This window comes from Symphalangus syndactylus, chromosome 2, assembly GCF_028878055.3.
Source record: "Symphalangus syndactylus isolate Jambi chromosome 2, NHGRI_mSymSyn1-v2.1_pri, whole genome shotgun sequence".
NCBI classification, from domain to species: Eukaryota; Metazoa; Chordata; class Mammalia; order Primates; family Hylobatidae; genus Symphalangus; species Symphalangus syndactylus.
In genome coordinates, this window is record NC_072424.2 from 80,093,366 (window position 1) to 80,165,454 (window position 72,089).

Consider the following 72,089-nt stretch of genomic DNA (forward strand, 5'->3'; position numbering starts at 1 on the left):
GAGCTCTGTGTTAGAAACTGGGGGCACATGGCTTACGCCTGTAATCCCAGCACTTTGGGATGCCTGAGATCAGGCTTTTGAGACCAGCCTGGCCAACACGGAGAAACCCAGTCTCTACTAAAAATACAAAAATTAGCCCAGCATGGTGGCGAGCACCTGCAATCTCAGCTACTCAGGAGGCTGAGGCAGGGAGAATTGCTTGAACCTGGAAGGCAGAGTTTGCAGTGAGCCTAGAACATGCCATTGCACTCCAGCCTGGGCAACAGGGCGGGACTCTGTCTCAAAAAAAAAAAAAAAGCAAGGAAAGAAACTGGGGGCACAAACACATATCATACAAACATTGCATTTACATATATAAGTGCATAAAATGAATAAGAATTTTCTAAAATTCTATACAGAGTTTACACCTCTGTTATGGGAAAATGATGCAAAGATTAAATACATAGCATAACAAATTGTTTTACCAGGTTCTAGATATTTCTTAATCTCAAATTAACATCTAAAATTAATTCAGCAAGTCCACCCATTGTCAGCTTGACATCCATATGCATCAAACTTAATTTTCAAGTAAAGACAATAACAAGTTACTAGTTCTATCTAACATGATGATGTTATGCTGTGACTGTGATTGTGATTTTGGGGATTTCAGACATTAGCGATTTTTGACTTTAGGGATTTAGACTTTAAAGATTTTGATCTTTTGAGATTTTGACATTTGGTATTATTGCATTCAGCACTGTTTTTTCAGGATTGTGATTCAACCCCCAAAATTATTATAAAAACAAATATTTAAAGGAAAAATATGAAATAAATGATAAGGTGTCATTCTTATTATGAGACCACTTACATGTTTACCTGTGAAAGCAATAAAAGTTTTGTTTTCACTGACAATTATTTGATAAAATTGAAATTTACTTACAATCACACAATTTTCTCATACCACATAATAGTGAAACTATGCAATCTGTTCATGAGGAATTAGTGTAGGAATCTGTTTGGTACTGAAGAAACCACTCATACTACTAGCGGGAACAGAGAGATACAATGTAGGATACTTTTCCTCAAATGTTCACCTGGAAAAATCTTCTCATTACCTAGATGGTGATACCTAAGCCCAAGAGTTTTAAGCGATGTGCCTAAAGACCAGTGTTTTCTAGCTGCTTCTTCAAAGGTCATCTAGAGCACAGATTGCTTAAGGAATGGACAGTTCTAGTGCTCAGTAATATAGGGAGTTATTTAATCAATCACCATTATCTATCAAGATAAGATTAACCATTTTTGTATATTTAACCCAGGTATCAAATGAATAGCTCAGACTGATCTCCTATTTTGGTGGAGATAATTATTTTATAAGACTTTCTATATATTTGGTAAATAGCACAGTGCTCGGTACACAGTTAATGCACACTATTTTTTTCAATTAGCTTGAATACATCTCCTAAAATTCTAATGTTTGAATATCTATTTTAATAAAGTTATACATAATGCTTTTTAAATAAAAACTACATCATCTATTAACTTTGCAATAAGAAGGATTTGAATTGCAATAAAAAGGATTTAAATAATTAGATACTCAATAACTTCCCCTATAGTATACAATAGATTTATTTGAGGATAATATGATTCCATAAATTTCCATGTAATAATATATTTCAGAGTTTAAAATTGCATTCCACTCCAGAAATTTCAGAAACACAGTATACAACAATGGTTTACATAGTATGCTTGGAATAAGCCAAATTATAAGAAATAAAACGATCTCAGAGTTAATATTAGGAGCAAATTGGTAAAACATTAATGAACATTATAGCCATTGTGTTTTATGTATTGAAATCTAGGCACTGAGATGCGCAAATGTTTTCCCCCACTTAATTGAGACAGGCACAAATAAGATGGGATTCCTCCAAGGTCAGTACTGAGAGAAGTAAAACATATGCAAGATAATCATATTGAATTTACACAATACAGAATATGAAATACACATTCTTTGCCTGTTCAGATTTTCTAATTGCCTCCAGTTAAGGATTTTCTTTTTTTCCCTGTGGCAGGAAAAACAGCTTTTATTTAGCAAAAAGTAGATTTTTTTTTTTGTGAAGATAACTGAAATGTCAAGAAAATGATGAGAAGGAAATTGCTTGGAAAATTGCAAAAGATAACATAGGCATGAAAACTGAAAAAGTTCTTAAAATGTCATAAAACTCTAAATTAATGCCGAGGTGAGATTTTGCTAGTTTCATCACACTCTTTATATATACAAAACTTAATTCATTTTTGACTGACATTTTGATCAGTTTCATAATTAATTTTTATTTTGTCCTCAGAATATTTATGTATTTTGTCATTTAGTTTTATCATAACATATAAATTTTGAGTATATTTTAATAAAATCTTTATTTGAAGCTTGATCTGTTGAATTTCAAGCAATGTGGATAATAAATCTTGTTAGGGCTTTCATTAGGAACACTTCTCTGGTTTGTTATGTTTGAGAAAAAGCAAATTCATATCCTTTGTGAAATATGATAAGAAAATTTTGAGAAATTATTTTTATTAAGAAGGTTAAGGATTCAAATTTTACATTCAAATTGCACAATTCTTCAGTCCTCATTCTGTCTAAATTGCTTTTAAGTAATACAAAATATTCAAAATAGATTTTTAGGATATTAGTTTATATACTTCAATAGATTAATAAATTGGTAAATCCTCAAGCGAGAACCACTTGTGCAAAAATAAACTAAAATTTTATATTTATTAATAAATAGGGCATTTTGGCAGCTTTTGAGCATTTTAGAAAATATAGATAAGTTTAACATTAAATTTCCTTTCTCATAAGGTTTCCCATTCCTGATTTTGCCGAATTTATTTTTCCAGTTCTTTTTTTTTTTAATTAAAATTAAAGCATAGCACAAGTACAAGATTCTTGAGATTGGTAACCCTAAAATGTGTATTTTTTTGCTCAATATTCTGAATCCTCAGAGCAAGTTGGGCAGCCAGTAATTCATGATGTCAGGCTAAATACCCATTACTTGTTTTATTTGAAAACTTGCATTTGTGTGAACTTCACTTAAGTCCGTTTTAATGTAAATGATTTTTAAATAGAGTATTGTTTGTAAGGTACTGACAATGTTTGTAGGATCTCATTTAACTTGATATTGTAAAATATGAAGAAATTTTCTAAGAATAACATTAGGTACTAAACTATAACGAACCTGATCCATGATTTTCAATAAGCTTTTTTTTTTTTTAATTCAGAATTATGGTTTATAAAGCACCCGGCACTCTCTTTGGAAAAGAAACTTTAAACTGTAAATAGTTAGAGAAATCAAAATCATTTACTATTTTCAGAAAACTCTTTTGGAGATTAGATTTTAAATTTAAATGGTATTGATTTATTTTATTACTTCAATAAAAACTAGATCAGATAAATGAATAGGAAAACTCTGGACATGTCAGTTTCATGTACATAGTAAATATGATGTTTATAAGAAAGTATGTGGTAAATTTTCTTGACTTAACAATGCAAAATAGCTTTAAAGATTACCAAACATAGCATTAAAGGAGATTTTATTAGCTTGTGCACAAGGGAACTAGTCCCTAGAAAGGAAAAAGGAGCAGGCTGCTCCCTGAGGGTGGTGTGTAGCTCAGTCTTTTCATAGGGAAGGGTCACTTCAGGGCATGTATAAGAGGAGTCTTCTAGCACTTGTGCAGTTGCTCAACATGCTTCTTCATACGTTGCATGTAACATTGGCATTTTAAATCTCTACCCCTCAGCATGAATCTTAGCACTAAAATGAGGAAAAGGTAACTTTAGGTTAAAGTCTAACTGCACATGTGGGGCTCCAGGGAAGTCGTTAGCCCGTGAAATAGAAACTTAAGATTAATAGCTTACTGAGCCTTTTGTTACTGATTGGCTGTGGGTTAGATAAGCTAGAGCTTGATTGAAGGGCTTTTATCGTTTTCCTTAGACCATCTTAAAATACGAAATCAGCCAGCCCACCCCACCTGTCCCAAAACCGTGAAGAAACTTTATTTTCTTAACTTTTCAAAATAGTGTCAGATAAAAATACTTCAAATGTATAATTACTGAAAAAAAATACAGTTTTCATATAAGGCCAACACTCTTTATTTTTAAATTAAAAAAAAAATTGTAGAGATGGGTCTCACTATGTTGCTGATCTCTAAATTCCTGGGCTCAAGCAATTTTTCCATCTTAGTCTTCCTGAGTGCTACGATTGCAGGCATGAGCCACCATACCAGGCCTCCTTTATCTTTTTAAAGATGTATTTTGTTTTTGAGAAATTTATAGATTAAAAAATAATTTATTTGTGGTTTCTTCATCCTTTGCCTGACTTTGTGAGATCTTTTCTAACCTAGAATTCACATATGAACACAAGATTCTTTTATTTATCTGAAATTTAGTTTTGGAATGGGGTAAGATATACTTTTTTTATATAAATAAGTAGATGATTATCTTAATAACACTAAAGAGAACTTTCCTTGTTCACTAAATGTGAAATGACACATTTATCACAAGCAAAGCTCACATATATTTGTATATGTATACACAGTATACTGATTCATTTGTCTATTTTGCATAAGTATCACACAGCTATGATATATATAAAACAATATGATCCCTCTCAGGAATGAAATATAGAACCCTGATTCGGATACAGATCCTAGAAAGATAATGGAACTTGCCTAAGATCACATAATTAGCAATATGGTGTTTGAACCTTAACCCTACCAATTGCTAATTATGTGCAAGTTCCATTATTTCTCTGTTTTTAGATTCTCATCTTATAAAATGGGTATAATAAGTATATCACATAAGATTGACATAATGATTAAATGAATATATGTATAGTGTTTACAGTGTTGTTTAGCACATAGCATTATATGTGTTAACTCTTGTGTTATCAACGAATATTCCAATTTTAAAATATTTTAATTCATTTTCTTTGTGAATCACATCATGGGATTCATAAAAATCTTTTGGAATTTTGATTGGGATTATACTAACTTTTAAAATTTATTTGATTTTGAAAGTAACACTGAAATACGTTTCCTTCCAAAAATATTTTTTAAATGTTAAAAAGAGGAATGTTATTTGATTACTGATAGTTTGGGATTTAGCATTGTAAATATATTGTCTATGCCTGTGACAACATAAGCATATGCCCAGTCAACACACTGCATTATATATTATAGTTGGTATTATTTTTCTTTTACATGAATAGTATACAGCTGTAATTCATCTTGGTAATATTTGGTTGCTCAAAAATATGTCTTTCAGATATTTGTATTTTGTTTTAAAACCTTCTTCAAATATTTTATTGATTGATAAACATATAGAATGTTTCAAATAGATGGAAAAATGCTTAAGTTTTACAGTAGCTTGCATGCCTCCTTTTGTGCATATCTGTAAGCTATTCTTTGAGTAAATATAAAGAGAGAATTTACTAGCATTTTCAAACAATTAAATTTGTTTTAAAGACATAGGGCAAAAGATGTGAAGTATTTTCCTGTGGCCTAAAAAACTGTCAGGCATGAGAGACAGTGTTTCAAACATTGATTTGGCCTGAACCAGAGCTGGCTGATTGATTAATTTGAGCAATGTATGCACTTATGGGCTGTTTTCATTTTTATATGAACTGTTTTATTACAAAACGAAAAACAGATTTCAAAGGTCACACAAAGTAATGTAGAATTCAAGGTGAAAATATTTGTAACCAACACTCAGGTCAAGAAAATAGTCCCGGTCTGGGTGTGGTGGCTCACACCTTTAACCCCAGCACTTTGGGAGGTCCAGGCAGGCAGATCACGAGGTCAGGAGTTGGAGACTAGTCTGGCCAATGTGATGAAACCCTGTCTCTGCTAAAAATACAAAAAACTTAGAACTTAGCCGGGTGTAGTGGTATGCACCTGTAGTCCCCGCTACTCAGGAGGCTGAGGCAGGAGAATCGCTTGAACCCAGGAGGCGGGGATTGCAGTGAGCTGAGATCGCACCACTGACTCCAGCCTGGGTGACAGAGTGAGACTCCATCTCAAAAAAATAAAATAAAATAAAATAGTCCCTCCACGTGATCTATCCTAAACCTAATTTCCTTCTATTCTCCAAAATTAATCACTATTGTGACTTTTCTATAAATGCCTTTCTTTCATTATACTTTTAATTTCTCAGTCTATATCACTAGATTTTATAGCTTACTTATGTGTCCCTCACTTTTGTGAGAGTTCTTTAATAAGTCTATCATTTAATGTGTATATATTCTCTTGACCTCACTTTCAAACAATTTTTCCCTTGGTTCCTAGGCTATTTAACACATAAGGTTGAATTTTCTAAAAGCAAATCCCTTGTTCCTTTGTTGACTTTCTGTCTTGATGACCTGTCTAGTGCTGTCAATGGAGTATTGAAGTCCCCCCACTATTGCTGTGTTGCTGTCTATCTCATTACTTAGGTCTATTAGTAATCTTTTTAGACATTTGGGAGCTCCAGTGTTAGGTGCATATATGTTTAGGATTGTGGTATTTTCCTGTTGGACAAAGTCTTTTACCATTATATAATGTCCTTCTTTGTCTCTTAACTACTGTTGCTTTAAAGTTTGTTTTGTCTGATACAAGAACAGCTACACTGCTTGTTTTTGGTGTTCATTTGCATGAAATGCCTTTTTCCACCCCTTTACTTTAAGTTTATGGGAGTCTCTATGTGTTAGGTGAGTCTCCTGAAGGCAGCAGATGGTTGGTGAGTTCTTATCCATTCTGTGGTTCCATATCTTTTCAGTGGAGCATTTAGGCCATTTACATTCAGTATTAGTATTGAAATGCGAGGTACCATTTCATTCATTGTGCTATGTGTTACCTGTGTACCTTGTTTTTGTTTTTTAACTTGTATTTTTGTTTCATAGTTCCTGTGTCATTTATGCTTTAAAGAGGGTCTGTTTTGATCTGTTTCCAGGATTTGGTTCAAGATTTAGAGCTTCTTTTATACTTATTATTCATTTTATATTTTTCAGCCTGCTATCAATTTAAATACCTTGTGCATTTGTCATGTTTTTAATATTTTTATTTTTACTTTCAAAGATTTTCCTTTAGCCCTTGTACCCCACACTCACCCAACAAACAAACACACACATGCATACATACACATTTCTCTGTATCTTCTTCTTCTTTTTTCCATTTATTGTGAATTTTTAAGATTACAGCTTCAGGATTTTAGAGATAGACTGCAAATAGCTCTTCCAGATCTGTGATTCATGAAATAATTTTGGTTGTGTTATTTTTCACAGAACACAAGACCTTTCTTTTTTCTTTGTTGCTTCTGTTTTGTGGGTATTATGATAAATCTTTTTCCCACTCAGTTCTACATTTTTTAAGTTACTGTTTTGGTTTATTATCCATAATTGCAATCTCATTTGGTATAATCTACTGGGAACTTATTATTTATATGGTAATTATATTTATAAAGTGATCTAGTTATGCAATGTCATCAGTGTTGTCTCCCACTGATTTTTTACACAATATCATCTGTTATTTTGTTGCTTTTGATATTTAGGTCCGTTTCTGGGTTATGTGATTTTATTGTTTTATTTCTTTGTTCCAGTACAATATTTTTATTATTATAACATTGTAGGATATTTAAAATCTGGTAGGGTAAATCCTGATATTTTCTCTATTTAAAGAAAAGTGGGCCTTATATTATAAATTTTAATTTTTCTACATAAATTTTACATCTAATTAATTTGATACTGTTGAAATCATGACTGGAATTGCATGTAATATATACATTTTAAAAAAGCTCATATAATTTAATGTTTGTTATATAAGTCTACATATGAAAATGATATATTTTGTGTCTATTAGAAAAACTTATACTTAACTGTAATTTTTATCTTTCCCTTTATCTGAAATTCCAGGTCTTTACTTTATTTTCATTAATTTTTTCTGGGTATTTCCCAGAAAATATCCTTTTTAAATTTTTTTAAAAGGACATATAGTAAATATAACTAAAATTTCCAAAGTATCTGTATTTTGCCCATGTATACCTTTGAAGAAATTTTTCTAAACTCTTCTGGCATCTATTAATGTTAACTTTATCTCCATTATGCTGAAATACATTTTTTTATTTTTTGGAAGGTTTTACTAGCATCTTCATTCTTATCATCAATCTACTTATTTAGAAATTATTAACAATTTTGTCCGTTTATGAAACTTTCAAATTTCCATTGGTTTTTGTAGACATGGATATGCTTATGGATGTGGATAGAGTTATATAGATAAGGATACACAGTTATCTAGCACAGTATCTATTTTTAAGGGATTCAATGTATCTTCCTAATCCACACTAATTGACAAGCTCTACTTTGATTTGTTTATATTTGTTTATTCTCACTCCTTTAAGAAAATTTATCTATTCCCTTTAAAAAATAAATCTTCAAAAATGGGTATCTGTAAGCTCTGACTGACTTTGCTTTTATTCCAAACATTTTAGATAGAATATATTAACTAACTGCTGTTACAAAAACCTCTAAAATCATAGAGATTTACTTAAAGAAGGGTTATTTCTCACTCATGTCATAAGACAGTATGAACTGGAAGAGAGGAACACTCTATGTCATCATTCAGGGACCCAAGTTCCTTTCTTTTCGTGGTTCAGGCATCCTCATGGTCTTCAGAATCCTCCACTGGACCTTCTACATTCATCAGTAAGAAGAATGATGATAAGAGAGCATTGCAGAATCCTACCAATTTTTTTATGGAGTCAGACAAGTATCTGCTCACCAAACTGCAGAGAATTCTGAGGAATATAATGTAGCTTTGGGCCCAGGACACATGAGGAATTAACTTTAATGAATGGCTACAGTTGTCTCAGTCTCTGTTTCCCTTTCTTGTCACCAAATGTGTCAGTATGCTTAGAGTAGAAAAGCAGAACCACTAGGAGTGAAATACAGTTAAGAATATATAATTGGGGCTGGGTGCAGTGGCTCACACCTGTAATCCCAGCACTTTGGGAGGTGGAGGCAGGCAGATCATGAAGTCAGGAGTTCGAGACCAGCCTGACCAACATGATGAAACCCTGTCTCTACTAAAAATATAAAAATTAGCCAGGCGTGATAATCCTAGCTACTCAGGCGGCTGAGACGGGAGAATAGCTTGAACCTGGGAGGTGGAGGTTGCAGTGAGCCAAGATGCAACAGAGTGAGAGTCCGTCTCAAAAAATAAAACAATAAAATAAAGAACATATAATGGGGATTCAATCTTACGCAAGTCTGAGAGCAGCTGCAGTGGTAGCAGCCACTTACTTACTGGATATGGAAAAAAAGACACTAAACAAAGACTGATGAGCTGCTGGTGAGGAAGTCTACAGAAGGCTGCTGTATCTGCATCTGGTGGTTAATCTGAAGGTGTTGTAGGTAAGCCATACAAGTAGACAAGAAAATAAGCTCAAGCAAAATAGGGAAAAAGTAGAATAGACAGGACGACACAATAAAAAACAAAAAACAAAACATTGTAATCTACAAAGACAAACTGGAATTTCTGAGAATGAGCTGAAACCCACTTCAGTGTCTCCTGATATTTAACACTGATAACATGAAAGACTTGCAAAAAATATTAAGTGCCCTTTTTCACAGAAGTGTACACGTGCTTAATCTGGGACTCAAACTAAAGGAGGAGATCTTGCAGGTGTAGAAGGAACTGTAATCCAGTTACCTACCTCAGAGCCAAATTAGTAAATGTGAGCTGCAGTGATGCCTTTGGCTCTGCACTGATTGTTGGGAAAACTTGCTGCTCCTTTACTTCTACATTCCAAATCTAGCACAAATTTCTCTTGTGACCAAGTCTAACCTAGAACCACACAGGGAACGAAAATCAGACAATATAATTGTAATTTAACTTCAACTAACCACAAAATAATTTACAAGGATTTTGAAAACCCCACTGTACTATACAGACATATCACTCTGACTCTGTGGTTACAAAATTACATTGGCAAAATAATTTTTTTAATGTGCCTTGAGGTTCTTCATATTAATACATTCTTATGCTATAGACTCAGTAGTGCCTGTCAAGTATATAATTACATATTAAGCCCATTTAAAAATGTCAGGAGACCAGCTGCAGTGGCTCATGCCTGTAATCCCAGCACTTTGGGAGGCTGAGGTGGGAGGATCACCTGAGGTCATGTGTTTGAGACCAGCCTGACCAACATAGTGAAACCTCCTCTCTACCGAAAATACAAAATTAGCCGAGTGTGGTGGCACATGTCTGTAATCACAGCTACTCGGGAGGCTGAGGCAGAAGAATCGCTTGAACCTAGGAGGCAGAGGCTGCAGCAAGACGAGATGGTGCCATTACACTCCAGCCTGGGCAACAAGAATGAAACTTTGTCTCAATAAATGAAATAAAATAAAAATGTCACAGGAGAGAAAACAATGCATCATTTCTTTCTAGACTCATGGAGGAGAAGTATCATTGACACAGTTGAAAAATCATAACAACATTTTATTATTTTATTAATTAAAGGTTTTCATTATTTTCCTTAAAACTAACTTTTCAAATTCTGCAATCTTGAAGAAAGAATGTAAAGCTGTAGACTTAAGATTTAAGCCTCTTAAGTTCAGCAAACTTTTGCTAACAAAGTTTGCTTGCCAGCAATTTTTCACCAGTTCTCATAGCTATCTAAACACAGCTCCTTTTTTCAGTATCTGACCTAAATGTATTTTCTTTAAATGGAAAGAACCTAAAGAACAAGGCCTCAGGGATATGGTATTACTTGAGCCATTCACTTTGAGACAAAGAAAACATAAATTCATTCTTTCCAAGGTAGTGGGGTTTGGGAGGCACTGTAAATTGTTTTGTGATAGATGAACCCTAGGAAAATACATTGGCTGTGGAAGAACAATCAAAGAAACAATATTTGAGTAAAGAAATACAGCCTAGGGTACATAGAGACATTATGTTATGAAGCTAGTGGGTTATGACCCTTCTATCTATGGCACAGTTGAGATGATGGTTAAGATACTATATATAGTGCCACAGTACCTGAAAGATGCCAAATCCTTACAACCAGGAAAATGTCAACAGACTCGAAGAAGTAATCATATAGTCCAAATACAACAGCCAGGCAGGATGACAAATGATTCCTTTAAAATATAAATGGATATATTAAAATCTCACACTTCTGAAAAAATATACACTCTTATGTAGTGTTTTAAAATAATCAATTTTTCACATATTTGCTGTTATAGGTAGAAGTAAATATTTGTCATTCATCCCAGCTTTCTGTTTCTGGGTTTGTAGGTTGTAACATCCATCATAGCTGATGAAAATAGAAACCAAAGAAATATTTTGCTTTACATTTTTCCCATGTTATTTCTTTTAAGCAATCACCTACTTTTGCTTTGAAATTGGATTTTTTCTTTATAAATTTCTCAGCTAAGTGAAGTTACATAATATTTTAACTGATGTTAACTAAGAGAAAGGAGGAAAAGATGATGGCAGAAATGGAACATTTATATATAAATGGAATCACATATAATGTTATATAACTTATGCAATTATATATTGTGTTATATAAAATATGTATATATAACATTAAATATATTAACATATAAACAGATACATGTGTACATTTCTAAATATATAAATTATCTGTTTACATAAATGTATAAACAAGTTATATACATATGTAATATATTAAAATAGATATTTACTTTCTTTTCCACATTTCACATTGAAAAATAGAGGACTATTTTCTTCTAGTTCAATGTGAGGAGGTGGAGAAACAAAATGGGAATATGTGGGGTCCTTGTGACTACCTTTCTGTTGATGGATTGATGAGACTGAGATAAAACCAACAGATCCATTTATGAATGATTTTTCAGGGGTTGTTTTATTCTGATTTGGGTTTAGCATGAGTAAAATTAAAAAGAAATGACTGTGTATTCCAGTACAAGGAGGTTAAATAAACACCCTTGAGTAGGGAAGAAATTTTCCCTTTACCCTGTAACTGTACTTAACTATGTTATGGAACAGGAAGCAATGAAAACAGCTTCTCCTTAGAAGAGCAATGCTAATACAATGTAGTCATGACTCCATAATAGCATAGTTTGACGTAACTTCCCAGAAATAAATACTAATTAATGTACAAATTTTGTATTGCCACAAAAGAATAATAGTTGAACAAGGGACTGAATTATTTGAGAAGGAAATACATACCCAGGTCACCAGCCCAAAACATACACACAAATATAAGCATGCAAAAAATAGCGGGTGAAATAGAGTTAAAATTACTATATATAATTCTTATATACACAATATATAGAATATATTACTGTTGTGTTTAAAAGCAGAATCAGCCAAAATAAGATTAACAGATTTGCCTCTATAAACGTGTAAAAGTTTCTGTCAAAATAACCACAGAACCAAAATGAACTTATAATTAAAATGAAAGGATCAATACTAATTTATGTGAAAAATTTTTGTTACAAGTATGAAGATGATCAATATTTATAATAAATAAATTCATATCAATCAATAAAGACACTGATACAAGCTTAACTAGAAAAAAAAACACAGATCAGAAAGAGAACATCTACATAAAAAATAAAAAGGACTCTCAAATATTTTTCAATGTTCAGCTTCAGGAAAATAATAAAATAAAATAACAATCACTAAAAATATTTCTATACCTAGCAAATTAACAAAATTTGAGAACATTATAATATTATAATATTTAATTCCAATTAGTAATGTCAGTAAAGATAGTTTTGGCCAGGCACAGTGGCTCATGCCTGTAATCCCAGCACTTTGGGAGGCCGAGGCAGGAAGATCATGAGGTCAGGAGATTGAGACCATCCTGGCCAACATGGTGAAACCCTGTCTCTACTAAAAATACAAAAATTAGCCAGGCGTGGTGGCTCACGCTTGTAGTCCCCGCTACTAGGAGGCTGAGGCAGGAGAATAGCTTGAACCTGGGAGGCAGAGGCTGTAGTGAGCTGACATTCACGCCACTGCACTCCAGCCTGGGCAACAGAGTGAGACTCTGTCTCAAAAAAAAAAAAAAAAAAAAGATAGTTTCAAGTAATATCAGTAGAGTTATATTTGTTAAAACATCTTGTACATTTTTTAGTCTATTAATTATTTATTAATTCTATTTAGTGTGATAATTTTATTCCTGAGAAATCTACTGTTGAAACTAGCTAGAATTGCCAATCAGTGTCAGGAAAATATTCTAAGACTTAGATGTGGGCAAAAGAGACTACTGGGTATCCTTTTGTAGACACTTTATAATAGCCTCTTCTAAGATAATCTGATAATATAAGGAAATTAATTAGGATGTGAACCTTAGTATTTATTAGGATATAAGCATTTGCACTTTTGATTTTCATTCTAATGTCTAGTCTAGTTGATAGTTCTGTAAGTGTACAAGCTGTGTTGTTGAATAATGATAACACAAATTACTCTTATCCTTAGCAAAGCAAATGGATGCCATCCACTGCAGATAAAATGGGCTTATCACCTCAAAAAGATAACCCTAACCATTACATTTTATATTCTCAGAGGATACTAAACAAAATTACATTATTAATATATTAAGTTGAGCATTTCTAATTGTTTTTATTTATCTCCGGTTTTCAAATTTTCCTTTGCAGTACTTAACATCTTAATGGTTTCCTCATTGATCAACAAGTTGAATAAAATATTTGATGAGTGATTGATTATATTTGCATGATACTCATAACATTTTGAAAATTACATTTTGACAAAAGATTATGCTCTACAACAAGCATTGTAGTTTTATTTACACTAATAATTTTATAATAACCAACAGTAATAAAATGAATAAAGGTAAGATCTTAGGATGGAGCAACATAGTTGAGAATTTGTAATAACCTTGAAACATTCTTATGTTATAATGTATGGTAATTAAAAGCAAATATCACATTAAATTTGGAAAAAGAGGGAGTCTAGCAATAAATACATCAAAGCTAATAGAGTTTTTCTCTTGTTGGTGATTTATTTTTCTTTTCTGCATTTTTTCATTTTATATTATAGTCAAGTTTTATACTTCATTTTATTCACTAACCTTACGTCTAAAAATGCTGTTGATTAGAAATAAGGTAATAGAAATATATCATATATTTTTTCTAAACAAATGCTATATGATATCTGGTTTGTCAATAGTGAAGTCTTTGTCTAAGGAGTTAGATGTTACATTTACGACAAAATATGCTTTGCACACTTTTCTAAACACACTGGTCTACTTTATAGTGTAATTTAGAGAGGCACTTCATAAAGATCTCACTCATAATCCTAATAAATACATACACTGCTTCTTTATGATTTTCTAAATCCACACTAATATTCTAAAGGATGACTTAACATGAGACCACTTCCCAAAGATATTTGCAATTTACTGGGAGTTTTATCTAATATTATCTAAATCCACAGCTCCAACTTTTCGTTAAAGCACCTTTCTAATTATTCAAGTGTGAAACATCAAGGGAAGCAGTGGTGGGGATAATCTCTGCAGCTAAGTTAAGACCATGGATTCAACTACCTTCAGGAAAGCCTGAACCCAGACAGGGAAAAAAAAAAAAAACTTCTGCATCAAACTGAGCTTGATATTCTCTGTATAAAACAAAACGTTATTGGCTCTCCTCAAGACTTGTAAAGTCCTTTTGGTAGTTGCATACTACCTTATTTAGATCATTAATTTTCTGAGGATAAATGTGTTTTATCATGTTCATGTGTGCCTTCCCAGCACTCTCTCTATATATAGTCTTTGAGTGTTTGAAATATATGACATCAAATTTGAAGAAACTATTTATATACTTCATAATTAATTCTCACTATAAACAGACTATGTGAAGAAGTCACAAAGAACATTAAGAAATTGAATCAAGGATTAGCCATCAACAATGAATTTGGGCCCAAAATAAAACAAGACTGAATTACTCATGTCAAAGATGAATTCAAAGAAAATATATGTAATGGGAGAGTCAGCAAAACATTTACATATTAACATAACTTAAAATGGGGATGAATTGATAAATAACATTGCATGGTAAAGAAGGAAAGAACCTTTTGTAGAAGTGATATATCCAAGAAAGAAAATATTTTCCTCCTCTAATAAATACATCTAACTCAACACGGTGGAAAAGGTGATGTAATAAGGATTGCAAAATCAATTAAAAGAAAACTGATTAGGATGAAAAAGCAAAATTATATAATTTAAAAAAATGTATTTGACTCCAAAAAGATCATTATTATATAATCAACAGAGGAACAAAAATCACCAAGCAGAAAACTCAATCAGATAATTAGAAAGGTTCTTGGTAATGATAAATGCACAGCAAAGAAAAAAACAATTGGAGGAGATAGTAGTTTTCAAAGATAGGCAGTCGAGACAGATTACAGAGGCTGAGGGTATTTTATAACTAGACAAAAGATTATATACCAACAATCTTAAAAGTGTTATAGATAAAAAGTTGTCTTAAATAAAGACATAACAGAATCTACACATTTAAGACAATATATCACGCTAACAAAAAACTCAATTCAATCCAATCAACACTACTTAGGTTTTGTCTAAGTTTTTTTCTTTTTTCAAGCATGAAGGAAAAAACATCAAGTCCATAAAAAAGAACGTGTCAGATGGCTGCATAGCCCGTATATACACATTCAAAAAAGTTAGGTAAGGTCTGAATGAAGTAGCATTGAATTCAGTGATTTTCCTGTCAAATTTCCTTTCAGTCATAAATGCAACAGAGAAATTTTTAAACAATCAAGGCCTTGGGGCACAGTTCCATTTCTTCTCTCATCCTTTTCTTTCTGTACTTTTTATCTTAAACAAAAGGTAACATTTTTATCTAGTCTCAGAGTTGGCATATGTAGGGTACAAGGAAATATTTTAACCTTGTGTTAATTCTATAGCCTTTTAATCTATATTAGAAATCTTCTGCAGTCTCCTATAGATTAAGCAGTTTGGCACAGCAAATTTAGTTTTAATTATACGTTTTGCCCTGGTGCATCCTTCCTCTGAGGTAAAGAACACCGAGTGATTTATCTGATTTTATTATGGTGGGGTGGGGAAAATAATTAGAAAAAGCAGGGACAATTGTTAATCTCAAATAACTAACACAGAACAATCTATTAATAATAAATATTTGCATCCTTATTATATCAATCAAGGTCTCATCAGGAGGCAAAATTATGCCAGTAATTTGAACAGGGAAAATTCAATGTCAATGTGTTAAATAGTAAAGGGGAATTAGCTACTAATAAAAATAAACATACATTTATAAGAAACAGGAATAGCAGATATGAAGGTACAGTCAGAACTACTGGGGCTGAAGTAGATTACATAAGGAAGAAAAAGACTTGGGAGAGTCACCAGCCTCCTATCTCTAGTATCCTGAAGCTAAAGTTAAAATGTATAAATAAATTTTAACCTGTTACCTCCAATACCCTAAAACAGAGCTTATTGCTTTAGCACACTTCATAACAAAGTTAACTGAAGAGAAATTTGCTGTGGTGGAGAGCAGAAAGCTTCCCACTGGGGTGCTGGCTAGAGTTGTTTGGAATCTACTCAATAAAATATTGCAAAAATTCCCTGGAAGCCAATGGTGTGCCATAGCCCATTCGAGTATTGCAAAGGAGAAAAAAAAAAGGGTGAATTTTAATGAAGAGCCAGTAATTTGATAACTGGTAAACCCATTGAAATAATTACTATATCCAAACTTTCTCTCCTAAAAAATTAGAACTTGGACATCTATACTACACTGAGTTCACCATAACCAAAACTACAGCACTAAAAATAGAACAAGACTATATGAATATTTTTCTCAAAGGTTACTTTGAGTTGATAAATCAAGACTCAGGGTGAAAGTTTTTTCTTTTTAAGTATGAGGATAACTAATTGTCCCCACTCCATCATCACATGAATAAGTTCCTTCTAGATTCTAGTTTCTTCATTCTTCTGCAAGCCCTCCTCCTTCTACTCCCTTTCCCCTTTTTTAAATTTTAACATTTCTGTGTGTCTCCTGATTTTTGTATTACCACTGATATGGTTTGTTTCTGTGTCCCTAACCAAATCACATCCGAACTGTAATCCCCATAATCCCCATGTGTTGAGGTAGGAACCTGATGGGAGGTGATTGGACCACTGGGGCTGTTTTCCCCATGCTGTTCTCATGGTAGTGAGTTCTCCTGAGGTATGGTGCTTTTGTAAGAGTTGAACAGTTCCTCCTTCACATACTCTCATCTACTACTATGTAAAATGTGCCTTGCTTCCCGTTTGCCTTCTGCCATGTTTGTAAGTCTCCTGAGGCCTCTCCAGCCATGCAGAACATTGAGTCAATTAAACATCTTTTCTTTGTGTCACCCAGTCTCAGGTATTTATTTATAGCATTGTGAAAATGGAGAATAAAATACCCACCTAACATGTGACTCTGACTTTACCATTTTTTAGCCCCTAGTGAGTTAGGATTACTAATTATCAGCTTTTCTAGTCTATCCTCTGGAGAGTATAGAAGTAAATGTTCCAATATGTTTTCCTATAGGTCAAGGTTATTCCTTGGAATTATTTTAATTTGTCCTTCTCCATTCTCTTTCCACACTTGGTAAATAGGAGAATTTCTGAATATTTCTGAGATGATGCCAGAATGCTTATGCAAGATATCTGAAGTGTTTACAGCACAATCTTCCCTTTCTCTGCAACTACCAAGGCCCTGTGTGATGCTAACAATGAGAACAGAAAGGATTTGGAGTTTAGTGGATATATATATATACACACACACATATATATATACACACATATATATATACACACACACATACATAATGATTGGAAATCAACTATTTCTTCATGTTCTGTGATCAACATAGAAGTCACACCTCAAGAATGGGGTTAATTAACAAGGATTCTGTCTTATACATCATCCTCCCCAGAACCTAAAACAGTGCCTGAAATATTTAGTGCTTAACTGTTATACACTGAAGGCCAGGTGCTATGGCTCACGCCTGTAATCCCAACATTTTGGGAGGCTGAGGTGGGCAGATCACTTGAGGTCAGGAGTTTGAAACCAGCCTGGCCAACATGGTGAAAACCCATTTCTACTAAAAATACAAAAAAAAATTAGGTGAGTATGGTGGCAGGGGGCTGTAATCCCAGCTATTTGGGAGGCTGAGACAGGAGAATAGCTTGAACCTGGGAGGCAGAGGTTGCAGTGAGCCAAAATCGCCCTACTACATTCCAGCCTGGAAGAAAGAGCGAGACTCCATCTCAAAAAACAAAAGTTATACATTGAATAAGTGAATAATAATTTTTTTTTATTTCTTCCATATTCTGTCATCTGTTTTTCCAGTTATTTTCTAATAAGCTTAAATAGTAATGTTTGTGGAACTTCAGTGGTCTCTGCTTTTTCTTGAAATGCTACAGCTAAAATAGAGAATTATCTTGCTCACCATACGTCATTAAGCTCTTTATATTATGCTCTCCAGTTTACTCTAGGCTTTATTTTTATTGATGTATCGTATTTTTCATTATTTTTTTTTAATTACAGAATTACCAAGTAGCCAAGTTAAGCCTAGGAATGTAGCCTCTACACTGTCACATTTAAAGGCCACTGGCAGCTCATGATCCATTTTAATTTTTGCTTTGTTTCTACCTTTTTCTATTTGATTATGTGTCCAGGGCTCTCTCTTTTTTGTTTGTTTGACTTCATTTTGTTTTTGTGTTTAATAGAGATATTTATCAATCATTATATGTATAACTTTGTTTATGCAAGCCTCTGCTTTATTTTTCTTGATACAGTTTATCCACACAACATGCCTTCTCTAGAGTGAGCATAAATCTGAATTTGTGCACAGCAACTTATTATTTTAGGACCTTGGGAAAAATAGTTAACTTAATTTCCACTGAAATTAATCTGAAGATAAGTCTCTTATTGAAAGAGTTACTTCTATAATGAATATTCATTGCATATATTAATAGTTATTACTATTTTTAAATGCTGAGCATTCCTTTACTATTTAAGGACATGTATTTAAATTCAATTCATACACTTCTCTTATTAAAAAATTAAGTATATACATTGTTTTTCCAAGTACTATTGCATTTTTTCTTGTTTTGTTTGTTTTGGTGTGTTTTTGTTTTCTTTTGCTATCAAGAAAGGGGAAAAACAAACAAAACTTTGCTCTACCTACATTGATCAAGGGTTAAACAAATGAATAAAAACAGTTGAATGTCACCAAGGAGATTTGAAGAGAACCTCATAGTTATAAATAATTAAGAAATCCCTCTGATTAAACTCCACATGATGTGATCAGTGGCAATGAGAAATTGTTAATAAATGTCTTGATTAATTCAGAGACAAATCTTAAAACAAGTGAGAGTAGATAATCAAGTTACTTTGCTATTCTAACAAATTGGTGATATGTTTGATCAAGAAATATGAGATTCAATAAAAGATGAGAACTTTTAAGTATGCCACTTCTAGTCAATGCTCTCCAAATTAGCGGCCAGAAAATTCTTCCAGGTGCAGCTACAAAAAAGTCAATCTCCACCTGGTTTCCAAATTACACATCCTTCCTGAATGAAAAGTCATCGGCCTAATCTCTTACCAAGCACACAATTGTTTTTAACAGGACGAGCATAATATGTTTGAGAGAACATGCTGTGGGTTTCTTGTCGATAGTCATCTAAAACTCTGATTTCTTAATATTTGGCCAACATCATATTGGCTTGGTTCACTGGATTTTTACATTAGAATTTTTTAAAAAATTTCCAAATATCTATTGATTTAAAGATAGAAATTTTATTTTTAATTAACTTGCTGGTCTTGGCCTGTTCTAAAAGATAGGATAATGGATTTTAGCTTCTCAAAAATGGAAATATCCCTGTAGAATTTTCTATTTAATTATTAGCAAAATTAATCCAACTTCATATTGAAATTTGATATTAATTTTATATTGTTTGGTGCATATTTTATCAACTAATTCTATTTAAATATTACATTTATATAATCTTCATACATCATGACCACGTGGGGTTATTCTAAAAATGCAAAGGTGCACAAGACAAGGATGCCCTGTTCTCACCACTCCTATTTAACACAGTGTTGGAAGCTCTGGCCAGGGCAATCAGGCAAGAGAAAGAAGTAAAGGATATTCAAATAGGAAAAGAGGAAGTCAAATTGTCTCTATTTGCAGATGATATGATTGTATATTTAGAAAACCCCATGGTCTCAGCCCAAAATCTCCTTAAGCTGATAAGCAAATTCAGCAAGTCGCAAAATCAAGGTACAAAAATCACAAGCATTCCTATACACCAATAACAGACAGAGGGCCAAATCATGAGAAAACTCCCATTCGCAATTGCTACAAAGATAATAAAGAATACAACTTACAAGGGATGTGAAGGACCTCTTCAAGGAGAACTACAAACCACTGCTCAAGGAAATAAAAGAGGACACAAACGCATGGAAAGACATTCCATACTCATGGATAGGAAGAATCAATATCATGAAAATGCCCATACTGCCCTAAGTAATTTATACATTCAATTCTATACCCATCAAGTTACCACTGACTTTCTTCACAAAATTGGAAAAAACTACAATAAATTTCATGTGAAACCAAAAAAGAGGCTGCATAGCCAGGACAATCCTAAGCAAAAAGAACAAAGCTGGAGGCATCATGCTACCTGACTTCAAACTATACTACAAGGCTGCAGTAAGCAAAAGAGGATGGTACTGCTACCAAAACAGATACATGGACCAATGGAACAGAATAGTGGCCTCAGAAATAATGCCACAGTTACAACCATCAGATCCTTCACAAACCTGACAAAAACAAGCAATGGGGAAAGGAGTCCCTATTTAATAAATGGTGTTGGGAAAACTGCCTAGCCATATGCAGAAAACAGAAACTGGACCCTTTCCTTACACCTCACACAAAAATTAACTCAAGATGGATTGAAGATTAAATGTAAGACCTAAAACAATAAAAGACCCTAGAAAAAAATGTAGGCAATACCATTCAGGACATAGTAGTGGGCAAAGACTTCATGACTAAAACACCAAAAGCAATGGCAATAAAAGCCGTAATTGAAAAATGGCATCTAATTAAAGAGTTTCTGCACAGCAAAATAAACTATCATCAGAATGAACAGGCCACCTACAGAACGGGAGAAAATTTTTGCAATCTATCCATCTAACAAAAGTCTAATATCCAGAATCTTCTAAGAACTTAAACAAATTTACAAGAAAAAAACAACCCCATCAAAAAGTGGGCAAAGGATATGAACAGACACTTCTCAAAAGAAGACACTTATGCAGCCAACAAACATATGACAAAAAGCTCATCATCACTGGTCATTAGAGAAATGCAAATCAAAACCATGATGAGATACCATCTCACACCAGTTAGAATGGTGATCGTTAAAAAGTCAAGAAACAACAGAGGCTGAAGAGGATGTGGAGAAATAGGAATGCTTTTACACTGTTTGTGGGACTGTAAATTAGTTCAACCATTGTGGAAGACAGTGTGGTGATTCCTCAAGGATCTAGAACCAGAAATACCATTTGACCCAGCAATCCCATTACTGGGTATATACCCAAAGGATTATAAATCATTCTACCATAAAGACACATGCACACATATGTTTATTGCAGCACTATTAACAATAGAAAAGACTTGGAACCAACCCAAATGCCCATCAGTGATAGACTGGATAAAGTAAATGTGGCACATATAAACCATGGAATACTATGCAGCCATAAAAAAGGATAAGTTCACGTCCTTTCCAGGGACATGGATGAAGCTGGAAACCATCATTCTCAGCAAACTAACACAAGAATAGAAAACCAAACACCACATGTTCTCACTCATAAGTGGCAGTTGAACAAAGAGAACACATGGACACAGAGAGGGAAACATCACACACAGGGGCCCTTTGGGGGTGGGGGGCTAGGGGAGCGATATCATTAGGAGAAATACCTAATGTAGATGATGTGTTGACGGGTGCTGCAGACCACCATGGCACGTGTATACCTATGTAACAAACCTGCATGTTCTGCACATGTATCCCAGAACTTGAAGCATAATAATAAAAAAGAAAAAAATGCAAAGTTAGTTCAATATTTTGAAATCAATGAATATAATTACAATATTAATAGAGCTCACTAGGAAAAAGTCGTATTATCTTCATTGATCTAGATAAGGCATTTGTCAACATCCAATACTTTTTTCTATTAAAAAAGCCTCAATAAAATAAGAATAGACAAATATTTTCATGTGTAATATACACTATAAATATTTATACATTACATATAAATTAACATGTATATTTGGTATGAAAAGCAGTATCTTAGATGGGAAATGATGTAATTAGGAGGAAGACAGGGATGCTCATTATCTTCCTATTTAGTGTTATGTGGAGGTATTACAGAATGCAGTTTGACACAACAAAACAAATTAGAGGCATAATAATTGGAAAGGTTAGATGGTATAATTGTATGTGGAAAATACAAAGAATTCAAGGGAAAACCACTACCAAAAACAAAGAGAATTAATAATATAAGAAATTGTAAAATCAACATAACAACAAAAAATTTTTATAGGAATGATGAAAATTTATCTACAGATAACAGAAAAGAGAATTTGCAAACAAAACAGAATAAAAACTGTAAATGCAAGCTTAATAAAAAATGTGGAAAACATATATGAGACCTATAATAAAGTGCTCTTGAAAGGCAGAAGACTTGAACAAATGCAAAGACATACTATGTTCCTAGATAGGTAGATATAATGTCGTAAAAATATCACTTATCTTTAAGTTATAACCAGAATTTTCTTCCGAGCTAGAGCAATGGATTACAAGGTTCATTTGGAAGAAATTTGCATGGATAAAAAGGGATATTATGATAAAAGAGAATCAGTGAAGTTGGAAAAGATTGATACTAAAACATACAATCTCTGTAATTAAAACATGACATTTGCACATGATTAGATAATAAAACCAATACAACAATATAAAATCCAGAAAGTGGCCAGGTGCAGTGGCTCACACCTATAATTCCAGCACTTTGGGAGTCTGAGGCAGGCAGATCATTTGAGGTTAGGAGTTTGAGACCAGCCTGAACAACATGGTGAAACCCCTTCTCTACATAAAATACAAAAATAAAATAAAATATAAAATCCAGAAAGTGACCAGTTTTATACAGACATACAATACATAATAATGTTTTTTCAAATGAATAGTGAAAATATGCTATTTTTAACAAGCGATGTTTGGATAACAAGAAGACATAAAAATAGAAAGACAAAATTAGATTATTGTTTTTATATCATGCTCCAGGACACATTTTAAATAAATGAAATATTTTAATGTAACATACCAGAAAATACAAGTTCTTAAAGAGAATGTGAATCTATGTCTCTCTGTTCTAGTTACTATGTGTGTGTTACAGCCCAGGCACCAGAGAAGTAAGTGAACAAATCTTAAGGTGATTTCTGCCCCCAGCCTTTAAGTGTTCCAACAGAGATCTCCAACACTATTGTGAAGCAGAGACACATTGTCCCAACTCTGCCCTCTTCAAATTTCTGGCCCCTAGTATACATGAACATAATAAGTTATTTTTTATTCTATTAAGTTTTGGGAAAATTTGTCTTTTCATACTGCCAGAGAAATTGGAAAAGTGTTTGATATTTGGTAGTGGGGTGCTGCTTTAACAAAAATCCAAAAAATGTAGAAGTAACTTCAAAATCAGGTAGTGGGTAGAAGCTCGAAGGACCATGAAGACAGTATTAGCGGAAGCCTAGTGGCCCTCAAAGAGGCTGTTAGTAAGGGCTTGACAGAAAGTGAAAATGATATTGAAAGCTGGAAGACAGGGTCACTAATTAGGAAATAGCAAAAAGGTAAGCAACACTGTCACCTATAATTTCATTATCGTGGGAACATCATAGAGTGTAGTTACGCAAACCTAGAGGATCTAGCATAATGCACACCTACGTTATATATTATAGCCTCTTGCTCCTAGACCACAAACCTGTACTGCATGTTACTTACTGAATACCACAGGCAATTGTAACACAATGGTAAGTATTTGTGTATCTAAACATAGAAAATGTACAGTAGAAATACTATTTCAATCCTGTGGGACCATGGTCATATATGTAGTCCATCATTGATCAAAACATGGTTATGCAGTACATGACTCTATATACGTATATGTGTGTGAATAGATATGTATGTGTATATATACATTTGTTCAATATAATTTTTATACTACAATAAGTTATATTGTAAATAGTGTTATATATAAGTGCATTCTTATATAATTATATACCACATATAGTCATGCAATTATAGTGAAGCATAGATATAACTGTTAGGGATAGGAAGATAAAAATTAATAAACAGACAATTGTGTTCAAACCACCAAAAGTAGAAAAGAGAAAATAAATCAAGAGAAAGAATCACATGAAACAGGATTAAAAATTAGATATATTAATGATCATAATAGATTATGATGGGCTGAATATAATAAAAATAAAAACAAGCATTAAAAAACTCAGGGATTATTGAAGATTAAACTGTAAATTTTAAAATTAATAAATAAATAAAATTAAGGATGTTTCACTAAACCAAAATAAATTAGACTTTTTATGGCAAACCTGTAATAAAAGAGTGACATCAAATATACGTGAGAAATGTAAAATTAAGATATACCTGAACATACAAGTTTATTAGAAAAATTCTGAAATCTAGAGAAAATATTTAATTTGTAACAAAATATTAATCTAATCCAAGAAGTATAAAACTTAAAATGCCATAGTTTTCTGCTGAATTCTATAAAATTAAGGTCAGTGTATGCCTATTTCATTTAAATTAATTGAATACATAGAAAAAACTGTAAAGATGAGATTTATAAAGTAATCATGAATACAAAGATAAAAGCTATAAAACAAACAAACTTGTATTAATCCTCTTTTGTACAATAATCACAATGTATTACATAATAAGAAAAACAAAAAATATTCCTGATTATGAGTACAATACTATTAAAAGAATAAATTAAATTCAGTCACGAAATAAGTTAAACCTAGTAGCATATTGAGAATTTTAACACACGATCAAATTTTGTTTCAGAAATGCAAAATGATTCACTGTCAGAAATCTATAAAAATGATCTGTCAATAAATTAAAAGAAAAAATCCATATGTATTTTATACATTTATAGACACTAAAATGCACTGAACATTAGCAGCAAGTCTAACTTTAAATAGAAAATATGAATACAAAAAGTAAAATTAATTTAAGATGTTGTGGCAAATTAACCTTACCTCCTAATCCTCCAGGAAAACACCTGCAACTATAGCACATAAAATATATGTGAAGTTGTAGTATATTCTGACAAATTGATTATTTGCCTTGGAACATATTAAATTAAGACAAAAAAGTCTCCATTTTCGACCCTTATTCTTTGAAAAATATTTTAACATAATCGTTGGCATTTCTTAAAAGAAAGTTTGTTTTCTGACTATCGTTAATGATAACTTGAAAGAGGAAACTTTGTGGGTACCTGAAGTTTTGAGGGTACCTATGGTTTTATGTAAACATAATTGTTGTTTAGTGTATCATATAGTGTATTTTTGAGTACGTGAGTACTAACTTTCCAGGCTTCTTAAGAACCATGCTAAAGAAATCATTGAGCCATATCCCTTTAAAACTTAAGCATGGGTGAAAACATGCAATGCTTGTCTTTCTATGCCTGGGTTATTTCCCTTAACATAATGAGCTGGAATTTTTCTGCCTACGTAAAGAACCATAACCTTTTATATGTATGCAAAATTAGAAATTAGGTTTTCAAAATGTTTCTTGATCATCTAGGCATTTGTCTTTTCTCTTTGTAAGACCAAACAGGAGTTACAGAAAACCAATCAGTTAAGATGATTCTGACTGGAGAGTTATAGAATGAGAACAAAGAAAGTTACAAAATAATATTGATGAAACAATAAAATCATGTGTTCTTAAAATAAGAGTAAATTGGTAAAGTTGATATATATTTGTATATTAAGTTGCGACTTTAGTGAGGCATGAAAAGAGTAAATGTTCTATTAGCTTCGAAATCATATGTAATTTATAATTATTACATATATAATTTTCTATAAATGTATATAACTACCACACACTACAATTATTTATACCTGTAGAATAATATTTTGAACAATACATGAATAATATATATGAACAGGAGTATACATATTAATAATAGAACAATATATATAGTCATGTCTTGGTATATGTGGTGGATTTTTCCAAGATCCTCGTGTATACCAAAATCAGCTTATTTATTTATTTAGAGACAGGTTCTCACCCTGTTGCTCAGGCTGGCATGCAGTGGCACAATCACAGGTCACTGTAGCCTCAACCTCCCAGCCTCAAGTGATCCTCCCACCTCAGCTTCCCAAGTAGCTAGATCACAGGTGGCACCGTCATGCCCAAAATAATTTTTTATTTTTTGCAGAGAGTGAGTCTCCTGATGTTGCCCAGGCTACTCTCCAGCTCCTGGCCTCAAATGAACCTCCCACCTTGGCCTCCCAAACACTGGGATTACAGGCATGAGCCACAATGGCCAGCCTCAAAATCAGCTCTTATTCCAGTCCGTAGCTGTCCCTGTGGAATCCACTTATATGAAAAGTCAGCTCCCTGAACACATAGATTTTGCATTCCATGAATTGTTTATTTTCCATTTGTGTTTGACTGAAAAAAAATCCTTAGAAGTTGACCCACATGATTCAGACCTTTGTTGTTCAAAGGTCAACTATATTTTTCCATTTGCCACAAAGCAGCTTTCCTCAAGATGTATTCCATGTAATAATAGCTTTCACGTATTCAGAAACTGGGGCACCCTTTTATCTGGGACATAGATAAATATTATCTTACATTTTACTTTTGAAATAATCAAGATTTAAATATTTGCCCCGAATTTTATCTACAAAGTAATAGTGCTGAAGTTTGAATTTGGCAGCATATATTTTGTTGCTAGAAATTTAAGTGAAAAGGTGTCTGTGGTAAAATTGATTTGGGACAGAGTTTAACAACATTGCACATGTTCCTTTATTGCTGAAATTTTCAGTCTTTAATATACTAATGCATATTGTGTATATATAAGAAACATATAATATGCAGACTTGCTCAAATTTATTGTATTAGGTCATTCTTGAATTGCTAGAAAGAAATACCTGTGGCTTAGTAATTTATAAAGAAGTTTAATTGGCTCCCGGTTCTTCTGGCTTTGCAGGAAACATGGTACTGGCATCTGCTTCCGGGGAGGCCTTAGGAAGCTTACAATCATGGCAGAAGGTGAAAAGGGAGTGGGCATATCACATGACCAGAGCAGGAGCAAAAGAAAGAGAGAGTGGGGTGGGAGGTGCCACACACATTTAAATGACCAGGATGGCATGTGAACTCAGTGCAAGAACTCACTTATCACGAAGGGGTTGGCCCAAGCCATTCATGACGGATGATCCAAATACCTCCTACCAGGCCCCATTTCCAACATTGGGAATCTCACAATTCAACATGAGATTTGTTGGGTTTATACATTCAAACTGTATCACTTATTGACCACATACTCCTTTATATTCCCCTCAAAACATTTTTAGTACTATTATTTCAAGTAATTATTTTGCAAACTACTACTAAAATAACGCATGTGAAAGCACTATCATTGGAGTGCATTTATTTCAGAAATTAGATAAAATGGGCACTGAGCACATTTAAGTAATATTTGATATTTTGTCTGTGGATACAAGTTATATACAAGTAGGTAAAAAATGACAAAAAAGGGCAATCCATCTCCTGCACCTTTACTTCTTTCTTCTGACCTTGCTCCCACTTATATTTCCACTGGTTTCTTATTTATGTTTTTTTTTTCCCCAACTTTATTGTACATAAGAATCACCTGAGGCAATTGTAAAAATGCATATTCTGGTTTGTAATACTAAAACCCAAGATTTGGCATTTCTAGTGAACTCCTAGGTGATGCTGATTCTGCTGGTGTTGGACCACACTTAGTAGTTAAGAGTTAAGGTGTCTTGCTGTATTAATAAGTATAATTTGAAAAGGTTTTAAGAGTAATGAAAGTCCATCCCAAGCAAACTCCGATCTTACATAGTTGTTCTACAGAAAAATCATGATGTCATAATGTGGTGAAAATGTATAATAAGAACAAAGTGATTTTTCCTCCTTCTGAATATTTGTATTATAACAAGATATAAACATAGTTTAAAAAGAGATACCTTAGTGGAAACTTCTTTTGTGTTTTGATACTAATTTTATTGCTTTTACAATGTTGTAAAATAATTATGAAATATACGTCAAGAAAGATGATTCTGGAAGAATAACTTGGGAGAATTTGGTGAGATGGTGTTATGGGCTCAATGTGTCTTTCCCAAGTTTATATATTGAAGTTCTAAACTTCAGTACCTCAGAATGTGACTGTATTTCACACTAGGGCTCTCAAAAAAGTAATTAAAGTTAAATGGGGTCATTCATGTAGGTCCTAATTCATGACTTGTGTCTTTAAAGGAAGAGGAAATTTAGACCCAGATTTCTGCATACAAAGAAGAAAGACCATCTGAGGTGGCTATTTTCAAGTCAAGGAGAGAAGCATCAGATGAAGCCAAATCTGCAAATGTTGCTCTGGGGTGATAGCCTCCAGAACTGTGAGAAAATAAGTATTTCAGTTATTTAAGACCCCTAGTCTATTGTATTTTGTTATGACAGCTATATCAAGCTAATACAAAAGGGGTTCATCCAGAATTTGTGACTACATTTTTAAATTAAGGCTTAATTGTGTTAAAGGGCCTGCAACATTGTACCTAGGTAGATATTCTAGATTTCTTTTTATACAGAATGTAATGTAGAGGGAAGCCTCAGATAAAAAATAAAAATGAAATGTGTCTGAAAATTTGAATTTTTTAGAAAATGTGTGTATACTGTGTAATATACTTTACACTTTCAACCTTAAGTTAATACAAGGTTTAAATATTTCCTACTTGCTTTTAAAATTCATTATCTGAAGGTAATAATAACCAGCTAAACTTTTTTTGTCAAAAGAAATAGAATGAATATACAATATATACCACAGTGCCTAGAAAAACGAAGTAATTAAATATAATCTATTATTATTACAAGTACTCCACCTACCCTGCCCTGATTTTACTCCTAAATAAACTTTAGTAAAAAGACCCATTTATTTTTAGGATGTTGCATTGTTAGAACACCTGTGACCATGTTAAGCCAGTTTATTAATGTTCGTGACTGCCTCTGTGGACATGCTTTGCTCCCAGTCCTTTATACTTTGCCAACACAGCATTATTAATTATTACCATTAAAATCATTTTGAAGGAATGGGATTGTGTATAGGGAAATGGAATAGGGCAGCCACAGACTAGTTAAGTTGTCCATTTGCACTGGTGATCTGTATGGTATAATGGAACAAATCACAGTAAAATAAAAGTAAGAAACATTAAAATTCTAGTGCATTACAAGAAATCATTGAAATAAAATAATAATATAAATATGTCTTTAGTAAAATAAATGTAAAAAAACTCCTTAGATCTTATTAGCTATTTTCATATATAAAAGTGAACATTCTCCAATATGTTTTTAAATTATTAACAATGGCACTTTCCTTGTTGGCCTGAAAATGTTGTAACCCTAGAGTAATTTTCCTATGAAGAATCTTACTGGAATTTATTAATTCCCCAAAGTTTTAACTTTTAACTTACTTAATTGTGAATATAATGATAAAGTTGCTGCATTAAACTGCATTGTGAATTACTAAAAGCAGGTTCTATCATTTCGTAAAATCACACATTTGCAGTCCTAAATATTCATCTCTACACTTTTATGTGCAGATGAATATTTGTGATAAAAAGGAATAAATCTGAGATCATTTAACCTAGGTAGTCTTACCTGCAATATAAAATGATACAGTAGCAAAAACATGAATGTAAAAACACTTGGAACAGACTTAGATAGATATTTTTGTATTCAGAGTGTGGTGCAGCTGACCATATTGAATGAGACCTCATTTACTCTCTTTAATTACGGTTTAACTGTAAGTTAAAAGTCATTTTTAAATGGTTAGTCTTATATATTCATATGCTCTTATAATACATTCTAAAAATTCAAATTCATTCTTGATTGAAGTCACTACATAAAGTTCAAATGTTATCTCATGGACACTAATTTTCTCCTCCATAACTAGTTGTGTGAGTCTACATTTCAATTCTAAAGCCTTTTCCTTTTCACTGTAATGTATCTTGAAAGATTTAAATCACACATTCAAAAATAATTGCCATTTTAAATTGAACTCAGAGCAGAACAAACCAATTACTGTAGTTGCATCAGTGTAAAGCATTTTACTCTTCTATCAGCTGTAGAAGTGTGCATACTTCCTCTATCACAATTATTATTACATTACTATTGCATTTGTATTCACCTCCTGAAGCAGACTAAAAAGCTTCCATGGGGATGAATATTCTTGAAGTTCATATTAGCTTTTAATAGTCTTATTTGACACAATTTAAAATATGAGAAACCTATAGTTAAACTAATTTCTATTCCTCCTCAAATCCTTGGCTAAATTCTGATAGTAGAAATGGTAAAAATGAAAACATATACACATACAATACACAGTTTATGATCCTATTTAACACAGATGTTTAACTAGAGAGATCAAAATCTATAAATGCATATTAAAGAAGAGGAGCATCTTAAAACCTAATGCTTTATTTATGACATATAATAGTTATAAATATCAGATAATCTGACTAATAATGTTATTATTTTTATATTTTAAATCAACTTTGTTGAGCTATAACTTACCTATAATAAAATGTACCCTATTTTAAATGTATATTGTGATTCATTTTGACAAATAAATGTACTTTGGTAGCCACCACTGTAATCAAAATATTGAATACTTCCTTCACTCCAAGAAACTTCCTTTGCCTCTTCACAGTTAATCTCACTTTCACTCTGACCCTTGGTAACCACTGCTTTGTTTCCTATCACTATAGGTTATTTTTGAGGATTTTAAAATTTCATATAAATGAAATCATACAGTAAGGTACCGTTTCTGTGACTGGCTTCTTTTGTGCAACATAATGTTTTTAAATTTGTTTATAGTGCTGTATTTATCAGTAAGTCATTCCTTTTGACTTTAATTTTAATTAAATGACTCTACACCTGTATTTGTTTATTTATTTATTTGTTGATGAACATTTGAATTGTTTTCCGTTTGGGGCTATTTAAAAATAAGGGTGTTAGAAACATTCATTTACCAGTCTTTTCTGAGCACATATTTTAATTTCTTTTGGGAAAATGCCTGTCAGTGAAATTGCTGGTATATAATGGTAAGTGTATGTTTAACTGATATGGTTTGGATCTGTGTCCCTCCCCAAATCTCATGTCGAACTGTAATCCACAATGTTGGAGGTGAGGTTTGGTGGGAGGTGATTAGATCACGGAAGCAGTTTCTCATGAATTGTTTAGCACTATCTTGTTGGTGCTGTTCTTGTGATGGTGGGTGAGTTCTCAGGAGATCTGGTTGCTTAAAAGTGTGTAGCACCTCCCCTTTCTCTCTTGCTGCTCCAGCCATGTGACATGTCAGCTCCCCCTTCCCCTTCTGCCATGATTGGAAGTTTCCTGACACCTCCCCAGAAGTCAAGCAGATGACAGTGTCGTTCCTGTGCAGCCTGTGGAACCACCAGCTAATTAAACCTCTTTTCCTTGTAAATTATGCAGTCTCACATATTTATTTAGAGCAACATGAGAAAGGCCTAACACATTATGATTATAATAATCTGCCAAAGTGGTTGTACAGTTTTATTATCCAAGCAACAATAAATGGAATTCCAGTTGCCTCACAATCTCGCCAACACATGGTAGTTTCAGTCCTAGTGGATGTGTAGTAATATTTCAATTTGGTTTTAATATGTATTTCTCAGATGTCTAATGTTTATCGTTTTAAAATGTGTTTATTGCCCACTTACATGTCTTTTATGAAATATTTGTTCAAATATTTTATCTGCTTTTATGCATCGTTTCCCTTATTATTACTAAATTATAAGATTTCTTTACATATTGTAGATACAAGTGTCACATTGGCACCACTGGCTATAAGAGAGGCTACCAAAGCAATTACCTAGCTTTTTATAGCCTTTATAGTGGAAGACAGGCAAGTATTAAAGAGCTGGTTTGCATTTGCCTTAGCCAGTCAGGATTGCTTTCTATGGTTAGAAATTCATATTTATAACAGTTAGCTTAAGTAATTATTATAAATTGACATGCAACAATATGTGTGGTTATAAAGACACATATGTGCACACACACTCATATATAGTTATGCATACAGTATGTAGTGTCAGATAAGGAATCAAAGAGCACCCTATTTGCTTTCTGATTAAAAGCAAAATGAATAAAACAGCTAAATAAGAGAACACCAAATATTACCAAGTTTTACCATTTTAATGTGATATCTAATTAAAATATTATGTTATTACATTTTATTTGTAATATACTGAGATTGATTGGTGGCTTAAAATATCAATTTACCATCTACTTAAGGAGAAATGTGATGGCATATGGATTCAAATGCTATGCCATATAAAAACACAAACAGTAAGATTTATAGGCATTCATTGTAAGATGGCAAATAAAGGATTATAAAGCAAGTGTGGATTCAATAAAAATTAGTACAGACAATAAAAATATACAGCAGGGTTTTCTATGTAAAATGCGTCTTGGCTGGGCGCAGTGGCTCACGCCTGTAATCCCAACACTTTGGGAGGCAGAGGCAGGTGAATCACGAGGTCAGGAGTTCAAGACCAGCCTGACCCACAGGGTGAAACCCCGTCTCTATTAAAAATACAAAGAAGTTAGCTAGGGTGGTTGCAGTGGGCACCTGTAATCCCAGCTACTCGGGAGGCTGAGGCAGAGAATGGCTTGAACCCAGAAGGCGGAGGTTGCAGTGAGCCGAGATTGTGCCACAGCACTCCAGCCTGGGTGACAGAGTGAGACTCCATCTCAAAAAAAGTCATAATAAAATAAAAAAATAAATGAGTCTTAAAAGATAGAAAGGAAGGCATTGAATATTAGAAACGAAAAACAAGATGCACATTCTTTCCAATTTGTCATTAGGTGTACCAAAGTGATTCATATAGTTAGAATATATATAGTTAGTATACGTGTATGTATGTATCCAGCTATATGCAAAAAGCAAAAACAAAAAAACAAACAACAACAATAAACATTTAGGGAAAAATCAGAGAACACAGTATTTGGAACCAGGCTGCATTAGTCAGGTTCTCCAGAGAAGTAGAGCCAATAGGCTATTAAGTTAGTTATTATAAGAAATTTGCTCATGTGATCACACAGCCTGAGAATTCCAAAGATGTGCAGTTTGCAAGTTAGAGATCCAGGAGAGCTGATGGTATAGTTCAGTCTGAAAGCTGGCAGGAGTAAGACCCAAGAAGAGCTGATGTCTTAGTTTGAGCCTGAGGTCAGGAGAAGACAGATGTCCCAGCTCAAGGCAGTCACACAGGACCTTTACTCAGCCTTTTTGTTCTATTTAGGTCTTCAATTTATTGGATGAGGCCCACCCTCATTAGAGAGGTTAATCTGCTTTACTCAGTCTACAGATTCAAATATTAATCTTATCAAGAAATACTCTCAAAGACACACCAGAATAACATTTGAACAAACGTTCAGGCACTTTGGGGCCTAGTCAAGTTGCTACAAAAAATTAACCATTATGGCTACATTTCTTTTTAAATATAGGGTAAGTCTCTACATTGACTACCACTTATCTCAACTTCAGTATACAGAAAGTGCAATAAATGTGAATGATGTAACATTTTCTTTGTTACATACAAGTAAAAAAAGGTAAAATTTGATTATACTTGTTTCTTTGGCTTTCTTGCTTAAAGGCACATAATGGGACTGCTTTTCCTTTTACTCTCTGTTTGGTCTTCTCTCATGTTACATGTTACTATTTGCTTGTTTTATTATTATATTTTGGGCCATCTTCTTGGATTTAAAGTTTATTGAGGTTAGAAAACATGCTGCAATATGTATTTCTATTTTGTTACAATGCCTAAAAGAATTCATATACTTTGGGTTCAGTCACTCTTGCAGGTTAATTTTTGTGGTAAGTAAATATTTGGTGGTAGAAATTAATTTTGCTTCTGTATTGTATAGAGGTTGATGACACATGAGGATTTTGCTGTGTAGTCAGTATTTCTAGATACTGAACTTTTCCATTGGGTATTCAGGAGTCCAGTATTGCATTACTACCATCTTTTCTCCCTTTGAATAGTTTTCTGGAATCTTCACTTGTGATGTGTTCCTAATCCCATATTCTCTTTGTTTTCTGTTGAAGGAAAAACAAATATATTCAAGCTTTTAAAGATCTCCCCGGCCTCCAGTCCACTTGGCCACTTACCATGCCAGACTTAGTCTTTCTGCATGATTCTGTATTGTGGCTGTAATAACTCACCTGTTTTAACCCAATTGATACCATATTTCAACTTGATGGTGCTATCCTGTGTGTGAAATGAAACCATATTTCAATTCAGGTTAACAAAAAACTGTAATAATGTACACGAGTAAAGATGAGAGGAATAGTTATATCTCAGTCAAACAATGCTGGTATGTCTAGAACCATAAAGTGGAAGAGATTCAAAAAGACAATGCAGTCCTTCGAGCAAAGAGAACAGAACTGTAAAAGAAGCAGAAGGGAAATGAGTCATAGCACTATTACTCCACTGAGAAGGAACTATTACTAATTTTATTTTGATCATCTTTTTTGAGATGCCATTAATATTTTTTTGCCAAATTAAACTCCATTCTAAATAGTAATGTTCAACCTCAAAAAGGAATACCTTGAATGTGACATTTGTCCTTTTACATTTTGGTCCATGTCAGTACTACATCTAATCCGTCCTTGAGTACAGATTATTCTACCTTTGTTAATCTCTCAAATGTATGTCATTATCTTTTTTATTGTTCTTATTCACTATTTGTCATCTCTCAGTGTCTACTGCCTATATTCATTTATTTTTACCTAAAATAACATCCATTATATCTAAAGATATTTCCTTTTGCATTGATATCATTAAAGTATCATCAAACAACTTAAAACTTTTATATATTGGCTAGTGAAAATACAATGTTAAATAAATGGCAGTCCCTTTTCCCTAACTCCCTTTTGACCAATGGGCTTAGGTTTATATTTTCATATCAAATATGACAATTAGAGTAATTTTAAACATATGTCATATATCAAGTTGAATAATGATAATTTATTACACTCTAAGGTACCTAGATCTATAGGGCAATTAATAGCAAAGTCCATTAAGTGCACATTATTCATTCTTTCAAATATCCAGCTCCTGTTAACATTTGTCTTATTATAGTTATTTGTGTGTTTGTTTCTTTTTAGTGATGAAAAATAAAAGCAAAATAGACATATGTTCAAAATTATAGGAATACAAAGACTTACTTGGTCTGAAACTTTTTTCTACACACAAAAATTTAGAATCATATTGGCAAGATGACTCAAACACTAGAAAAATGAAATGGCATTCAATGTGTTATTAAATGTAAGGAAATGATGTCGTTTATTAAAGAAGTATTTTATGAAATTTTTACTAGGTACTTCAAACATAAATGGCAACAAGGCACAGTCTCTAAATTTAGAGTTCATGTAACAAAAATATTGAATCATAGCATAAAGCAATATCATACAAATACCATTACATTGAAAACACAAAGTTAAGTCTGTGACTTGAGAGAAGAAAAATGATCCTTCTTCATGAAGCAGATGATAACATAAGACCTAGCTCTTGATAGATGTCAGGAGTTTGTCAAATCATAAAAGGATAAAAAAAAATTCTGTGTAAAAAAATGAATAAACACAAGGCATAGATATTTGAAAGACTCTACCATGCCACATTTGGTAAAGTAGCTGGAAAATAAAAACAATTTGGTATGCTCTTTACACTCCTTGCTGAGTAGTTTAAACTTTATTCTCCTTCAACGTTTTGTGTGGGAATAATATGAGCAACTCTCCCTTGATGCTAGGTAACTCTAGCATCAGTATGAGAGTTCAGTGAGACTATGGCAATTTTCTACCATTCTAAGCAAGAGAAAGGACTAGGAATAAGGTATATTAAAAAGAATGACAAAAAATAGGGTCTATAAAATGTTTGAGAGAGACATAAATAATTCTCTGACAGCCTGGATAAAAGAAAAAAAAATGATAGGTAGAAATAAGGCATGAGTTTGAGGGTTCTATCTTGAGCCTGAGATGATCTTATTAATAGAGGTAGGCAATACAAAAGTAGAAGTAAATAAGTCAATCAGTTGGGGGCAAAGGAAAAAAAATAAGATTACATTTAGATGCAAACTTCAGGGCCACCTGTTTTTCCAGACCTTTTCCAAGATCCTAGGTGGTGGTCTCAGTAGAAATGAATTCACAGGATTATGTATTGTTTATATTTCATATATTTTTAAAAATTTGCTTAAGTATTTTAATTTGAATTCATTATGGTTGCTATCTTTTTTCCACCCAAACTACCCTTCTGTCACACTTCTTTTTTGTAATTTATTATACTTTAAGTTCTGGGATACATGTGAAGAATGTTCAGGTTTGTTACATAGGTATACATGTACCATGGTGGTTTTCTGCACCCATCAACCCATCATCTAGGATTTAAGCCCTGCATGCATTAGGTATTTGTCCTAATTCTCTCCCTCCCCTTGTCCCCTCAATAGTCTGTGATGTTCCCCTCCCTGTGTCTATTTGTTCTCATTGTTCAACTCCCACTTATGAGTGAGAACATGTGGTGTTTGGTTTTCTGTTCCTGTGTTAGTTTGCTGAGAATGATGGTTTCCAGCTTCATTCATGTCCCTACAAAGGACATGAACTCATTCTTTTTTATGGCTGCATAGCATTCCATGGTGTATATGTGCCACATTTTCTTTATCCACTCTGTCATTCATGGGCTTTTGGGCTGGTTCCAAGTCTTTGCTATTGTGAATAGTGCTGCAATAAACATACGTGTGCAAGTGTCTTCATAATAGAATGATTTACAATCCTTTGGTTATATACCCAGTAATGAGATTGCTGAGTCAAATTGTCTTTCTTGTTCTAGATCCTTGAGGAATTGCCACATCGTCTTTCACGATGGTTGAACTAATTTACACTCCCACAAACAGTGTAAAAGCATTTCTATTTCTCCACATCCTCTCCAGAAATAACACCACACATCTACAACCATCTGATCTTCAACAAACCTGACAAAAGCATTGAGGAAAGGATTCCCTATTTAGTAAACGGTGTTGGGAAAACTGGCTAGCCATATGCAGAAAACTGAAACTGCACCACTTCCTTCCACCTTATACAAAAATTAACTCAAGATGGATTATAAACTTAAATTTAAAACCTAAAACCATAAAAACCCTAGAAGAAAACCTAGGCAATACCATTGAGGACATAGGCATGCGCAAAGACTTCATGACTAAAACACCAAAAGCAATTGCAATAAAAGCCAAAATTGACAAATGGAATCTAATTAAACTAAAGAGCTTCTGCACAGCAAAAGAAACTATCATCAGGGTGAACAGGCAACCTACAGAATGGGAGAAAATGTTCGCAATCTATACAGCTAACAAAGGTAATATCCAGAATCTACAAGGAACTTAAACAAATTTACAAGAAAAAAACAAACAACCCTATTAAAAAGTGGGCAAAGGATATGAACAGACACTTCTCAAAAGAAAACATTTATATGGCCAACAAACATGAAAAAAAGCTCATCATCACTGGTCATTAGAGACATGAAAATCAAAACCACAGTGAGATACCATCTCACGCCAGTTAGAAAGGTGATCATTAAAACGTCTGTCACACTTCTTATTATGCTGCTGGCATACATTGTAGAGGCTAGAGTATTAGTGAGATCTGACTAAGGAGGATTTGAGTTGGAGACACAGTTAATTTTTAGAGGGTTATATGGCTACAGACATTTCTATATTCAGATTTTTAAAAAATAGCCAGCTATCCTCTTGGACAAATAACTTTCAAAAATATTTATTTTGTCCAGTGTGTGCCAACATACCTACAATGTGACACAAAATCACAGGGCCAGACGTAGTCTTGTATTAACATAGTTTCTGTTGTTTGGCATCAGCAGTATGTATTTGTGGAGGAGAAATAGGATTTGAGACATACTGAGTCAGAAGCTAATCTTTGGACTATTCTTCTAATTACCACATAAATAACATTGTCAGTGTGAAGAATTAGTTCTTACTGATGCCTAATGAAAATTGATCCCCTTTTCTGTCATTCAGTAATGTGGCATAAAAGTCATATACATGCTAGATTTCCATATTTTTTCTTTCTTTCTAAATACATAATTTAGAAGGACTCCTAAGTTTGCAAAGAACACAACTGTAGTAGCTGTATGATAGAAGGTTTATCTGTAACAGTTCATGTCTGAAAATACTCGATAGAAATTTTCCAAAATGTAATAAAATTTCTAAGAATTATATGCACCCCAATTGCCCATGAGAGGATTTTCACTTCCCATAGGAAGGGTTCAGAACTATTTCCTCTGCCAAGCTCAGTTACTGGTTGGGAGTGGCCTAGGAGAAGTGTGTCCTTGGCATGAATACAGAGGTAAATTAGCAGGATGATAGCTGGAGCTATTAGTCAAGTATGTGCCCCAAAGCAGTAAATCTGAGTGGTATATTTCTATGGTCACTATATTTCACCCCTTATGTTTCAAAATCTCCTTTTTCATGTAGGTTTGAAAAATGGCCCCTCCGTTGCTACCATGTGCCCCTCTTTCAAGTGTAAACTTAAAAGAGGGAGGTTAGTGTGAAGAACTATGGATCCTGATACTATAGTTGGCCTTGGGGTGGCCTAGGGGTGCCACTAGTATTCATCTTCTTGGTCTTCCACTATGAATCTCAAATTAAACTCACCCTCATCTATCACCTGGTTATGTGATTCAAACCAACATTCTAGAGCAATCTGAGACAAATCTTACCCTTCTCAGGCTGGTGCTGTGCCCATTCGTTTACAGATATAACAGGGCAATTGAGTGCTAGGAGACACAATAATTGATCTCCTGGGCTCCACATATATTTTTTTCTCTTTATCTATTGAGTAAAAGCTGCTGGTATTTGGATATGAGGAATCCCTATCTTGTTGGCTGCCATAGCTTATAGTTTAATGTGGACTTTGTGTGCCCTGGAGAGAGTCTGTCTCCTTTGGGAGCCTGGGGGATATCTAAACCTAAAGAGCTAGAAGTTGTGGGGATTGAAATTTTCCCACAGATTTCCACCATGAGTTATTGGAGGTGATAGTAAAACAGGTTACTTCTATTTTAGCCTTTCATTCCTGGACCAATATATTATTTTTATTGGGAACATGACATCATTTAAAGATCTCTGATTTAATGAATACTCAGTATATGGAAGGATGACACTTCTTTCAGAAGATTGCCTCCAACCTATGAATTTAGCTATGTCTTGAGCAGATCATTCCAGGTTTCCACGTGGATAGCTGCTTCTGGGTGATACACTGATAGGTCCCATGGTCATAGGTCTCTCTCCTCTGCTGTAAAGTGAGAGGCCTATTTAGATGCTATGCTTAGTCCTGTGGATCTGGCATTCCATAAGTTACATGCTGGCTAAGGCTCTAAATGCAGGAGTAAACACCTATACTCAGAAGAGATATTTATTCCTATGAAGACAAATTTTTTCCCTCTAGGATAGAAGGGACTCAATATAAACAACTTACTACAAAGTTACAAGTCGATCTCTTTAAAGGATAGTTTTGTTTGAAGATTTAATACTGATCTCTGTTGCTAACAATTTGGATATTTATTGGCCATAGTAACTAGGCTGGCATTGGTAATTTGGAGTCTATGCTCTCAGGCCTATATATGACCTGCCTATGTGGCCACTCTTTTCATGTGTTCATCATGTCATTTCCGTAGTACCTTCTTCTTTGTGGTAGAGGATGCAGCATGTGTTGATCTGCGTTTACATTAAGGAAGGTATCTTGGCATGCTCCTACATACAGGAACCTAAAACTTCACTGAATGCTCCTGAAACTTTGTAGGTTTAGCATGTGTCTTTTGGATGTTATGTGTCTTACCAAGGTCTCCAGGCGTCATCTGTTGGATCAACGTGATGTTGCTAAGGTAATGGCTGTAATATAAAGCATAATGTTACATGAGATATCCAAGTGGTACAAATCTCTTCAGACTCTATTGTGTTGTAAGATAAAACGGTTAACATATCCCTCAGGTAAAACAGTAAATAGCTATTATTTTCTACTCTATATGAATTAAAACTATTTCTGATTCTCTTTTGTAAGTGAAATAGAAAATAATGTGTTCACCAATCCCATGGCTCTATGGCATGTACCTATGTATGCAGTACAGCCTAGTAATCTTCTCTAGCAATAAGACCTCATTACAGTGATTCTCCAGGATCCATTCTGTTTCTGCAGGGATTTCATGGTAAGTCAAACCATGACATGACAGGGACCACTGCTCCTGCATAGTCTTTAATGTTGGCACTAATTTTTGCCAACCATCCCTCTAGAAGGCAATATTGATCATAATTTAGTCTCAGAGGTTTCCACTTGGGTTTCCCCACTGTAATAGCTTATTCTCAAAGGGCAAAAAAAAAAAAATGTGGTGGTTACTTAACTTCCAGATACATCAACTCTAATTATATACCCAGGAGTGGGAAAATGATCATGGACTCAGTCCATAGAACAAGTGAGTTAGACTTTAGCCAGAATTTATTTATTATTTGGTCCCTGTAAATCTTCACTCTGATATGATGGTAGATTGGATTTCTCGATATCAGTTGTTTCAAACAGGCCTTAAAATGTCTTGATACTCATCTTTCTTTAGTTCATAAGGTCATTCAATAGTCATAGGTCCCCTTGGAAAAGAAATGGCATCAGTACTTTATATAGTTATTCTGGTGTTGCAGTGATCTTTTTTTCTGGGATCCTAGCCACCTCTTCAGTCAATGGATTTTGAATCTGAAAATTGGTTCAAATCTGAGAACTGAGCAAGTGATTCATAACATTTTGTTGGAATGATTGCCCTCAGCCTCCTGCATCTTTATTCTTGTCTTCTGGTTATGAATGTTAAGAAGTTCTCTTGTTCTCTGCCCATTCATTTTTCTCTTAGGGTTACCAAACTCTTGTAATCATAAGATTTAGCTTCCTTGTTTGTCCCTCTGAACTGCCATTATTTATCATGGCAACTGTGGCCTCCCGGCTTCTGGTGATTAAGTGCTGCCATAGGGCCTCTATTACTTCAGGACCCCATCATCCCTCTATATTAAGGAGTCCAAATCTGTTAATACCTCTCCTAATTCATCACTGTCCTGCTGAGAGGAGACATTATTAAATGCTTAGTGGTTTTGTTTGTACTCTTGCCAGCACATTTCTAATGGCTTTGTGAGTGGCATGTCCTCTTGGTCATCCCATGGAACATAATCCCTCGTGTGTCTTCTGGCACCACACAAAATGTCTATTACAGTGTATTTACTTCCCTTTATTCTGTACTGTGCCATCTTCCAGAGAAATTCAGGCATTTTTATTTTGCTCAGTATTCATCATCATTTTTTTTTTAGGTTTCTAATATAGAGCCACTGCTCCTGGAGTTATTTCCAGAATGTGTAATCCCATGTCATGAGAAAGCATCCCTAAATGGATGTCTGGTCTGTCTACTCTTAAGTTCTAACTTCGTTTCCTATCAATATAACACCCTAAAAATCCAATCCCAGATACTCTCCTGGCTTCTGTTACTAAATGTAGCCAATTCTTGCAGCTCCTGTAGTGCACAATCTTTTTCCTCCCCTATCAGGTCACCTGTATTTCCTGTAGCAGGATGTCTGAGAAGTGCATTTTCATGGTCACCAAAACATCATTTCACATTTAATATTGTGTATTCTTTATCCTAAAAGTACCTCTCAAATCATATATGCTTTACTCATAACATTTGGTCAACTACTAGGCCGAAAAATAAATTTGCATTCTGTAATTTCGTGATATTCTCTTATTTCTTTCTGCCAATGAAACAAAAACTAGTTTGACTGTTGTTAAATGGGTAGGAGTCAAATATTTCAGAAAACAAAGAAATTTCTAAGTAAAGAAAAGGGTAATGTTATAGAAAAAACAAAAACAAAAAACAAACAAACAAACAAAAACAATGGCATTAGCAAACTGAACCAGTTGGCTGGAGCAAAGAATACTATGCAAAGAAACAGAAAATTGAAGAGACAATTTTAGCATCAGAGCTCAACTGAACAAAAGCATCAGGTAAGGGAGCAGAGAAATTACGCTGAAAGTGTCATTCTAGGGAGATGTGTCTGATAGCTTTGTAAAAAATAGTATTTGGAATGTGGAAGCTGGCCTTATGCAAAGTGAAGAAAGTAAAGAAGAAGGAGTAGAATTTTATGAGCAAAAAATGATTAATTCACAAAGAAATTCACTAATCACTCCATTTATAATCACAGCCAGCAGAAAAATTTCTCACACATGTGAGTATTGGGAACAACACACTAGTACTGTGCTGGTGAAAAATTAATAACTGTTTCTTCAGAAAAGAAAAAGGAAAACAAAGAAGCCAACAAAAAAATCAATTTATTATACTTGCCAATATACATGGTACAAATATACTATTTCCAATTTCCAACTACTAGTGTGCTCACAAAATTCCTGAACATTAACCGCTGGCTCTCAAGGTCTGATAGGAGCCTGCTTGCTCACTTCACTGCTGAAGCTAAAGAATGACTTCAATTAATAAGGCTACCAAGATACATACAGAAAAAACTAAATTCCCTCAAATGGCCCTTATTTAAAGTGAGCATAGAAGAAAAAAGTGAACCTAGAATATAAAGTGTAATTAAGGATAACTTCAGATATTGATTAAACCCAGGAGTGTTCTTTATTGACCATCTAATGTATGTTTTATGGGGTTTCTGTAAATGTGAAAAACAACTGTTGTGGCCTTATAAAAGCTATGCTTTGGGGAATATTATTTCTAGAATAAAGTAATTATCCTTACAAAGTAAGTACTTCCATTTTCACTTTTCAAAAATGTTTTTCCTCCATTTGAATGAACTTAACAAAGTAAAACGCTTGTCTTGTGGCCCCTGGCAGACTAATTACCTAAAAAATGAAAATTCTATTATATATCCTTATAATTCTTGTTTGGTACAGGCACAAGAGCATATAACTCAATACAGCATCTGTTCTTAAATATGTGGCTTTAAACATTTGAAGTAATTAGAGGAAGGTAGGAAAATTAAATTCTGTGGAGCTAACAATCTAATTTTGAAAATTTTATTTTGAAATATTTGCTGAATTCGTATTTTGAATTTTATCTTTTAAAAACTTGAACTTCAAATACATGTTCTTGTGTGTGTGTGTGTGTGTGTGTGTGTTTAAGTCTCTTTACCAAATGTATTGATCTAAAAATCCCTTTAGCTAAATTTCTTATATTTATGCTACATGAACTTAGCAGAAAATTTGTTCTACTTTTAAATGTCTCTTCAATGCAAAGTAAGTCATATAAATATTAAATATATTATAAATATTCAATATATAGTTGAATCTCTTGTAATTATGTGGGCTTTCATAAGGATTATTTGATTGATATATAGATCAGTGATTAAGAATTTAAAAAGCATATAATTCATCAAAATATGTAGATTAAAACAAAAGATAGGCATTTAAAATATGAAATTTCATTAAGGCATATGAGCTGTCTGTTTAACAGTTCTGCTAATTATATCTGATGACGTTTTCTCTTCATAAATTCTCACATTTTTGGTGCCACAAGACCTAGCCTAGTGAACATAGGAACTTTGATTACTTTGCAAAGGCATAGAAGGATGTGCAGTCTGCAAACTAACATTACATAAAATAATCTTTGAACAAAGTTTTCCAAGAATGCTAACTTTAATAAGCAAAACTCTTTACATATTTTAGATCTCTTAAAATGGACTTGAGTCTTACCTAAATGTAGATTTAATTTTTCCCATTTAAAAAATATTTATTGGAGTCTAGCGATTAAATGCCTACAAGTAACATAAAAAACGATTTGATACTTTAATATAATTTTTAAAATGTGTGATGTGCTTTATTTTGTTTTGTTTTGTTTGGCTTAGTTTGGCCCAAATGTATATTGTGTTATTCTAGGTTTAGAGCAAACAAACTATGAAGGAAAACTTTGCTTGGTAAAATTTCCCCTCTACCTGACCAACAGTAGTTCTTGAGTTTAGGTTAAAAATTTAATGTGTGAAACACAATAGCCTTCAATGAGCACCACATATACATAGACTTCAGCCACAGTAGAGCAGAGCCAGGCATATGTGCTGATGTACCCAGATCCCTGTGACTTTGGACATACTGAGCTTATGCAGACTATGCCAAATGAGAGAAGCCATCAGCTCCTTAACTTTTATTTCCTCATGATAAATATGTAACCTCTTCAGGGGGACAAGTCCAGCTTCCATTATCTGGAACGATTCTAGTTCACCAACACTTTTTTCCCTCTGTACTTGATAAATAATCTTGATAATAAGAAATATTTACTTGTTCCTATATATTATAACCCCTGAAAAACTTTCATTTATGTGGTCCTGGAATATGAATGCTCGTAAAATTATTGAGTTATTTTTTTCAGGGAAGATTTAATGGAGGTTAAAATCTTCAGACATCCCTGGGGCTAGGGAACGTACCTGTTAACTCTTTTCTTCCTTTTGGCTTCTAGAATAGACCAGTACAAGCACAATCCATGCAACCTGGCAGCATGAGTATTTTCTTTTTTAAAAATGAAATACTGTGGTTTCCAAAAGAAAACAGCAACAACAAACAAACAAAAACAAACGATGAACTTTAGTCTGTAAAATAAATGAAAAAACATAAAAATTATTAGTAATAAATAGTTTTAAGAAATACAGCATCACCACACTTTTCAATCCTCAGAAAATGGGAAGTCAAAGCATTCTTAAAATTATGTTAGATGTCAATATTAAATCTGATTGACTTAGACTTTGTTTTTACTTGGATAACATTGTTCTTATTTTAAAATAATTTTTAAATTATATTGTCATTTTTATGCCTTAAGACCCACATTTGATCTGGAAGTAGAAGGATTATAAAATAACCAGGATTTGCTAAATATTTTTAGCAAACCAAAATACATCTATGCTGATATAGATAAAAACACTACTTCAGGCCGGGCGCGGTGGCTCACGCTTGTAATCCCAGCACTTTGGGAGGCCGAGGCGGGCGGATCACGAGGTCAGGAGATCGAGACCACGGTGAAACCCCGTCTCTACTAAAAAATACAAAAAATTAGCCGGGCGCGGTGGCGGGCGCCTGTAGTCCCAGCTACTCGGAGGCTGAGGCAGGAGAATGGCGTGAACCCGGGAGGCGGAGCTTGCAGTGAGCCGAGATTGCGCCACTGCACTCCAGCCCGGGCGACAGAGCGAGACTCTGTCTCAAAAAAAAAAAAACAAAACAAAAAAACAAAAACACTACTTCACTACTCAATTACCTGTATATTTTGAAAGTATATTTTGAAATATTTATCATGAAAGTAAGTTAATTATGTTAGCTTAATATGTTTTATGCTAAAATATCATATTATAGTATATTTTTGTACTAAAATAAAAAAATTAAAAAAGAATTGTAATCTCTAGGTCCAGCGTCATTGATAAAATATTCCTCATTAAGATTATAAAGTTTCTTTTTATAACTTGCATAGTTATAAGAGCAGTTATTTGGAAATTAATCTAAAATATGAACCAAAGGTTATAAGGTGTACAGCGAGAGAGTATTTTTAATATTTGTATGATGAGATTCTATATTATAAAATAAAGTAAGTTTATAAGAGATTATATAACACAGTTTGTAATATGGTATTAAACTGACACATGAACACAAAATTATTTTGTCTTAATTTTAAGTGAAATACAGTCTACACTGGAATGATAATATTTGAATCTGAAAACTAATAATGAGATGATAAGTACAAATTAGGTTCTATTTTCTATCCATATATTTTAAGTCTCACTGTATGTTTCTTAGATGATAAAGGACAAAAACATCAGTATTTTTACTGATACATTAGATACTTTATTCATTTGTCAATTTATTTTTACCGAATTTTTGATTCTTAAAACCAACATGTTGATCACATTTCTTTCCATGGGCAAGCAGATCCACTTTGTACATAGTAAGGATAATAAGTCAGAAGATTTCTTACTATGTTTGGAGTCAGAACAGAAAAAGTTAAACATATAAAGTGTTTGGTATTACTAAGATAAGACAAATGATTAATACATTTAAAATAAAAATTACATTTGCAGCTGAGATTGAAAAACTTAAATACATCAGCCACAACTAACTATATCTATCACCTCTTTAGGAAAGGCATTATAATGAGATGAAATGCTAAATATCGGATAGCTGAGGTTCCTTATGCCCCAGATAGTACTAGGTAGGCACTGTCTTATTTTATCTTATTCAGTTATAAATGCAAACATACATACTTGAAGAATACAGCAAAGAAATTTTAAATGTAAAAAATAAATTTTAAAATAATTTAAAATGTAATAAAAGATTCCAGATCTCTCCATCATGCCTCTGTCCGCAGCCTGAAACCACTTTCAATTGATAGTTGTTTTGAGCAGAACTGAATGAGATAGAGACACGAAAAAACATTCAAAAAAATCAGTGAATCCGGGAACTGGTTTTTTGAAAAGATTAACAAAATAGCTAGCTAGACTAATAAGGAAGAAAAGAGAAAAGAATCAAATAGGCACAATAAAAAATGATAAAAGGGATATCACCACTGATCCCACAGAAATACAAACTACCATCAGAGAATACTATAAATACCTCTACTCAAGTAAACTAGAAAATCTAGAAGAAACGGATTAATTACTGGGCTCATACACCCTCCCAAGACTAAACCAGGAAGAAGTCAAATCCCTGAATAGACCAATAACAAGTTCTGAAATTGAGGCAGTAATTAATACCCCACCAACCAAAAAAAACGCCCAGGACCAGAAAAATTCACAGCCGATTCTACCAGAGGTACAAAGAGGAGCTGGTACCATTCCTTCTGAAACTATTCTAAACAATAGAAAAGAGAGAATCCTCCCTAATTCATTTTATGAGGCCAGCATCATCCTGATACCAAAGCCTGGCAGAGACACAACAAAAAAAGAGAATTTTAGACCAATATCCCTGATGAACATCAATGCAAAAATCCTCAATAAAACACTGGCAAACCAAACCCAGCAGCACATCAAAAAGCTTATCCATCACGATAAAGTTGGCTTCATCCCTGGGATGCAAGGCTGGTTCAACATATGCAAATCAATAAATGTAATCCATCACATAAACAGAACCAATGACAAAAACCACGTGATTATCTCAATAGATGCAGAAAAGGCCTTCGATAAAATTCAACATCCCTTCATGCTAAAAACTCTCAATAAACTAGGCATTGATGTAATGTATCTCAAAATAATAAGAACTATTTATGACAAACCCAGAGCCAATATTATACTGAATGGGCAAAAGCTGAAAGCATTCCCATTGAAAACCTGCACAAGACAAGGATGCTCTTTCTCACCACTCCTCTTCAACATAGTATTGGAAGTTTTGGCCAGGGCAACCGGGCAAGCGAAAGAAATAAAGATATTGAAATAGGAAGAGAGGAAGTCAAATTATCTCTGTTTGCAGATGATATGATTGTGTATTTAGAAAACCCCATCGTCTCAGTCCAAACTCTCCTTAAGCTGATAAGCAAATTCAGCAAAGTCTCATGATACAAAATCAATGTGAAAAATCACAAGCATTCCTATACACCAATAATAAAGAAACAGGCAGCCAAATCATCAGTGAACTCCCATACACAATTGCTACAAAGAGAATAAAATACCTAGGAATATAACTTACAAGGGATGTGAAGAACCCCTTCAAGGAGAACTACAAACCACTGCTCAAGGAAATAAGAAAGGACGCAAACACATTGAAAAATATTCCATGTTCATGGATAGAAAGAATCAAAGTTGTGAAAATGGCCATACTGCCCAAAGTAACTTACAGATTCAATGCTATCCCCATCAAACTACCAATGACTGCCTTCACAGAATTAGAAAAATCTACTTTTAAATTCATATGGAAGCAAAAAAAGAGCCCATATAGACAAAACAATTCTAAGCAAAAAAAAAAAAAAAAAGTCCTTGGAGGCATCACACTACCTAACTTCAAACCATATTACAAGGCAACAGTAACCAAAACAGCATGGTACTGGTACCAAAACAGATATATAGACCAATGGAACAGAACAGAGGCCTCAGAAATAATACCACACATCTACAACCATCTGATCTACGACAAACCTGACAAAAACAAGAAATGGGGAAAGGATTCCCTATTTAATAAATGCTGTTGGGAAAACTGGCTAGCCGTATGCAGAAAACGGAAACTGGATCCCTTCCTTACACCTTATACAAAAATTAACTCAAGATGGATTGAAGACTTAAGTGTAAGACCTAAATCCATAAAAACTCTAGAAGAAAACCTAGGCAATACCATTCAGGACATAGGCATGGGCAAATACTTTATTACTAAAACACCAAAAGCAAATGCAACAAAAGCCAAAATTGACATATGGGATCTAACTGAGCTAAAGAGCTTCTGCACAGCAAAATAAACTATTATCAGAATGAACAGGCAACCTACAGAATGGAGAAAATTTTTGCAATCTAATCATCTGACAAAGGGCTAATATCCAGAATCTGCAAGGACCTTAAACAAATTTACAAGAACAAGGCCGGGCGCGGTGGTTCACGCTTGTAATCCCATCACTTTGGGAGGCCAAGGAGGGCAAATCACGAGGTCAGGAGATCGAGACCACGGTGAAACTCCATCTCTACTAAAAATACAAAAAATTAGCCGGGCGTGGTGGCGGGCGCCTGTAGTCCCAGCTACTCGGAGAGGCTGAGGCAGGAGAATGGCGTGAACCCAGGAGGCTGAGCTTACAGTGAGCCGAGATTGCGCCACTGCACTCCAGCCTGGGCGACAGAGCGAGACTCTGTCTCAAAAAAAAAAAAAAAAATTTACAAGAACAAAACAACCCCATTAAAAATGGGTGAAGGATATGAACAGACACTTCTCAAAAGAAGACATTTATGCAGCCGGTAGACACATGAAAAAATGCTCATCATCACTGGCCATCAGAGAAATGCAAATCGAAACCACAATGAGATACCATCTCAGGCCAGTCAGAATGGTGATCATTAAAAAGTCAGGAAACAACAGATACTGGAGAGGATGTGGAGAAATAGGAATGCTTTTGCACTTGGGTGGTAGTGTAAATTAGTTCAACCATTGTGGAAGACAGTGTGGCGATTCCTTAAGGATCTAGAACTAAAAATACCATTTAACCCAGCAATCCCATTGCTGGGTATATACCCAAAGGTTTATAAATCATTCTACTATGAAGACACACGCACATGTATGTTTACTGAAACAGTGTTCACAATATCAAAGACTTGGAACCAACCCAAATGCCCATCAATGATAGACTGGATAAGGAAAATGTGGCACATATGCACCATGGAATACTATGCAGCCATAAAAAATAATGAGATTATGTCCTTTCCAGGGCCATGGATGAAACTGGAAGCCATCATCCTCAGCATACCAACACAGGAACAGAAACCCAAACACTGCATGTTCTCACACATAAGTGGGAGTTGAACAATGAGAACACATGGACACAGGGAGGGGAACATCACACACTGAGGCCTGTCGGGGATGGGAGGGTAGGGGAGTGATAGCATAAGGAGAAATACCTAATGTAGATGACAGGTTAATGGGTGCAGCAAACCACCATGGCACATGTATACCTATGTAACAAATGTGCACATTCTGCACATGTATTCCAGAACTTAAAAGTATAATAATAATAATAATAAAAGAGATAGTTGTTTCGCTTCTAATTTTTTTGTAATTATTTTTATCTCTAAAGCTTTTACCTCTATTTTTTTATTTATTCATTTGGTATTTTTTTCTCTCATAAATAAAACTATGAGGAATTTAGTACATTTCTACAGACACCCAACTCTTTTCCTTCTTTTTCAATTCTTTGAGTTTATATGTGTATGCACACCCATCCCTCACCCTCAACACACACACACGCACACACACACACACGACATATTTAGTTTTCCCTATAATCACCTTTATTATGAAACGACATAATTAACTGTGCTCATCATTGGAGATAAACAGATTAGGAATACGTGGATGGCCCCATAATAATTAAATAATGGGAGAAGTAGTCATTGACAGCAAAATATTTTTACTTATTTTTGTTAGAGGAAACAATACATGTGATAGAATAGAAGGCCTCAACATGTGCCTGCAATAACGGCAGGAAGCCAGTTGGTTACTGCAATGCTAGCTATTTGTCCTGACATCAGCAGGGACAACTGAGAGTGGGACTGAGAAGGGTTACTTGAAGTTCTGTAAAGTGTAACTATGTTTCTTGGCCATCCTAAACTCTCCTCCCCAGAGTAGAGCTAATAAGAGGTTTATTACCTGACAAAATCTCTATGTCCTTTATGTGAAATTTAAAAAAATTAATAATTTTCTATAGAAATAATGCTAGTATTGCTGTGAATGCCTCAGAACAAGGCCAGCCCTTCCTGGCCTTACAACACATTTAGGACCATGCGTTGTAACCCGAATGCTGCCATCTCACAAAACTTGCATATCACTCAGAGTTTATTCTCAATAGAGTGGCCAATCAAGGTAGTACTATTCATCTAATAGCAGAGGGAACCCACTCCCACTATTTTTCTTTTATTTATAACCGCAATGATATTATTAGATTCACTTGACGTATAGGGAATGTCACTAGCATGACAAAGAAAGATAAACAAGTTAATCTAGAGGAGAAAAAAGACGTAATTTAAAATAGAAGGAAACTTTAAATAAATTCTAATTAATACACTCAGTATCATATAAAGGGCTTCTTTTAAGCCTCTAAGTTTTGCAGTAATTACTTTTTTAGCAATAGTAATTAGAATATTCATCATAACATAATCAACTATTCTATATTCCTTAATTTTTTTAACATACATATAGTATTATTGTGATAATAGCAAATAAATACACATGAAAGTAATAGGTCAAAAAAGTAATATGAAGATAGTTAATCATCTATGTTACAAGCTATCAACTTTGAATCAAATCATGGAGAACATTCTAAGATTTAAACAATGGATTATTTTTTCTTAAGTGCTATGACTATTTTTAAATTACAGAAAGTTTTATTTAATTTTAATATTGATTATATCATGACTTTTCTATTTTTTGGAGTTTCCAATTCTATTTCTTCTATTTATTATTATTGCACAAACTCTATGTATTAGTCCATTCTCACACTGCTGATAAAGACATACCGGAGATTGGATAATTTATAAAGGAAAAGAGGTTTAGTGGACTCACAGTTCCACGTGGCTGGGGAGGCCTCACAATCATGGCAGAAGGCAAAATGCACATATTACATGGTGTCAGGCAAGAGAGAGAATGAGAACCAAGTGAAAGGGTCTTCTCCTTATAAAACCATCAGATTTCATGAGACTTACTCACTACCACGAGAACAGTATGGGGAAAACAGACCCCATGATCCAATTATCTCCCACCATGTTCTCCCCACGACATGTGGGAATAATGAGAGCTACAATTCAAGATGAGATTTGGGTAGGGACACAGCCAAAGCTGTAACTAGCTTCCTGTTTTAAATAGAAACACTGTGTTCGATGTTCAATACATTTTCTTCTTGAAGCTATTTTTCATGTATTGTTCCAAATTTCTCATCTAATTTAAAATAATTTCCTTGTGACTTTGTTATACCATCTGTCACCACAAATTTGTTTATGTGCATATATAGTTATATGTAAAAACATGCCCAGATATATATACACAGTCATATATGTATATGTAAATCTATATAGTTAGTATCATAGTTTTAAAAAATGGCTCAGCAAATCCACAATATACTTTACCTCTGAAATCCTGGAGTAATTACTTAACATATTTCTGAAACATTCTGAAATATTTTATGTCTAAAAATGCATTCTCAATTTTTCATGGTAGACAATTATAGGTTGAAGAAAATACTTTTGTTCCTCAGAAATTTGAGCAATATTTTCTCTTATTATTATTTGCACATAGTATTGCTGATGAAGAACCTGGTTCTGCATTTTCCTTTCTGAGATCTATTAGGACCTGAGCTATATTTTGATTTTCTAAAATTTAACCAAAGCATGCCTAGACATGATTCTTTTTTAATTCATGCTACCCCTCCAAATTTGTGAATAAAAGAATACGCCATTGGTATAGACAACTCTTGTCTTTTCATTTTGAAATCAGAAGTCTCCAATTTGTCTCTCCCCAAATGGGAGGCACACTGTAAAACTGGAAGAAAAATAGTCTTACACTCTTCATTTAAAAAATGCATGGGTAGAGGAATAGACAAGCAGGCTGTGGACCTACTCTCTCTAAGTGCCAATTTTAGAATGACTTTATAATCTAAATACAGCACTTTCTGTAGTTCCCTTATGGAAACAACTGCTTTCTTTCTTTCCTCCCTTGTAATTCCACGTATCATTTTACCCATTAGTATGATGATCTTATATATTATCTATTTCCAGAAATCTACTGATTGCATCTATTTCCAGTATCAGTTGTGTTGCAGGATTTTTCACTGTTGATAATATTTTCCGTTGATACAAGACGATATTTACTTATTTGTTTATTTATTTACTTTAAAGGAAGAAAGTAAACAAAATTATTCATAATTTTCTCTTGAACCAGACATTCAAGTTCATTAAAATTTCTTCAATTCCTTATGAAATAAGCAATGCCTAAAGAAATAGCAAAATGTTATTTAGTGGCAGAGGTATTTGAGGGCTTGTAAATGTAAGTAATAAAGCTAATGTCACCTTTGCTCAAATCCTTAAATTACAAACCATTTTGCTGATGGTGAATAGAAAGATATATGTGTATCTGAATCAGTCATGACAGTGTTGAGGCTGTGACTCACACGTAGGACAGTGTTCAATGTGCAACTCATTCTTGTGGGTGAGACATAAATAGCTGAGATAACAGACTGAGACATGGGGTACATGTAATGCTGTGCTCTAATTCACCCCCTTTCTCTCAGTCCTTCACTGCTTGTCACGGTGTGATGACATAGTGGTTGATAACCACTGGTTTGGAGAACTGGATATCACACAAGCTTGTCCTCTTCTGCCAGTGGGTATAACAGGCAGTTTGTAAACCATAGTAGCAGTAACAAGTAAAAAGCTGTGTCACGATGCTTGGTCCACTTTTCGGGGATCATGTCTAAACACATTTTTTAAAATTCTAGGTATGTCATGCAATGAATCTATTTCATGTTTGTTATAGTTTTGATCATTCTTATTCTGTTTTTTACATATGTTTAAAAATAAACATTTAATTTTGAGATAATTTTAGATTACCATGTTTTTTTTTTTTTTTTTTTTTTGAGAAGGAGTCCTGTTCTTGTCGCCCAGGCTGGAGTGCAGTGGCGTGATCTCGGCTCACTAAAAGCTCCGCCTCCCAGGTTCACGCCGTTCTCCTGCCTCAGCCTCCCGAGTAGCTGGGACTACAGGCGCCAGCCACCACGCCCGGCGAATTTTTTTGTATTTTTTAGTAGAGACGCCGGTTCACCGTGTTAGCCAGGATGGTCTCGATTTCCTGACCTCATGATCCACCCACCTCGGCCTCCCAAAGTGCTGGGATTACAGGCGGGAGCCATCGCGCCCAGCTAATTCACATGAAAATTTGAACGAATAGTACAGAGAGATCCCATGCACTCTTTACTCAGTTTATTCCAATTGTGACATATTGTAAAACTATAGTATATCACAGGCAGGATATAAACATTCATACAGTCAAAATACAAAAAAAAAAATAAAAAGTTTTTTGACACATTTTGGAATTAATTCTACATTCACAAGAAAATAGATATAAAATCTCATTAAATTTTGATATTATCATAATTTCTCAGTGAATCTTAAAAGAAAATAGTATTAGAACATTGTACTCTTGATTACTACTTCTCTTTAAACACCCACCAACCTAAGAACATTCTTTTCCTGTTTGGATATAATCACTGCCCAAGTGACCACATAAAACATCTGGCTTCCAGACCTTGCTTTGGATTCAATGTCAAGAAGAGGTTAGGCAATGTTGATCATGCCTCTCAATAGCAGTCCCTTAATTCATTCCTCACTAACTCTTTTAGGATTTCTCACAATTCTCAATACCACTTTTTTGGCAAAATGCTTTTTGAATAAGCTTGCATTTCAGATATAATTCATTTATTTAAGAATCTTTTATTCTGTATATCCACTGTGTGTCTGGCTCCATATTAAGTGCTAGGGATACAAAGATTACTAAACTGAGGATCAAGCCTTCCAGTACTTCACAAAATAATGAGTAGACAGAAAAGCAAAGAAACATAAGTGAATATATTGTTTACAACTGCATAATAGAAACACAAGTGAAATTGTTTTATGTGGTCCGATGAGATATAGTTACTAAAAATTACATGAAGATGGCCGGGCGTGGTGGCTCACGCCTGTAATCCCAGCACTTTGGGAGGCCAAGGCTGGCAGATCACAAGGTCAGGAGATCAAGACCATCCTGACTAATATGGTAAAACCCCATCTCTACTAAAAATACAAAAAATTAGCCAAGCATGGTGGCGGGCGCCTGTAGTCCCAGCTACTCGGGAGGCTGAGGCAGGAGAATGATGTGAACCCGGGAGACAGAGCTTGTAGTGAGCCAAGATCGTGCCACTGCACTCCAGCCTGGGCGACAGAGTGAGACTCCGTTTAAAAAAAAAAAATTACATGATTACATGAAAATAAATTTTGGTTCAAAAAGATGAACTCTGTAATAGTCTTGATGGGAAGGTGCTGCCGCAAGAGATGGTGAGTTCTCTGCCACTATAGGATTTGGGGCATAGACTGCAACCACTTGGTGGCGATCTAGTAGAAGAAATCCAAACTGTGTAAGCACTTACTAGAAGCCTTTAAAGGAGTCTTCAAACCCTGATACCTTATGAAATCTATTCACAGCTCTGCTTGGGGCTACTGCCTAATTTGGAAACCACTGGCTTCTAAAATCTTGAGTTATCTTTAAATATTAATAGAACACTCTTAGAGCAAATGTATTAAGTATCACTTTAACACTTTCCTATTATTCTGAGAAGAGTGTTTTATCTACCTAGTCCAATTCTTTTCATACAGTGGTAAAATGACACTCTACTTTTTATCTTAACAGAACAAAAAATATGGAAAATATTTATGCTGCATAATTTTTTATTTTTTTGTCCATAATATAATAAAATGTATTAAAGAATTTATTTAACACAATTGGCATTATACTTTCTTCTTTTAACTGCCTGGTTCTTTAGAAAACTTGAACGTAAAAATGATATTTCAAAATGCTTTTTCCTGCAATTGATATAGCTAAAGTAAAGCTACTTATGGGCGGGGGGGGGGGGGAATTTCTTCTCATTAATTGGATATTTTGCTAAGAATACTGAATGAAGCAGTCCTGTCATATACAGCCTGGAATTATTCATTCCCAACCTGAACCACAATGTGGAATGACCTGTAGTTTAGGCAGGTTTTAGAATTATGGAAAACATTGCTGGAATATAGTCATTTTTTATTTTATTTTTAATTTTTTAGTTTTTTTTTTTTTTTAGTTTTTTATTTCATTCATTTATTTTTTTGAATTTCTTTTTATTATTATTATTATTATTATTATACTTTAAGTTTTAGGGTACATGTGCACAATGTGCAGGTTTGTTACATATGTATCCACGTGCCACGTTGGTGTGCTGCACCCATTAACTCGTCATTTAGCATTAGGTATATCTCTTAATGCTGTCCCTCCGCCCTCCCCCCACCCCACAACAGTCCCCAGAGTGTGATGTTCCCCTTCCTGTGTCCATGTGTTCTCATTGTTCAATTCTCACTTATGAGTGAGAACATGCGGTGTTTGGTTTTTTGTCCTTGTGATAGTTTACTAAGAATGATGGTTTCCAGTTTCATCCATGTCCCTACAAAGGACATGAACTCATCATTTTTTTATGGCTGCATAGTATTCCATGGTGTATATGTGCCACATTTTCTTAATCCAGTCTATCGTTGTTGGACATTTGGGTTGGTTACAAGTCTTTGCTATTGTGAATAGTGCCGCAATAAACATATGCGTGCATGTGTCTTTATAGCAGCATGATTTATAGTCCTTTGGGTATATACCCAGTAATGGGATGGCTGGGTCAAATGGTATTTCTAGTTCTAGATCCCTGAGGAATTGCCACACTGACTTCCACAATGGTTGAACTAGTTTACAGTCACACCAAGAGTGTAAAAGTGTTCCTATCTCTCCACATCCTCTCCAGCACCTGTTGTTTCCTGACTTTTTAAGTCATTTTTTTTAAATTATACTTTAAGTTCTAGGGTACATGTGCACAATGTGCAGGTTTGTTACATATGTATACATGTGCCATGTTGGTGTGCTGCACCCATTAACTCATCATTTACATTAAATATATCTCCTAATGCTATCCCTCCCCCCTCCCGCCACCCCAGGACAGGCCCTGGTGTGTGACGTTCCCCTTCCTGTGTTCCAGTGTTCTCCTTGTTCAATACTCATCATTTTTTATGGCTGCATAGTATTCCATGGTATATATGTGCCACATTTTCTTAATCCAGTCTATCATTGTTGGACATTTGAGTTGGTTCCAAGTCTTTGCTATTGTGGATAGTGCTGCAATAAACATACGTGTGCATGTGTCTTTATAGCAGCATAATTTATAATCCTTTGGGTATATACCCAGTAATGGGATGGCTGGGTCAAATGGTATTTCTAGTTTTAGATCCTTGAGCAATCACCACACTGTCTTCTACAACGGTTGAAACACTTTACAGTCCCACCAACAGTGTAAAAGTGTTTCCATTTCTCCTCATCCTCTCCAGCATCTGTTGTTTCCTGACTTTTTAATGATGGCCATTCTAACTGGTGTGCCATGGTATCTCATTGTGGTTTTGATTTGCATTTCTCTGATGGCCAGTGATGATGAGCATTTTTTAATGTGTCTTTTGGCTGCATAAATGTCTTCTTTTGAGAAGTGTCTGTTCATATCCTTTGTATACTTGTTGATGGGGTTATTTGTTTTTTTCTTGTAAATTTGTTTGAGTTCTTTGTAGATTCTGGATATTGGCCCTTTGTCAGATGAGTAGATGGCAAAAATTTTCTCCCATTCTGTAGGTTGCCTGTTCACTCTGATGATGGTTTCTTTTGCTGTGCAGAATCTCTTTAGTTTAATTAGATGCCATTTGTCAATTTTGGCTTTCGTTGCCATTGCTTTTGTTGTTTTAGACATGAAGTCCTTGCCCATGCCTATGTCCTGAATGGTATTGCCTAGGTTTTCTTCTAGGGTTTTTATGGTTTTAGGTCTAACATTTAAATCTGTAATTCATCTTGAATTAATTTTTGTATAAGGTGTAAGGAAGGGGTCCAGTTTCAGCTTTCTATATATGGCTGGCCAGTTTTCCCAACAGCATTTATTAAATAGGGAATCCTTTCCCCATTTCTTATTTTTGTCAGGTTTGTCAAAGATCAGATGGTTGTATATGTGTGGTATTATTTCTGAGGGCTCTGTTCTGTTCCATTGATCTATATCTCTGTTTTGGTACCAGTACCATGCTCTTTTCATTACTGTAATCTCGTAGTGTAGTTTGAAGTCAGGTAACGTGATGCCTCCAGATTTGTTCTTTTGGCTTAGGATTGTCTTAGCAATGCGGGCTCTTTTTTGGTTCCATATGAACTTTAAAGTAGTTTTTTTGCAATTCTGTGAAGAAAGTCATTGGTAGCTTGATAGGGATGGCACTGAATCTATAAATTACCTTGGGCAGTATGGCCATTTTCAGGATATTGATTCTTCCTATCCATGATCATGGAATGTTCTTCCATTTGTTTCTGTCCTCTTTTATTTCATTGACCAGTGGTTTGTAGCTCTCCTTGAAGAGGTCCTTCACATCCTTTGTAAGTTGGATTCCTAGGTATTTTACTCTCTTTGAAGAAATTGTGAATGGGAGTTCACTCATGATTTGGCTCTCTGTTTGTCTGTTATTGGTGTATAAGAATGCTTGTGATTTTTCACATTGATTTTGTATCCTGAGACTTTGCTGAAGTTGGTTATCAGCTTAAGGAGATTTTGGGTTGAGAGGATGGTGTTTTCTAAATATGCAATCATGTAATCTGCAAACAGGGACAATTTGACTTCCTCTTTTCCTAATTGAATACCCTTTATTTCTTTCTCCTGCCTGATTGCCCTGGCCAGAACTTCCCACCGATCCCACAGAAATACAAACTACCATCAGAGAATACTATAAACACCTCTATGCAAATAAACTAGAAAATCTAGAAGAAATGGATAAATTCCTGGACACATACACCCTCCCAAGACTAAACCAGGAAGAACTTGAATCCCTGAATAGACCAATAACAGGCTCTGAAATTGAGGCAATAATTAATAGCCTATCAACCAAAAAAAGTCCAGGACCAGAGTGATTCACAGCCAATTTCTACCAGATGTATAAGGAGGAGCTGGTACCATTCCTTCTGAAACTATTCCAATCAATAGAAAAAGAGGGAATCCTCCCTAATTCATTTTATGAGGCCAGCATCATCCTGATACCAAAGCCCAGCAGAGACACAACCAAAAAAGAGAATTTTAGACCAATATCCCTGATGAGCATCGATGCAAAATCCTCAATAAAATACTGGCAAACCGAATCCAGCAGCACATCAAAAAGCTTATCCACCATGATCAAGTGGACTTCATCCCTGGGATGCAAGGCTGGTTCAACATACAAAAATCTAAACATAATCCAGCATATAAACAGAACCAAAGACAAAAACCACATGATTATCTCAACAGATGCAGAAAGGCCTTTGATAAAATTCAACACCCCTTCATGCTAAAAACTCTCAATAAATTAGGTATTGATGGGATGTATCTCAAAATAATAAGGGCTATTTATGACAAACACACAGCCAATATCATACTGAATGGGCAAAAACTGGAAGCATTCCCTTTGAAAACTGGCACAAGACAGGGATGCCCTCTCTCACCACTCCTATTCAACAGTGTTGGAAGTTCTGGCCCGGACAATCTGGAATATAGTCATTGAAATACCATTTATTGTTGGCAATGGATAATCCTGAATTGATTTAAAGATAAATTTCTGGCTGTGATTTCAACTTATAGAAGTATTTTAATTAGTCATATTATTTTTTATGATTAATACCAATTTTTTATTTATTATTTTCTAAAAATGTAACTTGTTAGTTACAAGAGGTATCTGCACAGATTTGTTACATTAGAATATTGAATGATGCTGAGGTTTGGAAAATGCATCCTTCACCCTAGTAGCAGGCATAATAACCAATACGTAGTTTTTAAAACCACCCTCCTCCCTCCACATTCTAACAGTCCACAGTGTCTATTGTTCCCATGTTTATGTCCATGTGAGCTCAATGTTTATCTCCCACTTATAAGTGAGAACATGTGGTATTTGGTTTTCTATTCCTGCATTAATTTTCTCAGTATTATGGCCTCCAGCTCCATCCATGTTGCTGCAAAGGACATAATATCATTCTTTTTCATGGCTGCATAGTATTCTATAGTGTACATGTTTATCCATTCTATTATTGGTGGGCACCTGGTTTGATATTCCATGTCTTTGCTAATGTGAATAATGCACTGATGAACATATGAGTGCATGTGTTTTTTTTTTTTTTTTGGCAGAATGATATATTTTCTTTTGAGTATATATACTCAGTAATGGGATTGTTTGTTTGAACAGTAGCCCTTTTTTCAGTTCTTTGGGAAATCTCCAAACTGTTTTCACCAGTGGCTCAACCATTTTACATTTCCATCAACAGTGTGTAAGTATTCCCTTTTATTCACAGTGTTGTTTTTTGACTTTGTAATTATAGCTAATCTGGCTGGTGTGAAATGGTATCCCATTGTGGTTTTGATTTGCACTGTCTGATGATTAGCTATATGAAATATTTGTACATATGTTGTTGGCCACCTGTATGTCTTCTTTTGAGAAGTGTCTGTTCATGTACTTTGCCCATTTTTTAATGGACTTATTTTTCTCTTGTTGGTTTAAGTTTCCTATAGATTCTAGAAATTATACCTTTGTCAGATACATAGTTTGTGAATATCTTCTCCCATACTGTAGTTTGTCTGCTTTCTCTATTGATAGTTTCCTTTTCTGTACAAAAGCTCTTTAGTTTAATTAAATCTCATTTGCCTATTTTTGTTTTGTTGCAATTTATTTTGGGTACTTAACCAAAAATTGTTTGCCAAGGCTGATGTTGAGAAAAATATTTTCAAGGTTGTCTTACAGAATTTTTATAGCTTCAGGTCTCACATTTAAATCATTAATCCATTTTGAGATAATTTTTATATATGGTGAAACATAGGGGTTCAGCTTCAATCTTTTGCATATGGCTAACCAGTTATCCCAACACCATTTATTGAATAGGGAGGCCTTTCCTCATTGCTTATTTTTGTTGGTCATGTTGAAGATCAAATCGTTGTAGGGTGTGTGACTTTATTTCTGAGTTTTCCATTTTGTTCCATTAGTCTATCTGTCTGCTTTTGTACAAGTACCAAGCTGTTTTGTTACTGTGGCTTTATAGTATAGTCTGAAGTCAGGTAGTGTGATGCCTCTGGCTTTGTCCTTTTTGTTTAGGATTGCTTTGGCTATTTGGTTCTTTTTAGGTTTTCTATGAATTTTAGAATAGTTTTTATTTTCTAATTCTGTGAAGAATGATGTTAGTAGTTTGAAAGGAATAACATTAATTTATAAATTACTTTGGGCAGTATGGTCATTTTAACAATATTGATTCTTCGAATCCATGAGCATGGAATATTTTTTTCATTTATTTGTGTTGTGTCTGGTTACTGTAAAGAAATAATTGCAACATAACGTGATTAGTTTAAATGTGTGCATAGTACTATGGGATATTTCCTAACAGGCAATTTTTATAGTAAGTTAGCCACAAAAGTGAACCATATTCTTATCCTATTATCTGCCTTCAGTAAGTTTTTCACTCATAGACTATGAAAGGCCATTTAAAAATATTTTTAAAGTTTGTTGATTTAGTTGTAGTAATTACACGTAGAATCCTTCACATTTAATCTGGCTATTTGATTACTTAGGTAAATAACAATGTTTAGAATCCTTTCTATGTGGAAATATGTATTAAATTTTAAGAGATTATTTACAAATGAAATGTAGTAATCAAGAAAAGTTGCTGTTGTACACACATATGGGCATGCAATTTTTTTAAACTACACTTAATTTGTCAGAAAATAGAGCTTTAAATATCAATTTTCATTTTTCTTATATCAAGCTTTGCCACATTTGTGGATTGTTTATTTGCCTACCTTATTTATGTAGGATTGCATTACTATATTTTCTCATTTCCTATTCCACTGAATTCTGAATAAGTTTTAAGAATGTGGCAAATTCTGGTGGTGTTCTGAGTGTTACTGGATCATTGTTTCCCCTTTATATGTTTAATCTCTCTTGATTTTTTAATATACTCCAATGGAAAATATTCCATATGCAAATTGTTTTGATAATCATCTGTCTACATTTTTCTTTAATATTTTACTTTTTCACTTTATAAAGAATAAAATCCCATTAATTCCATTATATTAAACTTTTTTGTTTGTAGAAATTTGTAATGTAAAATTACATATGCAGTCAGAAACATGGGAAGAAATAGAAGCCCATGCAACAAGAAAAACCAAAAATCTAATCCTCTGGGGTTGACAGCTATTTATGGCTACCTTTCTAGCAACTCATTGCCTTTCTCAGTAAGGAAAAGTTTTAGTGCAGATTCAAATCTCTTTTATTTTTAATAGAAATGATTATTGTAACTGTCATGAGTATATCCTTTTTAGTTTGTTAGAAATGCATTTATCTCTCTCTGTGTGTGTGTATGTGTCTGTGTCTCTACGTGTGTGAGAATGTGTGTGTGTATATGTGTGTGTGTCTGTGTGTATGTTCAATATTTTTGTTTCCTTTCCTTCTCTTTTTTAATTTTTTGACCAATTCATTTCAGGAGCATGTTATTTAATTTCTATATATTTTTTATTTTTTCAAATTTTCTTCCTGTTATTAATTTCCATCTTCTTTCCATAATGATTGAGAAAGATAGTTGATATAATTTCTATCTTCTTCAATTTCCTAAGACTTGTTTTGTGACCAAACATGTTATATTGGAGAATGTTTCTTATGTACTTGAGAATAAAGTGAATTCTGCTGCTGTTGGGTGGAATATTCTGCATATGTTTCTTAGGTTCATTTGATCTACAGTGTTGGTCAAGTCCACTATTTCCTTATTGATTTTCTGTCTAAATATTCTAGCCTGTTGAAAGTGAGATATTCAAGTCTCTTACTAGTATTGTATTGCTGTCTCTCCCTTCAGTTCTGTGAATTTTCTTTTATATATTTAGGTGCTCTGATGTTGAATGCATATATACTTATAACTGTTATACCTTCCTGGGGAATTGACCTTTTATCATTATATAGCGTCCTTCATTGTCTTGTGACAGTTTTTGATTTAAAACATATTTTGTCTGATAAAAGTGCAGCCAAATCTCTTGTCTTTTGGTTAACATTTGCATAGATATTTTTCCATTCCTTCACTTCCAGCATATGTGTGTATTTATTTATTTATTTAATTTATTTATTTTTATTTATTTTTGAGATGGAGTCTTGCTCTGTCGCCAAGGCTGGAGGGCGGTGGCTCAGCTCACTGCAACCTCTGCCTCCCAGGTTCAAGCAATTCTCCCACCTCAGCCTCCAGAGTTGCTGGGATTACAGGCACACGCCACCATGCCCAGCTAATTTTTGTATTTTTTTAGTAAAGAGGGGATTTCACGATGTTGACCAGGCTGGTCTCGAACTCCTGACCTTGTGATCCACCCACCTCAGCCTCCCAAAGTGCTGGGATTACAGGAGTGAGCCACCGCACCCGGCCATGTGTGTCTTTAAATCTGAAGTGAGTGTCTTGTAGACAACATGAATTTGGATCTCATTTTTTAATCCATTCAGGTATTCTGTGTCTTATAATTGGGGGCTTTAATTCACTTACATTTAAAGTAATGATTGACAGTGAAGAACTCATTATTGGCATTTTGTTAATTATTTTCTGTATGCCTTATTCTTCTTTTGCTACTCTTTTTTTTCTCCTTTTGTCTTCCTTTGTGTTCTGTTGATTTTGTAGTGATATGCTTTGATTCCATTATCTTTATATTTTGCATATCTTCTAGAAAAATTATTTTTCAGATACTCCAAGGCTTCATAAAACATTCCATAGTTATAATAGTCTACTTTATGTGTAATAATTTAATTTCAATCACATACAATAACTCTCTTCACTTTTACATCCCCTTATTTTATGTTATTGATGTCACAATATATATCATTTTATATAGTGTATCAATTGTTGTAGCTATTATTCTTAATACTTTTTGTCTTTTAGCCCTTATAATAAGATAAAAGTGATTTACACACCACCATTATAGTATTACAGTATTCTGTATTTGACTATATATTTATCTTTTACTAATGAGTATTATACTTTTATATATTTCATGTTGCTATTTTTAAGGAAATACAAGTTCCTTAAAATGACAATGGCAATTTTTATTGACATACATCTAGGAATGTATGTAGTTGTTCTATGCTTCATATGAACTGACTGGGGACCAATAATCTAAGTACCAATTATATACTTAGATATAGACTTATTACACATATAATATATGCATTATATATATATGTATAATTGGTATTTGGATTATATACAACACACACATACCATATATATTATATATATATATATATATATATGATCTGGTAATGGCTAGTGAAGTTATTTTGACTTATTTAAAAATTTTGTCATTAGCTTTTATTGGATATTAAATTGTAAAGCAATTCTAATAATTAATTTTATGTAATATCCACAACTTATATTCACCTTTACATTTTTTTCTCCAGTTATATTGTTCCCAACCTCTGTCTTCTACACCCTTTTTTTCCATAGTCTGTCAGTACAAGGACTTTCTTCCACCTTTCCCCAGATACTACCTCTTAACTGTTATGAAATTTTCAAGTACTTTTCCTGCTCTTGTAAGTGTGATATTATTAGTACTATATAGAAAACAAAGGCCATTGTCTCTTCATTCAGACCCCAGATCCTGACCTTCTGGCTCTGTGAATACAGACAATTTATATAATATTGAGAGCCTCACTCAGTCTTTTCCTCTGTACAATGGATTAACACATTTTTTCAGTATTAATGAACTATTGAGATGGAATAGATGAAAGAAGGAATTTTGCAAATGGTATTTATTGTTTAAGGTATATCTTAAAGCTAAATCTAATTTTTGTGGGAAATTTATGAGACCCTTGTATTTTGATTATTTGGCTACTAATAAAAATACTATGTTTTGAATGACTTGATTTCAATCCAAATTAAAAATTGAAAGGGCAAATCTCTCCTAATTTTGGGGGTGATAGCCAGGCAAGTGACAGGAAGCAGGCATAAAGGACTCTACACGTCCCAAACTCATATTTTTTATTTTTGTTTGAGAATTGTCATCTCAATTGAAATTTCTAAATTTCTATGATGAGGTTGCAAATTTACTCCCATTGTATTTAGATGGCAAAAAAATTTAGTTTTGCTCTTATAAAATTGATTTGTTCTTCTCCCATGGGCTCCTCTCTCAAATTATAGGAAAGTATACTATTAAATACACTCACACTCAGGTACACATACACACACAGACACACACTGCACGCGTAGTATTGTGAGAATTGAGAAACTCAGAATGGCCAAATGATTTGCATCATTAGTTTATGCAATCCAATCTGTTCATGACATTTCAGTATTTCATATTCAAATATTTCCTCAGACTCTTTTCAATATAGTATCTGTGTATGAAAGTTTGTATAATCATGTCTTGGGGAATGTATACTGGCTAGTGTTTTCAGTGAAGATGTTGGGCAAAACCTATTCTTGGGCATTCTTGGGCATTCTGCAGGCAAAGTTGGTGGCTGCTGCAATCTGTAATCTGGTTTCCCAGAGGAGTCACATCACCTCAACTTGGCTATTGCCAGCATTTATATATTTTATATTCCCATAAGTCTGACCCAAATTATCTGTCCTGCAGCTTTTAGTTTCAGGGTAGCTTCACACTTACTTCAGCAAAATTCCCAGCGAGCTTGACTAACAGCACCCTCAGATTTCATACACTCTTCCATAGAGCACAGAAGAACTTCTGAATGCCATTTATGTGACACACGAACTGAAAGAGGCCCTACCTAGCAAAACATGGAGGGGACCACAGCATGTCCTCTCTCTACCTTCTTGAAAATCTTCACCCTTCATTTCACAATCCTACTGGATGTTTGGAGTCAGTTTTCTCTGTCATTTTTCTACAATTCACAAGAGCAGAAGAGATGTCTTGCCTTTTGGCCCTTTTTCCTAGTGGAGATGCTCATAAGTATCTCATACTGCTTGTCTGAAATAATATTCATGTTCTCTCTTTTTCCCATATCTGCCAGAAAAGAAACTAGATTGTTATTTTTATTTTTAATTGACACATAATATTTGTATATGTTTATGGGCTCCATGTGATATTTTTATAGATGCATAGAATGTGTAATGATCAAATCAGGATATTTATGTTATCCATCAACTCAAATATTTATCATCTGTTTGTGTTAAGCCTTAACATTATGACCTCCAGTTTTACCAATGTTGGTATAAATTACATAATATATAAGGAAATCAACGACTCAACAACAACAACAAAAAATCCCATTAAACAGTGGGCAAAGGATGGAAAAGCTAGAAAGATCTCAAATCAGCAACCTAACATCACAACTAAAAGAACTAGAGAACCAAAAGCAAATGAACCCCAAAGCTAGCTGAAGACAATAAATAATCAAGATCAGAGGAGATCGAGACATGAGAAACTTCAAAAATCAATGAAAGCAGGAGCTGTTTTTTTTGAAAAAAATTAATAAAATAGAACACCAGATAGACTAATAAAAAAGAAAAACGAATCAAATAAATGCAATTAGAAATGATAAGGGAATATCACCACTGACCCCACAGAAATACAAACAAGCACCAGAGAATACTATAAACACCTCTATGCACATAAACTTGAAAATCTAAATAAAATTGGTAAATTTCTGGACATATTCACTCTTCCAAGGCTGAAAGAAGAAAAAACTGAATCCCTGAATAAATCAATAATGAGTTCTGAAATTGAGGCAGTAATCTATAGCCTACAAACCAAAAAAAAAAAAAAAAAAAAAGAAAAAAAGCCCAGGACCACACAGATTCACAGCTGAATTCTACCAGAGGTACAAAGAAGAGCTAGTACCATTTCTACTGAAACTATTCCAAAAAAATCGAAAAGGAGGAACTCCTCCCTAACTCATTCTATGAGGTCAGCATCATCCAGATACAAAAACCAGGCAGAGATACAACAAAATGAAAACTTTAGGCAAATATCCTTGATGAACACAAACGCAAAAATTCTCAAGAAAATACTGTCAGGCCTAATCCAGCAGCACATCAAAAAGCTTATCTACCATGATGAAGTTGGCTTCATCCCTAGGATGCAAAATTGGTTCAAAATATGCAAATCAATAAATGTGAATTATCAAATAAACAGATTTAAATGAAAAAAAAACATGTTTATCTCAATAGATGCAGATAAGACTTTCAATAAAATTTAATATTGCTTCATGTTAAAAACTCTCAGTAGGCTAGATATTGAAGAAATATACTTCAAAATAATAGCCATATATGACAAACTCTCAGCCAATATCATATTGAATGGGCAAAAGCCAGAAACGTTCCCCTTGAAAACCAGCACAAAACAAGGATGCCCTCTCTCACCACTCCTATTCAACATATTGGAAGTTATGGCCAGGGCAATCAGGCAGGAGAAAGAAATAAAGGGTATTCAAATAGAAAAAGAGGAAGTCAAATTATATTTATTTGCAGATGACATGATCCTAGATCTAGAAAACCCCATTGTCTCAGCCCCAAAGCTTCTTAAGCTGATAAGCAACTTCAGCACAATCTGAAGATACAAAAATCAACATGCAGAAATAATCTGCATTCTAAACACTACCAACAAGCAAGCAGAGAGCCAAATCATAAATGAATTCCCATTCACAATTGCTACAAAAAGAATAAAATACCTAGGAATAGAGCTAACCAGGTAAGTGAAGGACCTCTTCCAGGAGAATTAAATGCTACTGCTCAAAGACATCAGAGAGAACACAGGAAAATGGAAAAACATTCCATGCTCATGGATAAGAAGAATCAATATCATGAAAATGGCCATACTGCCCAAATTAATTTATGGTTTCAATTCTATTCCCATTAAAAACTACCATTGACATTCTTCACAGAATTAGAAGAAACTACTCTAAAATTCATATGGAACCAAAAAAAAAAAAAAAAAAAAAAAGCCCAAATAGCCAGGATAATCCTAAGCAAAAAGAAGAAAGCTGGAAGCATCATGGTACCTGACTTCAAACTACTACAAAGCTACAGTAACCAAAACAACAAGGTACTAGTACAAGAACAGACACATAGACTAATGGAACAAAATAGAGAACTCAGAAATAAGTCCTCACACCTACAACCATCTGATCTTTGACTGACAAATGCAAGCAAAGGGGAAAGGATTCTCTATTTAATAAATAGTGCTGGGAGAACTGGCTGGCAATATGCAGAAAATTGAATCTGGACCCCTTCCTTATATCATATGCAAAAATTAACTCAAGATGGATTAAAGACTTAAATGTAAAACCCAAAACTATAAAACCCCTAGAAGGAAATCTAGGCAATACCATTCAGGACATAGTCATGGGCAAAGATTTCATGACGAAAATGCAATTGCAACAAAAGCAAAAATTGACAAATGGAATCTAATTAAATTAAGACCTGCACGGCAAAACAAACTATCACGCTTTATTGTTTCATCAGAGTGAACAGACAACCTATAGATGGGGAGAAAATTTTTGCAATCTATCCATCTGACAAAGGTCTAATATCCAGAGTCTACAAGGAACTAAAGAAATTTACAAGAAAAAAAAGAAAACCTTAAAAAATGGGCAAAAGACACGAACATACACTTCCCAGAAGACATATATGTGCCCAATAAAAATGAGAAAAAGCTCAACATCACTGATCATTAGAGAAATGCAAATCAAAACCACAATGAAATACTATCTTATGCCAGTCAGAATGGCAATTATTAAATAATCAAAAAACAACAGATGCTAGAGTGTTTGTGAAGAAAAAAATGCTTTACACTATTGGTGGGAGTAAAAATTAGTTCATCCATTGTGGAAAACAGTGTGGCAATTCCTCACAGACTTAGAGGCAGAATTACCATTTGACCCAGCAATCCCATTATTGGAAATATACCCAAAGGAATATATGTCATTCTACTATGAAAATACATGCAGTGCATGTTCATTGCTGCCCTACTCACTATTGCTAAGTCATGGAATCAACCCAAATGCCCATCAATTATAGACTGGATAAAGAAAATGTGGTACATATACACCATGAAATACTATGCAGCCATAAAAAGGAATGAGATCATATCCTTTGCAGGGACATGAATGGAGTTGGAAGCCATTATCCTCAGCAAACTAACACAGGGACAGAAAACCAAACACCACATGTTCTCACTTATAAGTGGGAGCTGAATGATGAGATCACATGGGCACATGGTGGGGAACAACACACACTGGGACCCGTCAGAGGTAGGTGGTGAAGAGGAAGAGCATCAGGAAGAATAGCTAATGAATGCTGGGCTTAATACTTAGGTGATGGGATAATCTGTGCAGCAAACCACCATGGCACATACTTACCTATATAGCAAACCTGCACATCCTGCACATGTTCCCCAAACATAAAATAAAAGTTGAAGTAAAAAATAAAAATGTTCAATATCACTAACCATCAAGGAAATGAAAATTAAAACCACAATGAAATATCCTCTCTTCCTAGTTAGAATGGCTACTATCAAAAATAAAAAAAAAGCTAGTGAGGATTCAGAGAAAAGGAACTTTTATACACTCTGCTTGAGAATTTAAATTAGTGCAGCCATCGTGAAAAATAATCTGGAGGTTTCTCAAAAAACTAAAAATAGAACTACAATATTATCCAGCAATCCTACTATTGGGTATTTATCTAAAGGATATGAAATTAATATATTGAAGAGACATCTGCATCCCCATGCTTACTACAATGCTATTCACAATAGCCAAGAAATGGAAGAAATCTGAGTGTTCATAAACAGATGAAAGAATAAAGAAAATGCTGTACATATACACAATGAGATACTATTCAGTCATAAAAATGAAAAAAATTGTTAATCAGATGGAATTTCATTAATTTAAAGGCCATTATATGACTTTTATTAGTGTATTGATGACTAACTCCTCTTATTATATAAAAAGAAATGTAGTAAATATTGGGGAAATTAAAACTGTAAAAATAAATTTGGATTCCATTGTGATGAATGAAGGGACTTAATCCATATTTATGCGATTTAAAATAAGATTTGTGTAAGATGTGTGGTGTGTGTGTAAAACATATATGTATATATGCATATATATACATACACATATTTATATGTATGTTTATACTCATATATACTACGAATATTTAATATATATGCAATGCACATATAATACATATAGCCATGTATATACAATATTTATATACCTGCATAATGTATACATAATATATTAAGATTTATGTGTTGAAAACAGAAGGCCACGTAATTTAAATGAAGAACCTCAGAGAGCAAAAACAGGGGAGAAAACTGCAAACCTCAGGTACATCATTCCTTTTCAAATGTGTTCCACTAGATTGTAGAATGTAACAAAAAGATGTTAGAATGTGACAGCTATCCGGTATGTGATAGATATTTTTAAAGCACTGATTTTAAGAACAAAATAATTTATGTCATGACCAAGAGATATATCTTGCACTTATGCTTGCATTTTAATCTAATTTTTAGGGAAAATTTGATGCTGAATATAACCGATTAATTTAGTTTTGTATAGCTGTTTTGGCTCTTCATGTCTTATAACCACAGTGACCTCAATGGACAAATAGTCTTGCTTGCCTATTTCTCAGAAGGCCTTCAATCCTTATTTAATAAACAATTATTCCTTTTTGAAAAATCTTTTAACTTAGTCCTCAAAGAAAAATAAATAATTGTAAATGTGAAAATGTTTTAGTTATTTCTTTTGCTACAGATTCTGAATGATTAAATTCTTTGGTGTTTTAAAAAAATTAAAAAGAACCAAATTACAGTGACTTGAGCTCTTAGAAATGGACCTGGATATACTACTGGGAAACTCATGTGCCAAGGGAAATAAATAAGAAATAGGATTTCTTTTAACCACTTATAATCTATCTTTAATGCACACTGAGGATGCATTTATTTATACTTGATAAAGTTATTTAATTTAGAATACAACTGTGCTATAATTTAAAAGACTAATTTTGATGTATTATAATACTCTAATATGGCAAGAGACCTAAAATATAAATTCAAGAAATGCTACTGAAATTTGTATAACTTGATATCACAAAATAAAGCATTGACTTAAAAACTTTTTAGAAAATTTTATGTGCATAAATTCATGTCATGAATTTTAAAAATCCAAGTTACCATGCCCATGATTTTGATTAGGTAGAGGTTTTCAAGCATCAGTATGACACAAAAATTGTTGAAATTGTTGGCTCAGTTATTGGTTATCAAATTTTACCTCATTGGAAAAAATGTGTGAAATTTAAAGAAAATGCTAAGCTACTGGATGAGGTGACTTTTGAAGAATGTTAGAACTAGGCACAGAGAAGTGCCATTCAAAGGTATCTCAATTATTTTGAAATTATATTTTATTTTATTTATGACTGACATATAATAGTTGTACATATTTATGGTTTTGATACCTATAATATATAGGTATCAAATCAGAGTAATTAGAATATCCATCACCTTCTTTGTGATGCAAATATTCAAAAACCTCTCTTGGGTCAGGCACAGTGAGTGGCTCACACGTGTAATCCCAGCATTGTGGGAGACTGAAGTGGGGGGAATTGCTTGAGCCAGGAGTTGGAGACCAGTCTATGAGCTCGTCTCTACAAAAATTTTTAAAAAATTTTTTTAAAAGATGTCACATGGTGGCATCTACCTGTAGTCCCAGCTGTCTAGGAGGCTGAGGTGAGAAGGTTGCTTTAGCCTGAGGTTGAGTCTGCAGTGAGCTGAGATCACACCGCTACTGACCAGACTGGGCTGGTCTCAAAGAATGAGACCCTGTCGCAAAACAAAAACAAAACAAACAAACAAACAAATCTCTTTTCTAGCTATTTGGCAATACAGAATACATTATTGTTAATTCTAGTCATCCTACTATGCAACAGACCACCAGAACTTATTTCTCCTATCTAACTGTAGCTTTGTACCTGTTGTTCATTCTCTAGCCATTCTCCTTTTCCTCCCCTTCCTGTTGATAGTTATACATATTAAATCTATGTACTAAATCTGCAAGTATCAATTATATGTCAGTGTACAATTAAATGTAAGTTTCCCACTAATGTAAATAATAAAATATGTCTAGACTGTTGAGATTGTAAACCTAAACTATTTAATGCTGTTAC